Raw genomic sequence first — 72,089 nt, 5'->3', positions numbered from 1 at the left:
TATTAACCAATGCAACTTTCTTGAAGATTAACCATGGACAATTTTTAATTAACATTTTTAATATTTGAGTAGTAGTAGGGATAGTCGTCTAGTTAAAATACACCTCATCTCATTACTAATAAGTTAAGTTTGGAGAGTTATTAAGCCTGAAGTTTTGTAAGTCCAATTCTAAAATTACTGCAATGGAGCGAGAGTGTTGCCAAAAGTTTAACATTCTAAATTGAAATGTAAGAAATTTGGACGGGAAATATTATCTACTTTTAGCTTTTCATTTATTTTTTCAATTCTACAAATTCAACATTGTATCTACATTTTTCATAGAATATGAATCGGTGTATGTGACTTCTCTAGGTCACACCAAGAACCTCAATTCTACCATTGTAATGATATAAGAGTACACCTCACTAATTGTTCACTTGACAACAAAGCAAAAGTTTCTTCTAAACTCAAAACCGTCATTGAAGCAAACATATACAAGATCTAACATTAGGAAAACAAATTTGTTTAAAATTTTGAGGATGGTTTTTATGATGATGATGATGATGATGGTTAATGTCCACTGAGACCAAACATTGCTCTATCAGACCTACAGAAACAAATTATTTATTTTGATTTAAGATTTTATTCCTATGCTAAAAAAGCTTTGAGAGAAGCCTCCCCAGCTCATTATAATTTTGACATTGTAAAAGGTTAGGAAGGTCAGTATTGTAACAAAGGTTGTGAAACTGAGACCTAATGTCGTTGTATGCGGGGAACTCTAAGAGGAAGTGGTTTTCATCCTCGATGTTCCTATTCTCACATATATGGCAGATCCTTTCCATCCGTGGCGTTTTAGGAACTACCCAACGACCTATTTCACTATGGAGCTCATGAGAATTTGTTCTAATCTTTGCTATATTGATTTTCTTCTTTGAGCTAGTTAAAATAGAGAGATACTTTTGCTCTTCTAGGGTGGGGTTGATGACCTTCTTATAATAACTTAATTTTCTTTTAGTCACTAAATCTTTCTCACACCACATTTTTTCTTTGAACTTAGAAGTAACAATATCTTTAATGTTATTTATGTTTTGCAATGCATCATTCTCGTTGATCTCCCAATAGTTTAACTAGGCCCTTGTGTCTTTATGCCACCACCGATTGAGCCTTAGGTGGTTTTGGCTGGAATTTAAAGGTAGCTTAGGAAGTTTATGATCGTCTATGTTATTGAGTTTGTGCTTGTACAACAGAAACCTAATCATAGCTAATCAAAAACCTAAAAAAGGTTGAAAATTATATTTTTTTATGTATGATTGACCACCGGGTCTGGTCCCAAAAATTTAAAAATGTCATGTGAATGATGTAGTGTGAATGATGTACTCTATGTCTCATTGTTTTTCACAAAGCAGAAGGAAAATATATAAGCTCGATTATATCTTTGGTTATGAATTTTAGATGTAGTAATTTTTTTATAGTACTAATTCTTTGTCCAATTTTAAGATTTCCATTATTGATAATAGGTTATCGACCAAGAATCCTACGTAAAAATTTATGAAATATTAAAATAGTTTTAATACATTGTGTTGGTTTTAGTATAAATTTCAACCCCACATCAATTCCATGTGATTATGATGGTGGAAAGGACAGGGAGCCTAGATGATAATTCAACTACGAAGACCTTGAAATGGAAATATCTTGGGAAACTTTCCTATTGGCATCGATGAACAAATTCATTGTGAAACTTTCCTATTGGCATTGATGAAAAAATTCATTGCGAAACTTTCCTATTGGCATTGATGAACAAATTCCTTGGGAAACTTTCCTATTGGCACTGGTGAAAAAATTCCATTTGTTTTTACTGAAATTACCACATTTAAATGCTTTGGTAGAAATCCAAATTGATAATATTGAAATGGGATCAGATTGATTGCAATAATGGGAGTCCACGTGTGAGTAAAACATATTTCTAGATTTGCCCATAACTTGTGTATCCTGTGTTTTGGGGAAGAAATGATAAGCGGAACATGGTTCATTAGGGAGTTGTGGACCACATCAATAAGAGATTAAAATCATCTCATCAATATGTGAGTAAAATGGACTTTACGTTTCAATAAATAATGTTATGGTCGTGTTTTTTTTTCCTTATGATAAATATATGAATTTTTTTAACATAATTGTGTTATTGAAGTGTAATTTTCTAATTAAATGGTTATTGGCGAAGGGTCAACTTATTATCAGAACATTATAATCAAAGGGAAAATAATTAAACATAACGTTTTTGGACGGGAAGCTTAAAGACCCAAAACTTAAAAAAAAATTATTTGACGCATAATGAGGAATCCAAATTCCAACCCTATGTGTACGTATTTCAAAACCAATAAACTTTAGTCCCTCATGGTGATTTTTTGGTGGCTCTTCATTTGTTCCATCCATCAAATTCACAAAGTTATTTGTTTTACAAATATGGCGTAGTTTAACTTATAGAAGAAATAGATTTTTCAGACATTTTTTTTCTTCTTCTGATTTTAATCAAAAGCTAGTAAGGATTTTTTCCCCCTAGAATTTTTCAAGATGTTGAATCAATTTATGCATTCAAAATTGCATTTTAGACAACAAAAAATCACATTCTTTCTTGAAATTGTTGTCGGCAAAAAAAATAAAATTCCTGTACCTATATCTCCAATTAAATTCCATTTCATTATCCCTACATTAACTTCTCAAAAAATTATTTTCTATCCATCATCATATTCTCAAAAGGTTATCTGCTTTACAAATATTTACAAATACCTAAATTCTCTTTGAATATTCCTACTTTAACTTATCAAACTTTTCTTTCTTAAAAATATAATATTATTTGTTGTAGGTGCATTTCAAAACTTGCTTTCAATATTCATTTATTGAGTTCAAGTCATTTCCATCATAAAATGGAACATTCCATGTCCATACTAAAATGGTTCGGTGAAGGGAAATTATTAAAATTTAATAAACTATGATTTAATGTAGATTTTAGTTAGTTTGGGTTTAAATATATTTATGTATATGTTTAAATAAATAAATAAGATTATTTTTAATTAAAATAAATTTAATATAATTCAAATATTATTTAAATATACATTATTAGTCAGCCCCAAGGGTTAGCTCAACTAGTTGAATCCCTGTTGTTAAGTATCTTGCCAATCGGGAGGTCAGAGGGTCAATTCTCCTCGATGACCTTGGGGTTAGGCTTTGCTAGTCTGGCTGAAGGACTTTAAAAGATTCCCTTCGAGGTTGATCTGCCTAGATTTTTCATGGATGTAGCGGCCACCCTGTGAACCACCCGTAAACAAAAACTATACGTTATTAGTTAAATTAACATAATATAAGTTAAAAGTATTAAAATTGTAAACGAATTTAATTTATTTTTATAGGATTATATCACTTGGAAATCTCTTCATTATGTAAAGTATCGTGACAAATGAAATATCCATTTTTATTTCCCTCAATTTATCTAACATGTATGCCTTTTACAAGGGTGGTGTAGTTGCACATAGGGATTACAGTAGGGATTACAATTTATCCTTAAATTTAGATGGAACAATACTATTATTATTATTATAATTATTGTGTACCATGGCCTCTTCCTTTATACCCCAACGGTTTAGTAAAAACATGGAATCTTTATCCCAACCTCACTTGAGCCATAGCTAGTTTTGAAAGAAGTTTGAAGTAATATTATGAAGCTGTTTGTCTTCCTAAGATTTCATAAAAACCTTTAGATTTCCACTATCTTTCTCCATAATTCTATAAAAATGCTACAAATCTAAACAATTAGAATGAGAAGAGCCTCAAGAAAAGTTTATTCTTATCGTATAACAAAATGTCCATATTTTTTTATCACTTTCAATCCCATAATAAGTTTTGCACTCTTTATTTCTCCTTTTTTCAAGTCTATAGTTCGCGTTGAGCATGTGATGTATACTAATTCCAAGATATGTGTATAAATTAATTTCCTCTAGGATGCACTTTCCATACCTAAAATTAGTGTAAGTGATATGTTTAAATTTAATTATCATAACCTTTGTTTTATTAATGTTAATAGTCATACTTGTACTGTATCTTAAATTCTCTAGAATTTTTAATTGTTTTTCAAGGTCATATGGACTTATTGCCATAATAGTAACATCATCAAGGGAAATGAGTAGGATAACCAATAAACCAACTAGCATCAAGCTTACACAACCTACTTCTTCCAAACATTCCTTTAACCTATAAATGTATGTGTCAAAAGGGGTAGCGGATAGTGGAACACCTTTCTTAGATCTTTTATTCCAATTAATTTCCTCCAATTAAGTCTCATTGTTCCTAAACTTGACAACAAAATTTTCATACAATATTATTATAATAGCTCTTAGCTAAAAGAAAGATTTTAGCTCCTCTAACATATTCCAATGGTCGTTCTTGGGCATTATGTCAAAATATTTTCTAAGTTGAAAGAAACAACACAAGAACTTTATTTATATTATTGAGACACTCTTCTAAGATTATAATAAGCATAATAAGGTGTTCCATAGTTAGAATAATAACTCTTAAATATATCCTACCCTTCATCTCTTTTTCCCTTACTTTCTAGCCATACATTAATGTCATTTTCCAAGATTATTCTATATAGCTTGGCTAAAAGGGGGCTCTTTATATTGGTCAAATAAATAAAGGTGGTGTACCTATTCCCACTTTAAAAAATAGGATTATTGAGGCTCTAAGTCCAAGGTTTAGGTACCATACTTGACTATTGAATTGAAGATATTGTATATGTAAGGGATAAGGAGAGGGCCTCCAATCTTTAAAATCTCTATCTGATAGTATACAATATCATTATCTTTCCCATTTCCGAGTTACTTAACCACATGCTCCATGTCTTATATAAGAAGAAAAATAGCTACATATGTAAAAAGGGTTAGAATATTATCCAAGAAATTAGGTGATTTAAGATAGAAATTGCAATCCATCAAATGAATCATATTGTTTTCTTTAGTTTTACAACCCAAAACTTACCTCCAAAATTTCTTAGGATATAGCTTAACTAGGTGAGAATGCTTCTCTTGATTCCTATTTCTATATCACCTTCTTTCAATTAAAGCTTTGTACTATTTATCTTCACACATTTTGACGACACTCTTTATCATGCTAAGTGTTGGTTATTTTATTGTTCTTTTTACACATCATTTCTATAAAGAACTTATTCACGGAATTAAAGAGGGTAGTTATGAAATTATGATAGATATATTTCAATATTTTTCTCATTTCATAGAGAGCTTCAATTTATTAGTTAATTTATTTAAAAATAATATATTCATCTTTAGTTAATACTAAGTTCAATGGAGCATTTCTTCATGGAAAAATTTAGAGTTTGGGTTAAGAGTTTATGACTATAGAGAAGTTCATGGTCATTTAATATGTCAACATTAAATATTTCATTGTATAGGGGATATCAAATATCAAATAATCTGCAATGTTAATGCTAATCCTATTAATACAAGTCATTCTATTCGATTTATGATAATGTATTAGAGTATTGCAAATTGTTTAATTTTGAGAAGTGAAAAGTCTGATGATCATGATCCCAAACAAATTATCAACCAATTATTTAGAATTTTTTTTTGTATTTTCTAATCAGAATAAGGCCTTCATTAGGCCATAGACGATTAGGCTTGAAATCATTATTTATGGTGATAATTTGATTAATTGTTGTTATACCATTAAGTCTCCTGACAAAAGGACATTTCCTTCCTTTATTAGATTGTAAATATCATGTTCTAAGATATTGTATGAATAGATTTTATTTATATTTTTTTCTTGCAAAAGGTAGATTTTTAGATATGAAATAACATACTTCAATATAAACCCCTTTAGTATTAATATCTTAAATACCCATCCCTATGAACTAATTGAAAGATACTTTCCTATGAACCCTAATGTGAGGAAAAACAATTTTTTTTATGTAACAAACTATTCCTTCAATCGCTCTTCATTATGATTTCTTCTTTCATATGGACCACAACATAAATACTTCAATTTTAGGAGCCTTATATTCTTCTTGATTCTAAGTTTCAATAAGTAATATAATAGAAAATTTACTTAAGATCAAAATTAGAGTAAGCCATTTGCATTAGGAAAGCAACTAAAATTCCATGAGAGATTATGGAGTGTCCCAAATTCTTATTATTTTATTTTTTTGTATTTATCCCTCATAATAGCTTTTCTATTTTTAATTATTCTCTATTTTCCCCTTAATTTTATTTTTTACCTTTTAAACATCCTCCCTTAATTCATCTTCCTCTTTTGGAATGAGATATTCATTTACAAATATTCCTAATACGTTTAAACATTGGAGTTTCCCTAAACATTCCCTACTATGCTCACATACAATTTACTTTAACATAAAGTGACATCTATATCCTAAAATATTTTTTCAACACTCTCTTATTCTTTGAAACAAGTTAATTCAATCTGTAATTGTAATTTTTTCCTTGACTAGTGGTAGTACGTTGTCATCTTTCTCTTTTAAACAAAAATCCACGAGGATAAAGATTTTTTTTGTTTGTACTCCTAATTTAACTCCATAACTTATTCATTTCGTCCTTTATTTGATTACTTAGTTTCCAAAGTTAAGGCCACATTATTATTTATTTTTTATATTGACATTTTAATATTATTTTTCAAATTTATGCTTTGATGGGTAAATTTGATTACTTAATTTTCGATAGCAAAATTATTATTTATTTTTTATATTAGCTTTTCAATATTATTCCTTGAATTTATACTTTGAAAGATATTCATGTCCCCTTCTTAGGTTGATTTTATTTTTGACTTTTCTTTTTAATTATTTTTACAATCTAATCTCCATTTTTAAGAACCTGGTTTTCAAATCTAAGAATATAATTTTTTTCCAAATTTGAATTTTTTTTTCTCTAATTTTATTTAATTATTTTATAAATTCAAAAAGAAACTATAAGATTACCGAGTGTTAAATTACTCGTACTAAAAGTAAAATAAATTATATAGGAGTATGAAAATAAATTTATGCACCTAAAGGCTAACTCATATGGCAATTAGAGTGAAAGTAAAATATATAAGAGTGGGAAAAGGAAGTTGAGTGGAAAAGGGGATTTTACACCTAAATAAGTAGAAATAGTAGATACTCATGATTCTTCATAGGACCTTATTTAAACTAAATATTTCCCATGAGTCCAACAATAATGAAATGTTGACCTACACACATCTGATAGTAGAAACTTTTATTTTGATCTTATTTAAACCAAAAAAATTCATTATTTCAAGAGTAATGAAATGATTGTCTATAAATATCTAATATGCACATTTATAATTTTGTTAATAATGCTATTATGTCAAGCGGAACATTCTACAATTGAGTATGAGGGATATGTGTAATTTTTTTTTTGCTCAATTTTTAGTTGATATGGATGTATTTTAAAATAAAATAAAAAATATACTCAAAATAAAAAAACAATGTCAACTATAATAAAATAAGAAGGAATACAGATCACACGATAGCTCAATTGGTGACTAGAGTACTAATAAATTTATGTAAACCATGAGATTTCATGTTCTACTTCCCCATTGGTGAAAACGAATATATAAATTTAGTTATCTTTAACTAAAAGCATTATAAAGCATCAATAATCTCACTCTCACAATCTTTGAGTTTCTTGTTACTATTAGTGCATATTGAATCTTATGTTTTGATGGATGTGGAAATTCCATACAACAATGTATATGAATTCCATCTCATTGGATGCCCTATATATATATATATATATATATATATATATATATATATATATATATGCCTTGAAATTATCTTTTGGCACTTGGATTAAGTAGACTACACAACTTTAATCTACAATTCTAACATATTTTTGTCTATGTTTTAGACATAATCCACTAAAGATATATACAAGAAAAAGAACCAGAATGAAAAGGACGGAGACTATTGAATTTGTTTATAATATTTTAACCATAATAATTTTCTTTTAATTAATTTTTATAATATATGCATATATGCATAACTGGCATTGAAATATTTTACTTATTATCTGTATTTAATATATTTATTATTATTATTTTTTGATGAATGCAATATCTTAATTTTATATTAAGAATTGAATTAATTACACATCTTTCTATTATTTCTCTCTCTCACACACACAGATATATAAACCCTAGAATTAGAAAAAGATTAGAGAGATTAAATCACTTGAATTACAAATATTTTTTCATGTTTTGCATTCTAAATTAAAATTTCATATCAAGAAATTTAATCCACCTAAAACTTATTAAATATTTTATTAAGGTCAATCTACACTGATTTAAACAATGAAAAACTAACTATAATAAAATTAATTATAAAAAAAAGAAATAAAAATATTAAAAAAAAAATATTGATTAAATATTCATTATCAACGATAATATTTATAACCAAAAAGAATTTATCAGAGACCATATAACAAAGGATATTGACCACAAAAGGGAGAATTTTAGGAAAAAGGGAGCATTTCCATATGACACTATTTCCACACTTATTCACAGTTTTAAAACTAGTTATTGTGCCAGTCCAGTGAAACTAGTTATTGTGCTAGTCGAGTCACGAGGACTTTATTGATAAAAAAATACCATACAACATGTATATATATTGGGCATAAAAAATAGGAAAACATGAAATAATACGTTTGGGCATAAAAAAAATAGGAAAACATGAAATAATACGTTTAACCTATAATAGGGAATAAAGAGTTTTTTATATTTTGCAATATCTGTATTATAAGGTTTTTTTATCTTTCTAAGTTCATAGTAGAAAAAAACCTCATTTGAATGAGGTTTTAGGTTTTCTATGTGGTTAGGTGAGTTTCCATGTTACTTTTGAGGTTGTGATTTTTCTCTTCAATCTGCTGGCAATCCTTTTATGATGTATCTACTCGAGAATGAATCTCCTCAATTGGAAACGATGTAAGATTAGTAGCAATAGAATAAGTAGTAGCACATAGTGGGTTTCCCAATTGCATTTGGATGGATTTATGGGCTCTTTGTGAATTTAACTCATATATTTTTTTGATATTTTCTTTCAACTTTTGAATACTTCATTTTCTGTAATTTATATGAAAAGGAGAAAGCTGCATTGTAGAATGAATTTGGGATCATAAGAGAAGCATCATGTCATTATAGTAGGGATATAAATCAGGTATAAAAAATGTTAATGAGAAAATTAATGCCAAAAGGTAGGGGATTTTTAAATTGGGAGTGTATTGAATTCATATTGACAAGGGGTTAAATAAAGTGATTTTTAGAGGTATTTTCTAATATATAGTTAAATTAAGGGTATTGTTTAGTATCCCATGAATGCATGTGATATGTCAGAGGGTTTTGCTTGGTCATGTGTAATGTAATGTAAACATTTTAACTTAGTAAAAATAAAATAAAAATAAAAATAACTTTAAAAAAATAAAATAAAAGAATAAAAATAAAAGAAAATTTTAAAATGAAAATAACTTTACGGTATTCAATCATGGTATGAGAGTTCATTGTGTTCATTTGGAAAACATCTTATTTAAGGGGGAAATTAAAATAGCCTAGATGCATGTTAATTCGACAGATCTAAATTTATATTAAAAAAAAAAATTATACGCCATTTACGATTTGGAAAATATTTAACTATTTAATTACAAAAACAATATTTTCACTCTCACTTACGCTTTGTAATGTATTTTAAATACACAGCTGTTTTGTTTCAGGGTGTGTTTGGTGGGTGATCACTTACACTTTGTAACGTATTTTAAATACAGAGCTAAGTAAACCTTTTTTTTTTTAAATAATATTTTCGTTAGTTTTGTTTCAGAGTGCGTTTGATTGGTGATCCATTGATAGGAAGAAGTTCTATAAATTTAGACACGCCAAAAGAACGGAAATTATATATTTTTTTAATGAATTGCCTCAAACAAAATGGTAAGCATGATCAACATCAACCTATTCGATAGAAAAATTCTTAATTTCATGAATAGGAAAAATAGAAATTGAGAAAAAATATATATATAATAAAATGGAAAGAAAAATACAAAATATTAAAAAAAATATATAAACAATTATAAAGCATAAAAATTTATAACCAAAAAAACTATTAATTATTAAGTTTATTTTAAAATAATAATAATACTAATACTATATATATAATAATAATAATAATATAATTATGTTTTTATTTAATTAAAATATATTAATTTGAAACAAAATTTAAAATATATAATATATAATTATATTAATAATAAAAAAATTATTTAGTAAATAAGGAATATTTTTAAGTTATATTTATAAAATTATTAAAAATAATAATATAAAACAAAATTTTAACTATATAAGATATAAATAATGTAGTTATGGGAGGTTATAAAATAAGAAAGGAAAAGAAACTGAATACAACCACAAGTAAAAAATCAATATTTACGTGGTGAAACCCTGACAGGGTGTCACGGAAACATTCACGGGGCAAGGGATTGGAATTTCTATTCAATCAATAAATGATTCTCCTTGCAATAGTTTAGGCATTCATCAATTTTATATGAGCCACCTCAGTTACATAACTGCTGATTCGGTATGAAACTAACTTGTCAATAACTAATACAATTTTACCCAAATTTACATTAATTAGTTATCAATTGCCAACAAACTCCACCTTGACAAAAATTTTCCTAATCCCTTGCCCATGCCCATTCATCATCTCTTCTACAAGCCAAGAGAAGCTAAAAACCATCGCAACTTCTCTACTGTAACTGGCTTTGTTGATATGTCTGCACAATTCTCCCGTGTATGGATTTTTTGAAGAGCTACTTTTTTGCCATCGATCACATGTCTCAGAAAATGATATCTTACATCAATGTGCTTGGTTCTGCTATGATAAGCAGGATTTGTAGCCAAGTGAATAGCACTCTGACTGTCACAAAGTACACTCACTTTCTCCTACGTCCTTCCAATCTCATCAAGTAGACCCTTTAACCAGATTGCTTCTTTACTGGCACGTGAAGAAGCTATATATTCTACTTCGGTAGTGGACAACAAAACTGTTTCTTGAAGCTTTGACATCCAACTAATTTCTCCAGCTGCAAGAATAAAGACATAACCTATAGTAGATATTCTTTTGTCCAAATCACCTGCATAATCAGCATCTACATATCTACAAACTGATCCTTCACTACCATTAGAGATGATGAAATGGTCACTTGTGCCTCTTAGATATCAAAGCACCCATTTCACTGCTCGCTAATGTTCATCACCTAGATTTGCCATGACCCTACTAACAACTCCAACTGCATGTGAAATGTCAGGTCTTGTAGATACCATATCATATATTAAGTTGCCTATAGCATTTTCATATGGTACATGAGACATATATTGTTTTTCTTCATCATTTCTAGGACTGAAAACCAAAGAAAGCTTAAAAAGAGAAGCTAATGGAACATTAATGGGTTTCACACTATTCATATAGAACTTTTCAAGTACTTTCTCCACATAGTTCTGTTGTGATAATCAAAGCTTACCATTTTTCCTGTCTATGTCTATCTTCATGCCCAAGATATGTTTTGTTGCTCCAAGATCCTTCATATCAAACATCCTAGAGAGCTGAGCCTTTAACCTGTTGATCTCTTCCATGCTTTTGCTTCCAATAATCATATCATCAACATACAAATCTAAGATAATGAATATGCCATTGAAACTCTTGAAGTATACACAATGATCATACTCACTTCTAATAAAGTTCTGGCTCACCATGAAGAAGTCAAACTTCTTGTACTATTGTCTGGGAGACTACCTCAGACCATACAATGATTTCCTGAGCTTGCAAACTAATCTTCTGCTACGACCTTGTACAAAACCTTCTATTTGTTCCACATATAACTCTTCATTCAAATCACCATGTAGAAAAGTTGTTTTACACCTAACTGTTCTAACTCAAGGTTAAGTAATGCAGTTAGTGCCAACACAGTACGAATAGAAACAAGTTTTACAACTGGTGAAAAAATATCATGAAAGCCGATACCTTCAACCTGAGAATACCCTTTTGCTACCAGTCTTGCCTTATACCTTTCGATACTTCCATCAACTTTTTGTTTCAGTTTGAAGACCCATTTGCATCCAACAACACTTCTACGTTCAGGAAGTTCTACAAGATCTCAGGTATTGTTACTGGCTAAGGAATCCATTTCTTCTTCCATAGTTTTTTTCCATTTTTCGCTATCTGTATCATCTACTGCTTCTTGATAACAAGAAGGTTCCCCATCTTCAGTAATCAAAGCAAAATCTTCATACCCTGTGGGAGTTTTTCTTTCCCTTGTAGACCTTCTTAGAGTGACTGGTTGCTGAACTGATTCAGAAACTTCAACAGCTTCCTTTGTATCTTCAACACCTTTTTCTCCAGAAGTCTCTTCTTCTTTTGACTGTCACCGAAAGGTCTACCCTCCAACTGAATTTGTTGATTTGGTGTTACACGTTCCTGTTCAATTCTTTCAACATTTGATTTTAAAAAAGAAGATTCATGAAATGTTACATCTCTACTAATCAATATCTTCCCCAATGTAGGATCCCACAACCTGTATCCTTTCACCGCATAGTCATACCCAACAAAGACATAACATTTCAATTTTGGATCTAATTTTTAACGTTGATTTTTTTGAATAAGAGCATAAGCATCACAACCAAATATCCTTAAATGTGAATAATCACAATACTAACCTGACCAAACTTCTTCAGGAATTTTACAATGAATTTCTACTGAAAGTGATCTATTAACTAAATAACAAGCAGTGGATACTGCTTCTACCCACAACTCCTTTTGTAGGTTAGCATTGTTGATCATGCTTCTGGCTCTTTCCATAAGAGTCTGATTCATACGTTCAGTAACACCATTTTGTTGAGTATAAAAAGTAGTTTTGTGTCTAACAATTCCTTCATCCTTACAGTATTGTGTTAGGACTCATAATTGACCTATTTTGACCTCATATTTTTGCCTTAATATTATCCTTTTCAGTCATACGTTGTAAGCTTTTGATTACATAATGGCTTATCACCCCAAGGTACGAAGTGACTTTCCGCATATCTATATGTTTAATTGTTCATAGCATATTCGTGAGTATCTTTATATTTATCTTAGAAAAGCTGATCAAATTGTCAAGTAATTGTCTTAAGCCTGCAGGAATTATAAGTTATAGTTGCTGTGACACCAGAAACAACAACTACACAGTTGCTGCAACACCAGAAACAACAACTACGCAGTTGCTGCAACACCAGAAGCAGCAACTATGCAGTTGCTACAGTCAGCAACAGCAACCATCTAAAGCAAGCTATTTTGCAACAGCTGGAAATAACAACCGGCTACTATTTGAAGAACGCTGACGCGGCATGATCTACAGCTATCTAAAGCGGGTAGAACACAGTTACCACTGCTTAAATCAGGAATAGCATGGGGAAACGACAAAGGAATGTGAAGATCCCAAGAAGATGGTCGAAGACAGTTACCAACTGTGTAACAGCCAGAACTTAAGAAAGAATATATTGTTATACTGTTGTAACAGCGATCTGTAACTTTTATTTTTGATCAAATGAGTTGACTGAATGAACTGAAATGATTTATTGTAATAGATGTCTCCTCTATAAAGAGGAGACATCTACATTAGAAGGGGGTAAGTGTGTAATCTGTAAGGGAGATTTTGAGAGACATCAGCAAGTCTGAACTTCATTGTATTTGAATCTTTTGGCAGATGAATAAAGAATTGTTCTGAGCACTTAATCTAGTCTTTGTGTGATGGGGAATCTTGTGAGAGGGACTGGGCCCACCTTCCTCACAAGATTCACCCATTTACTTTTCTGTTACAGTGTGTAGTGTGTGATAGTTTCTTTCCGATGGTACTCTGTTTCGATTCTGTAGCATTACCTCTGGTATTTCCGCTTTGCTAGTACTCTGTTTCATTCATTGCTTGAAATTGTGTAAGGATATTTCACCGGTGAATTTGAGTGCAGTGTGTGTTAGCAATCTGATTATAGAGGCAGGTGCTGAACGTCCTCAACTGGAGGATAGGGTCCTTATCCTCTGCCAACAGAGCATCCATCATTTCGCTTTTCAGATTTGTAATCTTAATTAATTACTTTCATTTTATCAAGTACAGTGATAACTTAGCGTAAGGATTACGTATACTACAGCTTTTTAATGCTTTTAGGAGTAAGTACATACAGTACGCGGTAGCCTTTGTAATAAAAAGACTTTCCTAGGTTGACAATTAATGTGGTACTTGAATGTTTAATCCATAAACAATTCAACTAGGCAACATTTTGGCGTCGTTGCCGGGGAAGGCAAATAGAGATTTCTAAAAGCATTAATGATTTCTTTCTGAGAATAACAGATGCATGAGAGGACGCAAGAAACCTAATTTCACAGGCGGCAAAGGAGGAAGAAAGACTTATATTGACGAAATCATCTCAAAGGCCGAAACATCACAGAGGACGAGTTCCCGGAGACCTCAGATCCAATACTCCTCACAAACAGACTGATAGACGGAGGAAGTAATAGGACTTAAAAAGAAGCTGGAAGTACCAGAATACACTGAGGAACCGGTAGAAGAACCTGAAGAAACAGAAGACACAGAAGATAAAGCAAGTGATTCAGGAAAAAGACCAATGGAGGATAACAGAACAGAAGGAAGAGGGGAAAACTCGCTCTCTACCCTGGAATTCCCTATTGGGGAGCTCCCAAGAGGAACAACCCCCATGAAAAACATTCCACTCTCGGCATTACCCAACTTTCATGGGTTATCCTCTGAAGACCCGGATGAATTCCTCTTTGAATTCGACATACTATGTAGAAGTTATGATTATATAAGTCCTAATCAGAAGCTAAAATTGTTTCCAGCAACACTAAAATGGAATGCGTTGAGGTGGTTTATGAGCTTAGGAGCTCAGGCAATCACCACCTGGGACCAGATGAAAGAAGGATTTCTGGCCAAATATCAAGACTACTGCCGGACAAGAGAAAGGAAGGAAGAATTGTTTAAAATGGTTCAGAAAGAGGACGAGAATTTGGAAGATTTTGTGGAAAGATTACAGTATAATCTGCAGCGGTCTGATTATCCTAATATGAGTAAAGATATTTTGAAGACCATATTGTTGAAAGGGGTAAGAGATGACTGCCTAGACATGTTGAACATGCTTGGAAAAGGGGACATTTCCAAAGGACCCTTTGATGAAATTATTAATCTTTGCATGAGATGTTCAAGGGGAGCAGCAGGCAGATCAAAAAGCAGAAATAATGTGTATTCAAGAGTTCAGAAGCCAGCCAGTGGAGGAGCAACAAGAGCTGAAATAGGTAACTTATTGGAAGAATTTAAAACTCAGATGCTAAGTTCTTTTGCTTCACAAATTGATGCTCTGCAGGTTAAGAAGAAACAGGCGGAAGCAGAAGATGCTCTGGTAATTTTCTATTCCAAATGCAGAGAAAAACATCCACTCAGAGAATGCCCACTGGATAAGATACCTATCTGCACAATCTGCGAGAAGGACCATGAAACACAGCAATGCCCCTCTCTGCCTGGAATCAAAGCAGCACTGCAGTCAACCGAAGAAGAAGCTGAAGCAGTGTACCTGATGACACAGAGGAGGCAATGGCCACAGAGACAAGGTATGAGCTCTAACACAGCATTCAATCGTTGGAATAATAACTCTCCTTTTCAAACAAACTACCCACCCATGAACCAAATGCAGTACCCACCCTTTAATACAATGAATTTTCCACTTATGCAGCAACCAAATTTTCCTGATCCTACTATATGGAATCCTTGGGCTCCCCAGCAACCGTATTTTAATCAATGGAATCCAAACTGGGCAGCCCAACAGTTCCTCAACAACAACAGTCTCTTTCCTTACCATCTAATACTCCTCCGAATAACCAGGCAATGAGACCACAACTGTCTGTACAACCTAACCCCAATCCAAATAATAATAAAGCCCTGCAAGTTAGTGACATTCAAAATCAGCCTGTCTCTCCCCTGCAATGTAATGATATTCACCTTCGCTCAGGGAGAATTGTTGAACCCATTATAGATGATATTACTGACTCTGACAAAGAAGAGGCTAGAAAAGAGAAACCAGCTAACAATAATGCTGAAACAGCAGAATCAACACCTAACAATAATGATCAAACAATAGATCCGCCATTCCCTGAACGGCTGACTCTCACTAAAACACCTGAAAAACCTACCTTTAACCTTTTAGGAGAGCTACAGAACTTGTATGTTAAAATCCCATTATTGCAAGCATTAAGGGATGTTCCTATTTATGCTAGAACTATTAGAGACATTTGTATAAAAAAGCCTGGAAGGAAGGCTAAAGATCCCCTCACCGTTCATGTGATGGGGGAATTAACTGCCTTAATGACTGAAAAAGATTATCCTGTGAAGTATGGCGACCCTAGTCACCCTACAGTAACAGTCCAGGTCGGAAAGACCTTTATCTCTAAAGTCCTAGTAGATTTAGGAGCTGCAATAAATATAATGACACTCGGAACAGCACAATTGCTCCAGTTAAAAAACTTTATCAGGGAAACTCCAACTATCTTACAGTTGGCTGACCGTTCTACGATTAAACCTGAAGGGGTCATTGAAGACCTTATAATCTCTGTAGAATCCTGGAATTACCCGGTTTACTTTGTGGTGTTACAAACTAAAACAAAGTTGGGGGGTCATCCGTTGATTCTAGGGAGACCTTGGTTGGCTATAGCAGATGCTTTCATCAGCTGTAGATCTGGATCAATGACCATCTCTAATGGACAGGAAACCAAACAGCTTACCCTCTATCCTCATGATACACCCATGATTAATAATGACAATTCTGTATGGGTAGACTATGAGGATGAGGAGACCCAACCTATATTAACTATTGGACAAGCTTTGACTTTTAAGGACTCCACCGAAGATGAATTAATCAGCAGCTTTATTTCTGAACCCTCTTCGGTCAGCCCTGAAACATATAATCACTTCACTACAATCTTAGAATCTGAATCCCAGCAGAACATGAAAGATGAAAACTTATTTCAGACAGCAGTAAGCAGCCCTTCCAAAAGTACAACAATCGAAATTGAACCTGGTAAAACATTAAATATTAATCCTGATTTGACTTATAATGAAAAACAGAAATTAATAAAGTTACTCCAAGAAAATAAAGAGGCATTTGCATGGGACTACACAGACATGAAAGGGATCTCCCCTGAACTATGCACTCACCGTATTTATATCAAAAAGGGATCCCGGCCCGTCTGTCAACCCCAGCGAAGAATGAACCCTAACCTTAGAGAAATTGTCAAGGAGGAACTTCAAAAACTCTTAAACGCAGGATTTATATACCCCATATCTGATAGTGAGTGGGTTTCCCCACTTGTAATTGTACCAAAGAAAAATGGGAAATGGAGAGTATGTGTGGATTACAGAGCATTGAATAAAGCCACCCAAAAAGACCATTTCCCTTTACCATTTATCGATCAGGTATTGGATAATATAGCAGGTAAGAAATTCTTTTCATTCTTGGATGGGTTTAGTGGATATAATCAGATCAAGATTGCACCGCAGGACCAGGACAAAACCACATTTACTAGCCCATGGGGAACCTTTGCTTATAGAGTACTTCCATTTGGGCTGTGTAACGCTCCAGCAACATTTCAAAGAGCGGTAATAGGGATCTTTTCTGATATGTTAAATGATTCATTGGAAATTTTTATGGATGAATTTACTCCCTATGGAGTGACCTTTGAGGATGCACTGCAAAATCTTGAAAAAGTACTTAAGCGGTGTATAGAAGCACACCTTGCTTTTAGCACTGAAATGTGCCATATGATGATGAATCAAGGTATTGTGTTGGGTCACTTTGTTTCATTTTTAGGGATTCAAGTCGATCCAGCTAAAATACAGGTGATTCAGAATCTCCCTATCCCAAAAACACAAACGGATGTAAGAAGCTTTCTAGGACATGCCGGATATTATAGAAGATTCATTAAGGATTTTTCCAAAATGGCTTCTCCCCTATTTCTGTTGTTAATGAAAAATGCTGAATTCAAGTGGACTGATGATTGTGAAAATGCATTCAATAAACTTAAACATCAATTGTCCGCAGCTCCTATTTTGAGAGGACCTGATTGGGCATTACCCTTTCATATCTCCTCTGATGCCTCAGACACAGCAATTGGAGCTGTCTTGGGTCAGGAAGAAAAAAGTCTCCCATATGCCATCTATTTTATCAGCAAGAACATGACACCAGCTGAGCTAAATTACACAGTTACCGAGAAGGAATTTCTAGCAGTTATTTATGCTATTAACAAATTTAGACATTATATTACTGGCTACACTACCTTTGTGCATACTGATCACTCGGCCATTAAGTATTTAATGAATAAATCAGTTACAAATGCCCGAGTCACCAGATGGCTATTACTGTTGCAGGAATTTGACATCACAATTGTAGACAGGCCAGGTAAAGAAAATGTAGTTGCTGATTTCCTTTCTCGTTTAAAAACTGATGAAAATGCTCCAATAGATGATTCTTTTCCTGATGAGTATTTATTTGCAGTATCTGCTCACTCACCTTGGTATGCAGACATTGCCAATTATCTAGTTGCAGGAAAATTACCATCACACCTATCACACAGGGAAAGAAGGAAGATCATCTAGCAAAGTGCTAGGTACAGCTGGATAAGCGGGTGTCTGTTCCACACAGGAATAGATCAAGAAATCTGGAGATGCATTGGGGAAGACGAGATTTATGATATACTGAAAGCTTGTCACGATGGTCCTTGTGGAGGACATTTTGCAGATAAAAGAACAGCTCACAAGGTACTTAGAATGGGTTATTACTGGCCATCACTTTTTAAAGATGCTAGAAAATATGTGAAGGCTTGTGACAGTTGTCAAAGAATGGGCCAGCCCAACCATAGGGATGAAATTCCACTCAATCCCCGGGTAACTCTTGAACCCTTTGAGAAATGGGCATTAGATTTCGTAGGTCCCATTAATCCTCCATCTAATCAAAGAGTTTATATTTTAGTATGCACGGATTACATGACTAAATGGGTAGAGGCCAAAGCACTCATTAAAGCTAATGAAGAAGCAGTACTAACATTCTTATTTGAAGAAATCTTTGTTAGATTTGGACTACCCAGACAATTAGTCACTCATGGAGGACCTCCTTTCAATTCTCATGGCTTCAAAGATACGCTCCAAAAATATCATATCAAGCATAAAATGACCACACCATACCACCCCCAAGCAAATGGGCAGGTGGAAAGCACCAACAAGGTCATAGAAGCCATCTTAACAAAAACGATAAAGGAGAATAGAAGGGACTGGTTTCAGCGGTTGCGCGAGGCTCTTTGGGCCTATAGAACCACTTGGAGGAATACAACAGGCTTTTCACCCTTTGAATTAGTTTTTGGAAAGAATGTTATTTTTCCTGTAGAGTTTGAGATTAAAACCTTAAGAATTGCCTTAGCTGTTAACCTTGATTTAACTGATGCACAGACAACCAGGTTGCAGCAGCTGCAGGAAATGGATGAGAAAAGAATGGATGTCGTCCATCAAACAACTATGATACATCAACAAAGAAGCAGATGGCATGACAAAACCATCAAGCAAAAGCAGTTCCAGAACGGTAACTGGGCTCTACTTTATGATTCACGTTTCGAGAATTTTCAAGGGAAGCTGAGAACAAGATGGTTAGGGCCGTACGAAGTGGATACTATTTTCCCAAATGGAACAGTTAGACTTTTAACAATTGATGGAAGCAGAACACCATTGTTAGTGAATGGCTACCGACTTCGGTTATATCAGCGGCCGGTTTCCAAAGAGGATTTTAAAGCCACTTGCATGGCAATAAAACAGTATCCTTTTCCAGGGGAACTTGCTGTCCCTTAAAGCACTTGAGTTTCTATTATTTATGTAAATTTTTTTTAGGTTAGATATTCTTTTTTTTTTTTTTTAGAAACTAATAAATCCTGCCAAGGATTGCGATATTACATTTCAGTATTTTGCAGATTTTGGCCCGGGAAGTAGCTAAGAACAAGAGTTTCAAAGGAATTATTTTGCGGACTCGGAACTCCTGTTGCTGCAACACCATCTCCCTGTTGCTGCAACACCATTTCCCCGTTGCTGCAACACCACCCCCGTTGCTGCAACACCATTCCCTGTTACTGCGATATCATTCCCCGTTGCTGCAACACTATTCCCGTTGCTGCAACATCATTTACCGTTGCTGCAACACCATTCCCCGTTGCTGCAACACCACTCCCGTTGCTGCAACACCATTCTCTGTTGCTGCAACACCATTCCTATTGCTCCAGCACAATTCCCGTTTTTACAAACGTCTCACATCATTCCCTGTTGCCACATCAGCAATTTTCGGTGGCTGCAACACCAATGCCAGTGATACAACATCACTTCCCGATCACGGAATATCTTTCCCAGCAGACTACTTCATGTACGAAAACGCCAGTCTTACCACTTCAGCCCCAAGGAACAAATTTTGATAAAATATACCACTCCTTGTGATGATTACAGCACCCTACTATCACTTCCCGTCATTATCATTACAAATTACCGGTATTCTTATGCTTGTAGATCCGCGGTAATCATTATGATCCGGCAAAAGACAAGACAAGACTTTTTGACGCAACAATCAAAAAGGTAAAATACGAAGGTACGCATGATTATGTATGGACATTAAATGATAGGTAATGCGGAGAAGTTGATAGGACTATTAAATCATTGTACTTCCAATCATATCATTGACACGTAGGGGGGGGGATTACCAAAGCAACTCTCATAATGACATACCACGCCAACTACCGCCACCCTTAACTCTCCCGGTAATATGTAAAAGCCACCCTATCACAGCATGTTACCATTTGCGACGTTCTACTCTGAACTGAAATTGGAAGCTCGGCTCTGAACTCTGAAAGTTACTGAAACAACAGCTATGGGAGGAACCCTCATTACACATGAGCCTGGCTCGACAGCAGTCCTTGAACTCTTTCCGGAAATTTATCAAATTTTCTTACAAGCAGATTGGATAGAGTATTTCAGGAGACTCCCGGACTTTGACGAGCAGCAAGTCCTTGAATTCGCATGCAATTTAACAGAAGGATTCTCGGTCGTCCAGGGAATTCAAGTTCCAGTCACAGAGGAAATCATAGCCGAAGTTACCGGGCTACCAGCTAATGGCACACGGTGGTTCAGCAGAAAGCACCTGATTCTTAATGCACAGCAGGATTTTCTCCGACCAGGCGAGCACGTAGAGACCAAAGGCAGAGGTGTAGCAGTTCGGTCGTTACCTCAACCGTGGCCGAAAGTCGCTAAATTTGTCAAGCAATATCTGACGTGCGAAGGCCGCTACCAGGTAATTTACCAGCACGACTTTGTCCTGTTAAATCATCTAAGAAATGGTCAGTTAATCAACATGCCATATTATCTATTGGGTTGTCTCCAAAATATGTCACGTTATGCTGTGAAAGATAAGCATCCTCTAGTTTCCTTAAAACACCACCGCTTAGCCCAATTGCTGATTAATAGAGCCTTCACTCTAAATAACCCTCCAGCCCCCATTAATCCCCATCAGGAGGCACAAATTCCACAGCCGAAACATGAAATTCCTCACCAGGAAGAGGAAATTCTCCACCAAGCTGAGGACATACCTCAACAAGATGAAGAACTTCCTCAGCAAACAGAGGATATGCCCGAACAAACCCCTCTGGAAAACCCTCAGTAAGCAGAGCACATTCCTGAACAAATCCAGCAAACACACCCCCGCAAGATGCTGAGAATGCCACAAAGACTACCCCGTCTACCAAAGGAATCAATCCTTCCATTCCCATACTGGGTATTTCTACTGATGACTCCGATGACAATATCCCCATTACCCTGCTTAAAAGAAAAAGGCAGCAGGAAAAGAAAACCCCATCGAAAAGAAGGAGAACCAGGGTTTCAGCTAAGGCACCTGCTACTCCGGCTACTGTCCCCATCCTAAAGAAAGCTAGCCTAAAAAGAAAAATGCCTGAATTCCCTGCTTCTCTACCAAAGAGAAGAACTCGGTCATCGGTAGCAGCTAAATCTCCTAATTCCCCCAGTTCACCGCCCATCACTATAAAGATCTGTACTCCCACCAGCCCTCAAAACTCCTCTCCCTCACCCTCGGAAGCAGAGATGCAGAGCGTTCATAGCTTCGTGACATCATATTTTATGGCAGCTAACACACAAGAACCAGCTGCCGACACCCAAGATAATAGTGACCAAGTGGATGCAACACAAGAAACAACCACTACCACAGGTGACACACAAGAACCACCTGTGGGGAATACTGATCAGAATGATGAAACAGAACCTCTGCCTCCATTGGAATCTACTGCTCCGCAGGACCAACCTACCATACCTGCCCTACAGGAAGAAATTTAATTCCTGAAATCTCAGATTCAGGACTATCAGGAAGAAATAATAAGGGTTAAGGAAGCATATCAGAAGGAATTCAGCCTGCATGTTTTAGCACGAGTAGCGTCTGCAGCAGAAAAAAGTAAGGATAATGAATATGTGTGCACCAATTGTGGTGAAATATACACCCAGGCAGGATATAAGGTAGTGGCAGAGCCAATGAAGGAAGCATCTGATGTTGTTGATGAAACGAAAGAACCTGCTATTACACAGACAGAAATACCGCAATCCTCTGAAATAAAGGAACCTGTTGACACACAAGAACCAATAGGTACTCCAGAAGAAGTGCAGACAAAAGAACCTGTTGTCACACAAGAACCAACAGGCTCTTCAGAGAAGATGCAGGACCAAACTGAAGGACTTACTGACACACAAGAACCAGTAAGTTCCCTAGAAACTGCACAAGACAATGCTGAAGGGCTTACTCACACACAAGAACCAGTAAGTTCCCCAGAAACTGCATAGGCCCGAACAGAAGAACTTACTGCTACACAAGAACCAGTAAGTTCTCCAGAGATTTCGCAAGAACAAGCAGAAGGGCTTGCTGACACACAAGAACCAGCAAGCTCCCTAGAAATTATGCAGGAAGAAATAAGGAATGAGAAACAGGAGAATACAGATTCACCCCGGCCTACCCAAGTTACTATGGAAGAAGTAGTTGCACAAGAAAATCATGAAAAAGGTATGGACTCACCTCGGCCCACCCAAACTGTTATGGAGGAAAAAGAAATAGTTTTTGGAGAAAATGAAGAAAAATCAGACTCACCCAGCTCTATTCAAATTGCCAAGGAAGTAGAAAAAGAAGAAGAAAATCAGGAAAAAGAAGAAGAAGAAAATCAGGAAGCAGAAAAAGAAGAAGAAAATCAGGAAAAAGAAGAAGAAGAAAATCAGGAAGCAGAAAAAGAAGAAGAAAATCAGGAAAACGAAGAAGAAGAAAATCAGGAAGCAGAAAAAGAAGAAGAAAATCAGGAAGAAGAAAAAGAAGAAGAAAATCAGGAAAAAGGAGAAGAAGAACAAGGAAATGAGGAAAAAGGCACAAACTCACCCCGGCCCATCCAAATCACCATGGAACAAAATGAATCAGTACAACAGGAAGAAGAGACACCAACCAGGAATGAAGAAAAAGATGTTGGATCATCCCAGACTATTCCTACAGAGCAAGTTATCCTTGTGGATGCCTTTACACAGACAGAGCTTCCCTTCGTTACTGATGTATGCACAGAAACAGATAGCTTTGAAACATTGAAGGGACAATGGTGGAGGGAATATGAGCAGTCACGGGGCAAGGCATTCCAGCAACAAAAAGGGATCTGGTTTAGTCACGCATACAAGAACTGGGAAGCACTTGAGCAGTGCAGAGCCCAGCATAAAGAAATCAAGGAACTTAAAACCAGATTGACCCAGATGTTCGAATTGTTTCAAAGACTACTTTCTGCAAGGAAACCCTCTTTTAATTACGCAACATTTTTAAGGGAAAGACTCACATTTTTGCAGATAAAGGCTGTCAAAGAAGGTAGACCTCATCAGGTAGTCACGTCAGAGCAGTTTATGCAAACCTTTGCAGAGGCACCTAAAAACGATCAACATTTGTTATGCGAGCTCTATCTCCATAATGAAGCCATGTCCGAGGAAAGAAATATGAATATGATACCTGTAGTCAGCGACATACAGTTGAGAGCCTTTATCTCCTTTTTAGCTAATCAACTTACATGGCAGAACGCCTTTGTTTCAGCTCAGCATAATGAACAAAATTGTCTTCTGTGGATTAGAGCTGAGCCGCAGAACGCAACCACCTTTATTGCACAACACCTGAGCATGGTAAGTGATCCTGAAATGAAGGACCATGTTAAGCAACTGCAAACAATGGTCCTGAAAGACTGTCAGCATTATGTAAAGACTAAGGCATCCTTGGATGTCAAAGCAAACAAACTGTTTTGGGATAACTGCCGCAAGGAGAGGCAGGAATACCACCCTTATAATCCACCTAATTTGCAGGTGGCACTCTCAAGGGTACCTCATTATGTTAATTGCATGCATCACTATGCTGAAAATTGGATGGGTTACAGATTTATATTTCCACTTTTATGGCTATCTGGTGAACAGTATAAAGGACAGTTTGGATTGTCTAGCAGGGAAGAAACAGCAGCATGGAGGCAAATACAGACTGCCTGTGGATTTAGAAAGAAGTTTGATGCCACTTCTTATAACTATTGTCTCAGTAATCTACATTGTTCATCCCAGTACTCCGACTCAGACTCGGAGTAGCCATTGAATAGGGACATGCAATCTCTTCAGTTGGGGGGGATGTTAGGACTCGGAATTGACCTATTTTGACCTCATATTTTTGCCTTAATATTATCCTTTTCAGTCATAAGTTGTAAGCTTTTGATTACATAATGACTTATCACCCCAAGGTACGAAGTGACTTTCCGCATATCTATATGTTTAATTGTTCATAGCATATTCGTGAGTATCTTTATATTTATCTTGGAAAAGCTGATTAAATTGTCAAGTAATTGTCTTAAGCCTGCAGGAATTATAAGTTATAGTTGTTGTGACACCAGAAACAGCAACTACACAGTTGCTGCAACACCAGAAACAACAACTACGCAGTTGCTGCAACACTAGAAGCAGCAACTACGCAGTTGCTACAATCAGCAACAACAACAATCTAAAGCAGGCTATTTTGCAACAGCTGGAAATAACAACCAGCTACTATTTGAAGAACGCTGACGCGGCACGATCTACAACTATCTAAAGCGGGTAGAACACAATTACCACTGCTTAAATCAGGAACAGCATGGGGAAACAACAAAGGAATGTGAAGATCCCAAGAAGATGGTCGAAGACAGTTACCAACTGTGTAACAGCCAGAACTTAAGAAAGAATATATTGTTATACTGTTGTAACAGCGATCTGTAACTTTTATTATTGATCAAATGAGTTGATTGAATGAACTGTAATGATTTATTGTAATATATGTCTCCTCTATAAAGAGGAGACATCTACATTAGAAGGGGGTAAGTGTGTAATCTGTAAGGGAGATTTTGAGAGACATCAGTAAGTCTGAACTTCATTGTATTTGAATCTTTTGGAAGATGAATAAAGAATCATTCTTAGCACTTAATCTAGTCTTTGTGTGATGGGGAATCTTGTGAGAGGGACTGGGCCCACCTTCCTCACAAGATTCACCCATTTACTTTTCTGTTACAGTGTGTAGTGTGTGATAGTTTCTTTCCACTGGTACTCTATTTCGATTCTGTAGCATTACCTCTAGTATTTCCGCTTTGCTAGTACTCTGTTTCATTCATTTCTTGAAATTGTGTAAGGATATTTCACCGGTGAATTCGAGTGCAGTGTGTGTTAGCAATCTGATTACAGAGGCAGGTGCTGAACGTCCTCACCTGGAGGATAGGGTCCTGATCCTCTGCCAACAGAGCATCCATCATTTCGCTTTTCAGATTTGTAATCTTAATTAATTACTTTCATTTTATCAAGTACAGTGATAACATAGCGTAAGGATTACGTATACTACAGGTTTTTAATGCTTTTGGGAGTAAGTACATACAGTACGCAGTAGCCTTTGTAATAAAAAGACTTTCCCAGGTTGACAATTAATGTGGTACTTGAATGTTTAATCCATAAACAATTCAACTAGGCAACATTTTGGCGCTGTTGTCGGGGAAGGCAACTAGAGATTTCTAAAAGCATTAATGATTTCTTTCTGAGAATAACAGATGCATGAGAGGATGCAAGAAACCTAATTTCACTGGCGGCAAAGGAGGAAGAAAGACTTATATCGACGAAATCATCTCAAAGGCCGAAACATCACAGAGGACGAGTTCTCGGAGACCTCAGATCCAATACTCCTCACAAACAGACCGACAGACGGAGGAAGTAATAGGACCTGAAAGGAAGCTAGAAGTACCAGAATACACTGAGGAACCGGTAGAAGAACCTGAAGAAACAAAAGACAAAGAAGATAAAGCAAGTGATTCAGGAAAAAGACCAATGGAGGATAACAGAACAGAAGGAAGAGCGGAAAACTCGCTCTCTACCCTGGAATTCCCTATTGGGGAGCTCGCGAGAGGAACAACCCCCATGAAAAACATTCCACTCTCGGCATTACCCAACTTTCATGGGTTATCCTCTGAAGACCCGGATGAATTCCTCTTTGAATTCGACATACTATGTAGAAGTTATGATTATATAAGTCCTAATCAGAAGCTAAAATTATTTCCAGCAACACTAAAAGGGAATGCCTTGAGGTGGTTTATGAGCTTAGGAGCTCAGGCAATCACCACCTGGGACCAGATGAAAGAAGGATTTCTGGCCAAATATGAAGACTACTGTCGGACAAGAGAAAGGAAGGAAGAATTGTTTAAAATGGTTCAGAAAGAGGACGAGAATTTGGAAGATTTTGTGGAAAGATTACAGTATAATCTGCAGCGATCTGATCATCCTAATATGAGTAAAGATATTTTGAAGACCATATTGCTGAAAGGGGTAAGAGATGACTGCCTGGACATGTTGAACATGCTTGGAAAAGGGGACATTTCCAAAGAACCCTTTGATGAAATTATTAATCTCTGCATGAGATGCTCAAGGGGAGCAGCAGGCAGATCAAAAAGCAGAAATAATGTGTATTCAAGAGTTCAGAAGTCAGCCAGTGGAGGAGCAACAAGAGCTGAAATAGGTAACTTATTGGAAGAATTTAAAACTCAGATGCTAAGTTCTTTTGCTTCACAAATTGATGCTCTGCAGGTTAAGAAGAAACAGGCGGAAGCAGAAGCTGCTCTAGCAATTTTTTGTTCCAAATGGAGAGAAAAAAATCCACTCAGAGAATGCCCACTGGATAAGATACCTATCTGCACAATCTGCGAGAAGGACCATGAAACACAGCAATGCCCCTCTCTGCCTGGAATCAAATCAGCACTGCAGTCAACCGAAGAAGAAGCTGAAGTAGTGTACTTGATGACACAGAGGAGGCAATGGCCACAAAGACAAGGTATGAGCTCTAACATAGCATTCAATCATTGGAATAATAGCTCTCCTTTTCAAACAAACTACCCACCCATGAACCAAATGCAGTACCCACCCTTTAATACAATGAATTTTCCACTTATGCAGCAACCAAATCTTCCCTTTCCTGATCCTACTATATGGAATCCTTGGGCTCCCCAGCAACCGTATTTTAATCAATGGAATCCAAACTGGGCAGCCCAACAGTTCCTCAACAACAACAGTCTCTTTCCTTACCATCTAATACTCCTTTGAATAACCAGGCAATGAGACCACAACTGCCTGTACAACCTAACCCCAATCCAAATAATAATAAAGCCCTGCAAGTTATTGACATTCAAAATCAGCCTGTCTCTCCCCTGCAATGTAATGATATTCACCTTCGCTCAGGGAGAATTTTTGAACCCATTATAGATGATATTACTGACTCTGACAAAGAAGAGGCTAGAAAAGAGAAACCAACTAACAATAATGCTGAAACAGCAGAATCAACACCTAACAATAATGATCAAACAATAGATCCGCCATTCTCTGAATGGCTGGCTCTCACTAAAACACCTGAACAACCTGCCTTTAACCTTTTAGGAGAGCTACAGAACTTGTATGTTAAAATCCCATTATTGCAAGCATTAAGGGATGTTCCTATTTATGCTAGAACTATTAGAGACATTTTTATAAAAAAGCCTGGAAGGAAGGCTAAAGATCCCCTCACCGTTCATGTGATGGGGGAATTAACTGCCTTAATGACTGAAAAAGATTATCCTGTGAAGTATGGTGACCTTGGTCACCCTACAGTAACAGTCCAGGTCGGAAAAACCTTTATCTCTAAAGTCCTAGTAGATTTAGGAGCCGCAATAAATATAATGACACTCGAAACAGCACAATTGCTCCAGTTAAAAAACTTTATCAGAGAAACTCCAACTATCTTAGAGTTGGCTGACCGTTCTACGATTAAACCTGAAGGGGTCATTGAAGACCTTATAATCTCTGTAGAATCCTAGAATTACCCAGTTTACTTTGTGGTGTTACAAACTAAAACAAAGTTGGGGGGTCATCCGTTGATTCTAGGGAGACCTTGGTTGGCTACAGCAGATGCTTTCATCAGCTGTAGATCTGGATCAATGACCATCTCTAATGGACAGGAAACCAAACAGCTTACCCTCTATCCTCATGCTACACCCATGATTAATAATGACAATTCTATATGGGTAGACTATGAGGATGAGGAGACCCAACCTATATTAACTATTGGACAAGCTTTGAATTTTAAGGACTCCACCGAAAATGAATTAATCAGCAGCTTTATTTTTGAACCCTCTTCGGTCAGCCCTGAAACATATAATCACTTCACTACAATCTTAGAATCTGAATCCCAGCAGAACATGAAAGATGAAAACTTATTTCAGACAGCAGTAAGCAGCCCTTCCAAAAGTACAACAATCGAAATTGAACTTGGTAAAACATTAAATATTAATCCTGATTTGACTGATAATGAAAAACAGAAATTAATAAAGTTACTCCAAGAAAATAAAGAGGCATTTTCATGGGACTACACAGACATGAAAGGGATCTCCCCTGAACTATGCACTCACCGTATTTATATTAAAGAGGGATCCCGGTCAGTCTGTCAACCCCAGCGAAGAATGAACCCCAACCTTAGAGAAATTGTCAAGGAGGAACTTCAAAAACTCTTAAATGCAGGATTTATATACCCCATATCTGATAGTGAGTGGGTTTCCCCACTTGTAATTGTACCAAAGAAAAATGGGAAATGGAGAGTATGTGTGGATTACAGAGCATTGAATAAAGCCACCCAAAAAGACCATTTCCCTTTACCATTTATCGATCAGGTATTGGATAATTTAGCAGGTAAGAAATTCTTTTCATTCTTGGATGGGTTTAGTGGATATAATCAGATCAAGATTGCACCCCAGGACCAGGACAAAACCACATTTACTAGCCCATGGGGAACCTTTGCTTATAGAGTACTTCCATTTGGGCTGTGTAACGCTCCAACAACATTTCAAAGAGCGGTAATAGGGATCTTTTCTTATATGTTAAATGATTCATTGGAAATTTTTATGGATGAATTTACTCCCTATGGAGTGACCTTTGAGGATGCACTGCAAAATCTTGAAAAAGTACTTAAGCGGTGTATAGAAGCACACCTTGCTTTAAGCACTGAAATGTGCCATATGATGATGAATCAAAGTATTGTGTTGGGTCACTTTGTTTCATTTTTAGGGATTCAAGTCGATCCAGCTAAAATACAGGTGATTCAGAATCTCCCTATCCCAAAAACACAAACGGATGTAAGAAGCTTTCTAGGACATGCCGGATATTATAAAAGATTCATTAAGGATTTTTCCAAAATAGCTTCTCCTCTATTTCTGTTGTTAATGAAAAATGTTGAATTCAAGTGGACTGATGATTGTGAAAATGCATTCAATAAACTTAAACATCAGTTGTCTGCAGCTCCTATTTTGAGAGGACCTGATTGGGCATTACCCTTTCATATCTCCTCTGATGCCTCAGACACAGCAATTGGAGCTGTCTTGGGTCAGGAAGAAAACAGTCTCCCATATTCCATCTATTTTATCAGCAAGAACATGACACCAGCTGAGCTAAATTACACAGTTACCGAGAAGGAATTTCTAGCAGTTATTTATGCTATTAACAAATTTAGACATTATATTACTGGCTACACTACCTTTGTGCATACTGATCACTCGGCCATTAAGTATTTAATGAATAAATCAGTTACAAATGCCCGAGTCACCAGATGGCTATTACTGTTGCAGGAATTTGACATCACAATTGTAGACAGGCCAGGTAAAGAAAATGTAGTTGCTGATTTCCTTTCTCGTTTAAAAATTGATGTCAATGCTCCAGTAGATGATTCTTTTCCTGATGAGTATTTATTTGCAGTATCTACTCACTCACCTTGGTATGCAGACATTGCCAATTATCTAGTTGCAGGAAAATTACCATCACACCTATCACACAGGGAAAGAAGGAAGATCATCCAGCAAAGTGCTAGGTACAGCTGGATAAGCAGGTGTCTGTTCCACACAAGAATAGATCAAGGAATCCGGAGATGCATTGGGGAAGACGAGATTTATGATATACTGAAAGCTTGTCACGATGGTCCTTGTGGAGGACATTTTGCAGATAAAAGAACAGCTCACAAGGTACTTAGAATGGGTTATTACTGGCCATCACTTTTTAAAGATGCTAGAAAATATGTGAAGGCTTGTGACAGTTGTCAAAGAATGGGCCAGCCCAACCATAGGGATGAAACGCCACTCAATCCCCAGGTAACTCTTGAACCCTTTGAGAAATGGGCATTAGATTTCGTAGGTCCCATTAATCCTCCATCTAATCAAATAGTTTATATTTTAGTATGCACGGATTACATGACTAAATGGGTAGAGGTCAAAGCACTCATTAAAGCTAATGAAGAAGCAGTACTAACATTCTTATTTGAAGAAATCTTTGTTAGATTTGGACTACCCAGAGAATTAGTCACTGATGGAGGACCTCCTTTCAATTCTCATGGCTTCAAAGATACGCTTCAAAAATATCATATCAAGCATAAAATTACCACACCATACCACCCCCAAGCAAATGGGCAGGTGGAAAGCACCAACAAAGTCATAGAAGCCATCTTAACAAAAACGATAAAGGAGAATAGAAGGGACTGGTTTCAGCGGTTGCCCGAGGCTCTTTGGGCCTATAGAACCACTTGGAGGAATACAATAGGCTTCTCACCCTATGAATTAGTTTTTGGAAAGAATGTTATTTTTCCTGTAGAGTTTGAGATTAAAACCTTAATAACTGCCTTAGCTTTTAACCTTGATTTAACTGATGCACAGACAGCCAGGTTGCAGCAGCTGCAGGAATTGGATGAGAGAAGAATGGATGCCGTCCATCAAACAACTATGATACAGCAACAAAGAAGCAGATGGCATGACAAAACCATCAAGCAAAAGCAGTTCCAGAAAGGTAACTGGGTTCTACTTTATGATTCACGTTTCGAGAATTTTCAAGGGAAGCTGAGAACAAGATGGTTAGGGCCGTACGAAGTGGATACTATTTTCCCAAATGGAACAATTACACTTTTAACAATTGATGGAAACAGAACACCATTGTTAGTGAATGGCTACCGACTTCAGTTATATCAGCGGCCAGTTTCCAAAGAGGATTTTAGAGCCACTTGCATGGCAATAAAACAGTATTCTTTTCCAGGGGAACTTGCTGCCCCTCAAAGCACTTGAGTTTCTATTATTTATGTAATTTTTGCTAGGTTAGATATTCTTTTTTTTTTTTTTTTAGAAACTAATAAATCCTGCCAAGGATTGCGATATTACATTTCAGTATTTTGCAGATTTTGGCACGGGAAGTAGCTGAGAACAAGAGTTTCAAAGGAATTATTTTGCGGACTCGGAACTCCTGTTGCTGCAACACCATCTCCCTGTTGCTGCAACACCATTTCCCCGTTGCTGCAACACCACCCCCGTTGCTGCAACACCATTCCCTGTTACTGCGATATCATTCCCCGTTGTTGCAACAATATTTCCGTTGCTGCAACATCATTTCCCGTTGCTGCAACACCATTCCCCGTTGCTGCAACACCACTCCCGTTGCTGCAACACCATTCTTTGTTGCTGCAACACCATTCCTATTGCTCCAGCACAATTCCCGTTTTTACAAACGTCTCACATCATTCCCTGTTGCCACATCAACAATTTTCCGTGGCTGCAACACCAATCCCGGTGCTACAACATCACTTCCCGATCACGGAATATCTTTCCCAGCAGACTACTTCATGTACGAAAACGCCAGTCTTACCACTTCAGCCCCAATGAACAAATTTTGATAAAATATACCACTCCTTGTGATGATTACAGCACCCTACTATCACTTCCCATCATTATCATTACAAATTACCGGTATTCCCATGCTTGTAGATCCGCGATAATCATTATGATCCGGCAAAAGACAAGACAAGACTTTTTGACGCAACAATCAAAAAGGTAAAATACGAAGGTACGCATGATTATGTATGGACATTAAATGATAGGTAATGTGGAGAAGTTGATAGGACTATTAAATCATTGTACTTCCAATCATATCATTGACACGTGGGGGGGGGGATTACCAAAGCAACTCTCATAATAACATACCACGCCAACTACCGCCACCCTTAACTCTCCCGGTAATATGTAAAAGCCACCCTATCAGAGCATGTTACCATTTGCGACGTTCTACTCTGAACTGAAATTGGAAGCTCGGCTCTGAACTCTGAAAGTTACTGAAACAACAGCTATGGGAGGAACCCTCATTACACATGAGCCTGGCTCGACAGCAGTCCTTGAACTCTTTCCAGAAATTTATCAAATTTTCTTACAACTGGATTGGACAGAGTATTTCAGGAGACTCCCAGACTTTGACGAGTAGCAAGTCCTTGAATTCGCATGCAATTTAACAGAAGGATTCTCGGTCGTCCAGGGAATTCAAGTTCCAGTCACAGAGGAAATCATAGCTGAAGTTACCGGGCTACCAGCTAATGGCACACAGTGGTTCAGCAGAAAGCACCTGATTCTTAATGCACAGCAGGATTTTCTCCGACCAGGTGAGCACGTAGAGACCAAAGGCAGAGGTGTAGCACTTCGGTCGTTACCTCAACCGTGGCCGAAATTCGCTGAATTTGTCAAGCAATATCTGACGTGCGAAGGCCACTACCAGGTAATTTACCAGCATGACTTTGTCCTGTTAAATCATCTAAGAAATGGTCAGTTAATAAACATGCCATATTATCTATTGGGTTGTCTCCAAAATATGTCACGTTATGCTGTGAAAGCTAAGCATCCTCTAGTTTCCTTAAAACACCACCGCTTAGCCCAATTGCTGATTAATAGAGCCTTCGCTCTAAATAACCCTCCACCCCCCATTAATCCCCATCAGGAGGCACAAATTCCACAGCCGAAACATGAAATTCCTCACTAGGAAGAGGAAATTCTCCACCAAGCTGAGGACATACCTCAGCAAGATGAAGAACTTCCTCAGCAAACGGAGGATATGCCCAAACAAACCCCTCTGGAAAACCCTCAGTAAGCAGAGCACATTCCTGAACAAATCCAGCAAACACCCCCGCAAGATGCTGAGAATGCCACAAAGACTACCCCATCTCCCAAAGGAATCAATCCTTCCATTCCCATACTGGGTATTTCTACTGATGACTCCGATGACAATATCCCCATTACCCTGCTTAAAAGAAAAAGGCAGCAGGAAAAGAAAACCCCATCGAAAAGAAGGAGAACCAGGGTTTCAGCTAAGGCACCTGCTACTCCGGCTACTGTCCCCATCCCAAAGAAAGCTAGCCTAAAAAGAAAAATGTCTGAATTCCCTGCTTCTCTACCAAAGAGAAGAACTCGGTCATCGGTAGGAGCTAAATCTCCTAATTCCCCCAGTTCACCGCCCATCACTATAAAGATTCGTACTCCCACCAGCCCTCAAAACTCCTCTCCCTTACCCTCGGAAGCAGAGATGCAGAGTGTTCATAGCTTCGTGACATCATATTTTAAGGCAGCTAACATAGAAGAACCAGTTGCCGACACCCAAGATAATAGTGACCAAGTGGCTGCAACACAAGAAACAGCCACTACCGCAGGTGACACACAAGAACCACCTGTGGGGAATACTAATCTGAATGATGAAACAGAACCTCTGCCTCCATTGGAATCTACTGCTCCGCAGGACCAGCCTACCATACCTGCCCTACAGGAAGAAATTGAATTCCTGAAATCTCAGATTCAGGACTATCAGGAAGAAATAATAAGGGTTAAGGAAGCATATCAGAAGGAATTCAGCCTGCATGTTTTAGCACAAGTAGCGTCTGCAGCAGAAAAAAGTAAGGATAATGAATATGTGTGCACCAATTGTGGTGAAATATACACCCAGGAAGGATATAAGGTAGTGGCAGAGCCAATGAAGGAAGCATCTGATGTTGTTGATGAAACGAAAGAACCTGCTATTACACAGACAGAAATACGGCAATCCTTTGCTGAAATAAAGGAACCTATTGTCACAAAAGAACCAATAGGTACTCCAGAAGAAGTCCAGACAGAAGAACCTGTTGTCACACAAGAACCAACAGACTCTTCAGAGAAGATGCAGGACCAAACTGAAGGACTTACTGACACACAAGAACCAGTAAGTTCCCCAGAAACTGCACAAGACAATGCTGAAGGGCTTACTGACACACAAGAACCAGTAAGTTCCCCAGAAACTGCACAAGCCCGAACAGAAGAACTTACTGCTACACAAGAACCAGTAAGTTCTCCAGAGTTTGCGCAAGAACAATCAGAAGGGCTTGCTGACACACAAGAACCAACAAGCTCCCCAGAAATTATGTAGGAAGAAATAAGGAATGAGAAAGAGGAGAATACAGACTCACCCCGGCCTACCCAAGTTACTATGGAAGAAGTAGTTGCACAAGAAAATCAGGAAAAAGGTATGGACTCACCTCGGCCCACCCAAACTGTTATGGAGGAAAAAGAAATAGTTTTAGGAGAAAATGAAGAAAAATTAGACTCACCCAGCTCTATTCAAATTGCCAAGGAAGCAGAAAAAGAAGAAGAAAATCAGGAAAAAGAAGAAGAAGAAAATCAGGAAGCAGAAAAAGAAGAAGAAAATCAGGAAAAAGAAGAAGAAGAAAATCAGAAGCAGAAAAAGAAGAAGAAAATCAGGAAAAAGAAGAAGAAGAAAATCAAATTCTATTGAAGTAAATTCACCACCATTGTCAGTTCTTAAACATTTAATTAGTTTTTATGTTCTTTTCTCTACCATTTCTTTAAATTGTTTAAAGATATTGAATACGTCAGCTTCCTTTTTCAGCATAAGGACCCAAACATTACAGGAGAAATCATCAATAAACATTAAAAAATATATAGCACCTCCATATCGTACAACAAGTGATGGTCCCCACAGATTAGAATGAATATAGTCTAAAATATCTTTACTATAATGATTTCTAGTTTTAAATCTTTGTTTACACTATTTTCCATACACACAATGTTTACAGAAATCCAACTTCAAAGATTTTTGTTCAGGAAGTGATTTACGTTTCATCAGTACCTGAAGACATTTTTCGCTCATGTGACCCTATCGCTGATGCCATAGAAGAGTACCTTCTTCTTCTCTTATGACACAAGCATTGCTTCATTGACTTGAGTACTTCCTTTGAGTCTGTAAATATTTCCGACCTTTTCTGCTTTCATTACAACTAGGGCCCCTTTAGAGACTTTTAGCACTCCATTCTGACCTGTAAATTTATAACCATCCGAGTCCAACACTCCCAAAGAAATCAAATTTTTCTTCATTTCAAGTATGTGTCTAACACTAATTAATGTTCTAACCATGTTATCATACATTTTAATCCTGATATTTCCCATCTCAAGAGTCTAACATGATACATTATTATCCATAAACAAAGAACTACCATTTACATCTTCATATGAAGTAAACCAATTTCTGTGTGGACACATGTGATGAGAAGCACCAGAGTCTAACAGCCAACTTTCAAAACCCTGAGAGACATTACATACAGGTAAAGTTTCATCTATCATACATAATTCTTCAGCAGATAAAACTTCGTTTGTCATACTTGAATCAACCTTATTTTATTCCTTCTTCAGGTTATCAGACTCTTTTCATTTCTAGCAATCTTTCTTAAGGTGTCTAATTTTTTTGCAGTGCCAACATTTTGCCTTACAATTCTTTCCCTTTGATTTAGATCTAGAAGACCCCCTTATTTTTTCTCCTATTTCCTTTGACCTTCCTCTAGCTATCATGGCTTCTGGTGTTGCTGTTCCAGTATTGGATTTCCTTTGTACTTCTTCAGAGAAGAGAGCTCGCACAAGTGATTCAAATTTCAAAGAATCAACATTGCTCAAACTGATTGAAGTTACAAAGTGGTCCCATGACTCGAGCATAGAACACAACAAGGTTATAGCTTTGTCTTCTTCTTGAATTTTAACTTCCATATCTGATAATCGACATATAAGTGTATTATAACCATTTAAATGCTCTGCAACTTTTGAACCCTCCTTCATTCGAAGACTGTATAATTTTCTTTTCAAATAAATACTATTGGTTAATGACTTTGTCATATATAGTTTTCCCATTTTTTCCCATAAGCCTGAAGTTGTAATCTATTCAACAATGTTGAAGAAAACTTCATCCGCTAGGCATAACCTGATGGTACTGAGAGCTCGATCATCCAAGTCCTCCCAGTCTGAATCTTTCATACTCGCAGGTTTCTTATTTGCCCCATCCAAAGCTTTGTACAACCCTTGTTGCACCACCAAAGCGCTAACTTTCAGTTTCCAGAGAGAAAAGTTGTTCTGGCTAGTGAATTTCTCCACCTCGAACTTTGCATTCAATATCTTACCCATTTTCTTCCTACTACCCTTCCTCCTAGTGTTTCCCCCTAGGTTATAAGTCTTTCACCTCTTAGGGTTCTGTTTTTCTACCTTTCACCTCCTAGGGTTTCTATATTTTTTCTTACCTAGGGTTTAAACTAAATAGAAAAAACCCAGAAAACCTACACCAAAATTCTTTTGGCCTTTTTTTTCAAATTTAATGGAAAAGGCTTATACAGTTTCTCGAAAAATATCCCTGCTTTTCCGAACAAATCTAAAAATAATTGTTTTTTTTTTCATTGTTTTTTTTCAGAAATACCTGGATTTGCTTGCAATTCCCTTGCTGCAGTGCTAGAGTATCCACGTTATGCTCCCTGACAGCGAGCAAGCAGCAACCCTCTTCCTCAATAACAGCACTCTTAAACACAGCTGCTCTATCAAGTGGTGGGCGTGGGCGTGGGCATGCGCTCAATCAACATCTCTCTCTCTTCCTCAACAATAACCCTCTTCCTCAAAAAAAAATTTGGCAGCTTAAAAAAATTCTGCGATAGTTTTCTCTTTCGGCAGCTTCAAAAAATCTACGGCAACACACTTTCTCCTTTAATTCGACGACTTCAAAAAAAATTGTGGCAACAACTCTTTCTCCTTTGGTGGCAGGAGCTTCGATTCTTTCACCACGCCTTGACGAGTAGCACGCAGAGCAGAGAGTAATCGTTTCTCCACCTTACTCCGGTTCTTGACAAGCAACGGGCCTCTACGTAGGTTTTGGGCCCCCACGACAACTCTGGTCCACGTAGAGAGGAACGTGGTAACGATTTTGCTACGCAGAGATGAGGCTCAGGTTCATACACAACACGCTGGTTTGGTAGCATAGGCTTCTCGTTGCTCCTTCTGGTCTTTAACACACAGCAATTGTTCCACTGAAACAAATGACCCACCCAGTGTTCATTTGATACAACGCAGCGTCTCCTCAACTCAACTCATTTGCTCCGATACCAATTGTAGTAATAGGAAGTTATCAAACAAGAAATGAAAAGAAACTACGGCGGCACACTTTCTCCTTTAATTCGACGACTTCAAAAAAAATTGTGGCAACAACTCTTTCTCCTTTGGTGGCAGGAGCTTCGATTCTTTCACCACGCCTTGACGAGTAGCACGCAAAGCAGAGAGTAATCGTTTCTCTACCTTTCTCCGGTTCTAGACAAGCAACAGGCCTCTACGTAGGTTTTGGGCCCCCACGACAACTCTGGTCCACGTAGAGAGGAACGTGGTAACGATTTTGCTACGCAGAGATGAGGCTCAGGTTCATACACAGCACATTGGTTTGGTAGCATAGACTTCTCCTTGCTCCTTATGGTCTTTAACACACAGCAACTGTTCCACTGAAACAAATGACCCAGCTAGTGTTCATTTGATACAACGCAGCGGCTCTTTCACCTTTTCTTGTGCAGCGTCTCCTCAACTCAACTCATTTGCTCTGATACCAATTGTATTAATAGAAAGTTATCAAACAAGAAATGAAAAGAAACTTAATACAACCACACAAGTAAAAACTCAAGATTTACGTGGTAAAACTATGACAGTGTGTCAAGGAAACATCCATGGGGCAAGGGATTGGAATTTCTATTCAATCAATAAATGATTGTCCTTACAATAGTTCGGGCATTCATCAGTTTTATATGAGCTTCCTCAGTTACATGACTGTTGATTCGATATGAAACTAACTTGTCAATAACCAATACAATTTTACCCAAATTTACATTAATTAGTTGTCAATTACCAACAAATAAGTGCGAATATAAAAACACCATATATTTCCACATTTAAAAACTATCATAAAAACTATTTACACTTCATTTGTAAACCATTTTAAAACTAATTCTTTTATTTTATTTTAAAAATACAAAAATATTAATATAAAATCAAATTACAGCTTTATATTTTATAATTTATATTATTATCTATGAAAAAAATAGCATAAATGTATTATTCACACTAAATACTCTTAGAACCTCCATCATACACAATAAATATTTCTAAATTATAGTAAATCTATTTTCAGTATCTTCATATAGTAATAAAAATAACTCAAACATTTAGACACAAGTATATCATTCGCACTGACTTGGTTATTGCTTTTTAAGGTCCAGAAGAAGTGGTTTCCTCACCAACAGACTTATAATAAAAAATATAAACACACACAACCTAACTTTCTCATACACACTAAATACATTCAAGCTATCTTAAAAACTGATTTTCTTTCTAACAAACTTCCAACATCTAAGACATACAACTATACCAACCAAAACGCTTACTATTATTAAAAGCACACTTTCTATTATTGAAAACAGCACACTTCCCATTATACCAACCAACACACTTCCTATTATTAAAAACAGGGTGCGCAGATATGGACAAAGAAAAACTAGCAAAAAGAAAAATAGATCGCACTTAAAACACTTTAGAAAGAAATCAAAGCCAAAGTCAATCACGGTGGGAATTAAATACTTTTTTTTTGCTTTTAAAATTATAAGCTTTCGTCGAAAATCTTATCTTAAAATTTTTTGTTTTTATTATAATATTCGGATAATAAATTGAATCACCATAACCATAATATTATTTATTGAATCAGGAAGTTCATTTTACTCAATGGGATGACTTTAACTTTACATACTTATTAATAGGATCTATAATTCCCAAACCAATCATATTTCAATTGTAGAGTTGAGCCTTTTGTGATCCATAACAAGTTTATGATAGATTTTTCGGCGAAAATCACATGAGAAACCATTTGTCGACGTGTTTCGAGCCAACCAGTGTGGTTCATATTTTGAATACATAGGTTTTGTTTCAGAGTGTGTTTGGTGGGTGATCACTTACACTTTGTAACGTATTTTAAATACAGAGCTAAGTAAAACATATATTTTTTTTAAATAATATTTTCGTTATTTTTGTTTCAGAGTGTGTTTGTGCGGTGATCCATTGATAGGAAGAAGTTCTATAAATTTAGACACGCCAAAAGAACAGAAAAAATATATATTTTTAATGAATTACCTCAAACAAAATGGTAAGCATGATCAAGTTCAACCTATTCGATAGAAAAATTCTTAATTTCATGAATAGAAAAAATATAAATTGAGAAAAAATATATATATAATAAAATGGAAAGAAAAATACAAAATATTATAAAATATATATAAACAATTATAAAACATAAAAATTTATAACCAAAAAAACTATTAAATTGGTTTTAAAATAATAATAATACTAATACTATCTATCTATATATATATATATTATAATTTTTTTTATTTAATTAAAATATATTAATTTGAAACAAAATTTCAAATATATCATATATAATTATATTAATAATAAAAAATTTATTTAATAAATAACGAATATTTTTAAGTTATATTTATAAAATTATTAAAAATAATAATATAAAACAAAATTTTAACTATATAAGATATAAATAATGTAGCTATAGGAGGTTATCAAATAAGAAAGGAAAAGAAACTGAATACAACCACACAAGTAAAAACTCAATATTTACATGGTAAAACCCTGTCAGGGTGTCAAGGAAACATCCACAGGGCATGGGATTGAAATTTCTATTCAATCAATAAATGATTCTCCTTGCAATAGTTCAGGCATTCATCAATTTTATATGAGCCTCCTCAGTTACATAACTGTTGATTCGGTATGAAACTAACTTGTCGATAACTAATACAATTTTACCCAAATTTACATTAATTAGTTGTCAATTGCCAACAAACTCCACCTTGACAACAATTTTCCTAATCCCTTGCTCATGCCCATTCATCATCTCTTCTACAAGCCAAGAGAAGCTAAAAACCATTGCAACTTCTCTACTGTAACTCGCTTTGTGAATATCTCTGCACAATTCTCCCGTGTATGGACCTTTTGAAGAGCTACTTTTCTGCCATCGATCACATGTCACAGAAAATGATACCTTACATCAATGTGATTGGTTCGACTGTGATAAGAAGGATTTGTAGCCAAGTGAATATCACTCTGAATGTCACAAAGTACATTCACTTTCTCCTGCATCCTTCCAATCTCATCAAGTAGACCCTTTAACCAGATTTCTTCTTTACTGGCATGTGAAGCAGCTATATATTCTGCTTCGGTAGTGGACAACAAAATTGTTTCTTGAAGCTTTGACATCCAACTAATTGCTCCACCTGCAAGAGAAAAGACATAACCTATAGTAGATATTCTTTTGTCCAAATCACCTGCATAAGCAGCATCTACATATCTGCAGACTAATCCTCCACTACCATTAAAGATGATGCAATGGTCACTTGTGCCTCTTAGATATCGAAGCACCCATTTCACTGCTCGCTAATGTTCATCACCTAGATTTTCCATGAACCTGCTAACAACTCCAACTGCATGTGAAATGTCAAGTCTTGTAGATACCATCACATATATTAAGTTGCCTATAGCATTTGCATATGGTACATGAGACATATAATTCTTTTCTTCATCATTTCTAGGACTCAAAACCGAAGAAAGCTTAAAAAGGGAAGCTAATGGAACATTAACGGGTTTCACACTATTCATATAGAAATTTTCAAGTACTTTCTCCACATACTTCTGTTGTGATAATCAAAGCTTACCATTTTTCATGTCTCTGTGTATCTCCATGCCCAAGATATGTTTTGTTGTTCCAAGATCCTTCATATCAAACATCCTAGAGAGTTGAGCCTTTAACCTATTGATCTCTTCCATGCTTTTGCTTGCAATAAGCATATCGTTAACATACAAAGCTAAGATAATGAATATGCCATTGAAAATCTTGAAGTATACACAATGATCATACTCACTTCTAATAAAGTTATGGCTCACCATGAAGGAGTCAAACTTCTTGTGCTATTGTTTGGGAGACTACCTCAAACCATACAATGATTTCCTGAGCTTGCAAACTAATCTTCTGCTACGACCTTATACAAAACCTTCTGGTTATTCCATATATAACTCTTCATTCAAATCACCATGTAGAAAAGTTGTTTTAACATCTAACTGTTCTAACTCAAGGTTAAGTAATGCAGTTAGTGCCAACACAATAGTAATAGAAACAAGTTTTACAACTGGTGAAAAAATCTCATGAAAGTCAACACCTTCAACCTGGGAATACGCTTTTGCTACCAGTCTTGCCTTATACCTTTCGATACTTCCATTAGCTTTCTTTTTTAGTTTGAAGACCCATTTTCATCCAACAACACTGCTCCGTTCAGGAAGTTCTACAAGATCCCAGGTATTGTTACTGGCTAAGGAATCCATTTCTTCTTCCATAGTCGTTTTCCATTTTTCGCTATCTGTATCATCTACTACTTCCTGATAACAGGAAGGTTCCCCATCTTCAGTAATCAAAGCAAAATATGAAGTAGAATCTTCATACCCTTTGGGTGTTTTTCTTTCTCTTGTAGACCTTCTTAGAGTGATTGGTTGCTAAACTAGTTCAGAAACTTCAACAACTTCCTTTGTATCTTCAACACATTTTTCTCGAGAAGTCTCTTCTTCCTTTTGACTGTCACCAAAAGGTCTAGCCTCCAACTGAATTTGTTGATTTGACAATACATGTTCCTATTCAATTCTTTCAACATTTGATTTTAAAAAAGAAGATTCATGAAATGTTACATCTCTACTAATGAATATCTTCCCTGATGTAGGATCCCACAACCTGTATCCTTTCACTGCATAGTCATACCCAACAAAGACATAACATTTCAATTTTGGATCTAATTTTGAACGTTGATTTTTAGGAATAAGAGCATAAGCATCACAACCAAATATCCTTAAATTTGAATAATCACAAGACTAACCTGACCAAACTTCTTCAGGAATTTTACAATTAATTGCTACTGAAGGTGATATGTTAACTAAATAACAAGCAGTGGATACTGCTTTTGGCCACAACTCCTTTTGTAGGTTAGTGTTGTTGATCATGCTTCTGGCTCTTTCCATAAGAGTCTTATTCATACGTTCAGCAACACCTTTTTGTTGAGTATAAACAGTATTTTTGTGTCTAACAATTCCTTCATCCTTACAGTATTGCTCAAATTCTATTGAAGTAAATTCACCACCATTGTCAGTTCTTAAACATTTAATTGATATGCCTGTTCTTTTCTCTACCATTTCTTTAAATGGTTTAATGATATTGAATACATCAGCTTTATTTTTCAGCATAAAGACCCAATCTCTATAGGAGAAATCATCAATATACGTTAAAATATAGAGCACCTCCATATTGTACAACAAGAGATGGTCCCCACAGATCAGAATGAATATAGTCTAAAATATCTTTACTATTATGATTTCCAGTTTTAAATATTTGTTTACACTATTTTCCATACACACAATGTTTACAGAAATCCAACTTCAAAGATTTCAGATCAGGAAGTGATTTACGTTTCATCAGTACCTGAAGACCTTTTTCGCTCATGTGACGCAATCGATGATGACATAGAAGAGTACCTTCTTCTTCTTTTTCTGTCACAATCATTGCTTGATTAACTTGAGTACTTCCTTTGAGTCTGTAAATATTTCCGACCTTTTTTGCTTTCATAACAACTAGGACCCCTTTAGAGACTTTTAGCACTCCATTCTAACCTATAAACTTATAACCATCCCAATCCAACACTCCCAAAGAAATCAAATTTTTCTTCAATTCAGGTATGTGTCTAACACTAATTAATGTTCTAACCATGTTATCATACATTTTAATCATGATATTTCCCATCTTAATAGTCTAACATGATACATTATTACCCATAAACACAGAACTACCATTTACATCTTCATATGAAGTAAACCAATTTCTGTGTGGACACATGGGATGAGAAGCACCAAAGACTAACAACCAACTTTCAAAACCCTGAGAGACATTACATATAGGTAAAGTTTCATCTATCATACATAATTCTTCAGCAGATAAAACTTCGTCTGTCATACATGAATCAACCTTATTTTATTCCTTCTTCAGGTTATCAGACTCTTTTCGTTTCTAGCAATCTTTCTTAAGGTGTCCAATTTTGTTGCAGTGCCAGCATTTTGCCTTACACTTCTTTCCCTTTGATTTAGATCTGGAAAACCCCCATGTTTTCTCTTCTCTTTCCTTTGACCTTCCTCTAGCTATCATGGATTTTGGTGTTGCTGTTTCAGTACTGGACTTCCTCTGCACTTCTTCAGACAAGAGAGCTCCCACAAGTGACTCAAATTTCAAAGAATCAACGTTGCTCAAACTGATTGAAGTTACAAAGTGGTCCTATGACTCGGGCAGAGAACACAACAAGGTTATAGCTTTGTCTTCTTCTTGAATTTTAACTTCCATATCTGATAATTGGCATATAAGTGTATTAAAACCATTTAAATGCTCCGCAACTTTTGAACCCTCCTTCATTCGAAGACTGTACAATTGTCTTTTCAAATAAATACTATTGGTTAATGACTTTGTCATATATAGTTTTTTCCATTTTTTCCCATAAGCCTGAAGTTGTACTCTTTTCAACAATTTTGAAGAGAACTTCATCCACCAGGCATAACCTGATGGTACTGAGAGCTCGAGCATCCAAGTCCTCCCAATCTGAATCTTTCATGCTAGCAGGTTTCTTATTTGCCCCGTCCAAAGCTTTGTGCAACCCTTGTTGCACCACCAAAGCCCTAACTTTCAGTTTCCAGAGAGAAAAGTTGTTCTGGCTCGTGAATTTCTCCACCTCAAACTTTGCATTCGATATCTTGCCCATTTTCTTCCTACTACCCTTCCTCCTAGTGTTTCCCCCTAGGGTTTCTGTCTTTCACCTCCTAGGGTTCTATTTTTCTACCTTTCACCTCCTAGGGTTTCTGTTTTTTTCTTACCTAGGGTTTAAACTAAATAGAAAACATCCAGAAAACCTACACCAAAATTCTTTTGGGCTTTTTTTTCAAATTTAATGGAAAAGGCTTATACAGTTTCTCAAAAAATATCCCTGCTTTTCTGAACAAATCTGTAAATATTTGTTTTTTTTTATTTTTATTTTCACAAATACCCGGATTTGTTTGCAATTCCCTTGCTGCAGTGCTGGAGTATCCACGTCATGTTCCCCGACAGCGAGCAACCAACAACCCTCTTCCTCAATAGCGGCACTCTTCAATACAGCTGCTCTATCAAACGGTGGGCGTGGGCGTGGGCATGGGCTCAACCGATAGCTCTCTCTCTTCCTCAACAATAACCTTCTTCCTCAAAAAAAATTGTGGCAGCTTAAAAAAATTCTGCGATAGTTTTCTCTTTCGGAAGCTTCAAAAAATCTACAGCAGCACACTTTCTCCTTTAATTCGATGACTTCAAAAAAAATCTGCGACAACTACTCTTTCTCCTTTGGTGGTAGGAGCTTCGATTCTTTCACCACACCTCGACGAGTAGCACGCAGAGGAGAGAGTAATGGTTTCTCCACCTTTCTCCGGTTCTAGACAAACAACGGACCTCTATGTAGGTTTTGGGCCTCCAGGACAACTCTGGTCCACGCAAAGAGGAACGTGGTAACGATTTTGCTATGTAGAGATGAGGCTCAGGTTCATACACGACACGCTGGTTTGGTAGCATAGACTCCTCCTTACTCCTTCTGGTCTTTAACACACAGCAACCGTTCCACTGAAACAAATGACCCAGCTAGTGATCATTCGATACCACGCAGCGGCTCTTTCACCTTTTCTTGTGCAGCATCTCCTCAGCTCAACTCATTTGCTCTGATACCAATTGTAGTTATAGGAAGTTATCAAAAAAAAAAGGAAAAGGAACTTAATACAACCACACAAATAAAAACTCAAGATTTGCGTGGTAAAACCCTGACAGGGTGTCAAGGAAACATCCATGGGGCAAGGGATTGGAATTTCTATTCAATCAATAAATGATTCTCCTTACAATAGTTCGGGCATTCATCAGTTTTATATGAGCCTCCTCAGTTACATGACTATTGATTCGGTATGAAACTAACTTGTCAATAACCAATACAATTTTACCCAAATTTACAATAATTAATTGTCAATTACCAACAAATAAATACGAATATAAAAACACCATATATTGCCACATTTAAAAACTATCATAATAACTATTTACACTTCACTTGTAAACCATTTTAAAACTAATTCTTTTATTTTATTTTAAAAATAAAAAAATATTAATATAAAATCAAATTACAGCTTTATATTTTATAAATTTATATTATTATGAGTGACAAAAATAGCATAAATGTATTATTCACACTAAATACTCTTAGAACCTCCATCAGACACATTAAGTATTTCTAAATTATAGTATATCTATTTTCAGTGTCTTTATATATAGTAATAAAAATGAGTAAAACATTTAGACACAAGTATATCATTCGCACTGACTTGGTTATTGCTTTTTAAGGTCCAGTAGAAGTGGTTTCCTCACCAACGGACTTATAATAAAAAATATAAACTCACACAACCTAACTTTCTCATACACACTAAATACATTCAAGCTATCTTAAAAACTGATTTTATTTCTAACAAACTTCCAACATCTAAGACATACAATTATAGCAACCAAAACGCTTACTATTATTAAAAGCACACTTTCTATTATAGAAAACAACACACTTCCCATTATAACAACCAACACACTTCCTATTATTAAAAACAGGGTGCGCAGCTATGGACAAAGAAAAACTAACAAAAAGGAAAATAGATCGCACTTAAAACACTTTAGAAAGAAATCAAAGCCAAAGTCAATCACGGTTGGAATTAAATATTTTTTTTTCTTTTAAAATTATAAGCTCTCATCCGAAAATGTTATCTTAAAAATTTTTGTTTTTATTATAATATTCGGATAATAAATTGATTTTTCATTAATAATCGTTAAATTAAAAAGTACTTTTTAAAAAAAATTCACATTTTATCATAAAAAAAGAAACAACATAACCATATATTTATTGAATCATGAAGTTCATTTTACTCACATATTGATGGGATGACTTTACATACTTATAAATGGGATCTATAACTCCCAAATCAATCATATTGGATTTATGAATTTTTAGTCAAAAAAATGGGATACAAAAATGATGGGAAAATCTAAAAATATATTCCCACTTCGGCTCCCATTATTGCAATCATTCTGTTCCTATTTCAATATTTTCAATTTGGATTTCTATCAAAGCATTAAATGTTGCAATGTATTGTAAAAACAAATGGATTTTTTTCACCAATGCCAACATGGAAGTTTTCTACGAAGAAATTTTCATTTCAAGAACTTCAAGGACTTTGTAGTTGACTTATCATCTAGGCTCCTTATGCTCTCCACCATCATAATCCCATGGAATCATGTGGGGTCCAAATTTATAGTAAAACCAACACAATGTATTAAAAGTGTTTTAATATTTCATAAAGTTTGACATATGAGTCTTGGTCAATAACCTATTATCAATAGTGGAAATATTAAAATTGGACAAAGAATTAGTACTATAAAAAAAATTACTACATCTAACATTCATAACCAACTCTATAATCCACCTTATTTATTTTCATTCTCATTAGTGAAAAACAATGACACATAGAGGACATCATTCCCACTACATCATTCACATGACATTTTTTAATTTTTGGGACCATAAGAGGTGGCCAATCATACATAAACAAATATCGTTTTTAACCTTGCTTTTCATGACCATCCTCAAAATCTTAAAAATATATGTTTGCCTAATGTGAGATCTTGTATATGTTTGCTTGAGTGATGGTGGTGAGTTTTCCAGTAGATTTTGGCTTTGTTGTCAAGTGAAAAATTAGTGAGATTTACTATTGTATCATTACCACAGCAGAATAGAGGTTCTGGCATGACCTGCAAAAGTCACATGCACTAGTTCATATTCTATGAAAAATGTACATATAATGTTGAAATTGTAGAATTGAAAAAATAAATGAAAATCTAAAGGTAGATAATATTTCCCGTCCAAATTTCTTACTTTTTAATTTAGAATGTTAAACTAATGGAAACACTCTAGCTACTTTGCACTTATTTTAGAATTGGCCTTACAAAACTTTAGGCTTAATAACTTTCCAAACTTAGCTTATTAGTAATGAGATTAGGTGTATTTTAACTAGATGACTATTCATACTACGACTTAGATTATAAATTATTATAAATGTTAATTAAAAAAAATTGTCCTTTCTTGAAGCAAGATATGTTGATTAATAAGGATTGCTATGTTGATTAATAATTATGAGAAAATGATTAGAAATTTGTAACAGAGGCTTCTTGAGAACAACAAAGAAAAGATAATTAAATTATAAAAATATATTGGATGGGTAAGAGTTTTCGAGAGCTTGCAAATTAAAAAGTAGGTTCGTGCAATACTAAATTACAACAAACATATTTTCATAGTAATAAACACATTATTAATGGTAATAGACTTAAATATATTTAAAACACATATGGATTAACTTGTGTAGTAAGAGTTGCATTCAGGTCGAAGTCACAAGTGTTAAGCAACATCCCATGCTCAACGTAATAGTTGTTGAAGGCTTAGGAAGCATTGTCCTTCACATTATCAGGGTCAAAGCTGTTATAGACATTTTTGGGCCCTACAACCCCAAGCATGAAATGTCCATCAACCAAGGGCTCTTAAGTCCCTAAAAGTGTTGTTCTAACCCCTAAAGGAACAAGGTCAACAGATTATAGCTTCTCCCAGAAGTTCTCCATGAGAAACTGCTCAGAATTGGTCAAACCAGGATCATTGCAAATACACTGTGAGGGTGCGTTGCATTTCAAAATTCCCTTATGTGGGGTGCGATGGGCGAGAAATGACAAATGGCAGTGTCATTCCGCGAGGTGGAGAGGCAATCAAAGCTTCCAGAATCTTCTCCTGTCACACTTGCCTCACTGAATTCGACCAAGGATGAGTAAGAGGCCATCAGTCTCCAAGTGGAAGCAAGAACTATCAGAGAGAAGACACTAATCAAATCACAAGCTGACTCACCCCCCTTACAAATATCTATATATGGATCCCTCATCCCAGAGATCCAGAGGCTGGAATTTTGCATATTGTAAGGAATTGCTGTTGGTTTTTTGAGACAAACATCAGATTGTTGGGTGATCTAAGGTTTGTTTGAGGTGAAGAGGGGCTTCTTTGCTGGTAGGTTGATGCTGGGTCAGAACAACTGGTTTTAACTCCTCTCAAATCTTTTCTTGTTTATCAATAAAAGTTATTTGAGTTTTCCTCCATGCTTTTGTGTCATTGATGCTTGTTACATTTGTATGATCAATTTACATCTAATCCTAGATTGTTTATGATTATAGATCCATGTCTTTGTATAGTGTTATGCTTCTGTGATCTTACAGGTACTTTGTGAAGCTGGGCGTGCAAGGGAGCAGGTAGCTGAGGACTATCAAAGAAGAGAGGGCTCAAATCAGAAGATTAGCGCAAGACAAAGGTTGGTCTTTCTGTTCCTCTCTATCTATAATTCATAAAGGAAAAACAATAGTAGCTTTTCTCTATTTGTTTCTAAGGTAGCTGTCACACCTTAGTGGGATAGAGCAGTTCTATATAGACACTTTTCCCTGTAACAAAATTGCGACTCCACTGGGGAGCTAATTAGTTTGTTTGTTTATCATTCTTTGTTGTTTGTTTCATAAACTTACAAGTAGCATTCGAACTGCATTTGCCATAACAAATGAAAAGTAGACAACTGCTACTTTAATCCATCTACTGGATCTGTTTATGATTTAAACAACTGATTCACAAACTATCTGATTGCCCTTGTGATAGCTCTTAGATCCTCCTTAGATCTACCCCTGATTGTTGCATTATTGATTGCTTTTTGCTCAGCCAAAACCCAAGAACTGAACTGCAAACTGTGACCCGGAACCCAAACAGAGTCTCATTTCTGGCCCAGTGCAGGTACTGTTAAGAGATTCTGAATTTGAGCACACTTCCCGAGTGGACAACCTGTGCTGCATTTCAGATTCTCTATGTTATAGGTGTGCTGATCAGACTAGCTCTGTGTAGTTGTGGCTTCTGTGGTTCATTCTTTCCAGTTCTATTCTTGAATTTTGCTGCCTGTGATCAGTATATGTCTGTTTGAAACCCCTTTTCCTTGTTGTTATTCCGCCTCCTTTGTACAAAACAACTGTAGATGTTTTTGTGTGTTTGTTGAGTCGTTTACAGTCCTCCTTTGCAAAAGTAGTGTAATCGTACTATCGTCCTTTGATTTGAATCTGTCGCAAGTGCTGATTTCAATCGTAGGAAAGAGTTTGATTGCTGTTGATGGTCGATTATCCTGTTACTATTGCTTTTGGTCTGAATTTGTAATTTTCTAGTGACGAGAACAAGTATTCATTTCAAAATTGTAAGGTGTTGTGATCGTCTCCATTTTTTATTTCGAAAAGAAGCTTGTTGATATTTGTCGCTTGAAAAGAAATTCAGATTTGTGCATCAACTTTCTTTTTAGCATTCATATACTAAGAAAGTCGAAAACAAATACATGCATGTGCATTTGCATATAGACAGTCTGATTGGCTTGATTTAGGAAAGTGCATTTAGAGTGTGCTCTTTGCTCTTTATGAAAAGATTTTGTCTTTCTTTTCCCTAGTAGCTAGGATTTTCATTGCATAAAGAAGATAAAAATTTTGTTTATCATCTTAGATTGCATTTTAGGAATTACATCTACATCTCGTGGTGAACCCGAAAGGCAAACTTCATAAACAAGAACAACTTAAAATAAATTCAATGAATCTAACAACGCTTTGGAACTTAACGCACAACATTTAGAAGTCTAGGCTAGAGACGTATTCCGGCGTCGTAAAGCCTGGTAACTGTCGTTCTCACTGATGGTTGGGTGATTCCTCCACTTTGAGACGATAAGTACCAGTACGGACTTGTGCTCCCACGTACCGTGAAGTATATTTTGGGAGACCCCAATAGGCTTAATCCTTTATCCATAGGAAGCCATGTCTGCCGCCCTATCGATCGCAATGCACTGAACACAGCATTCAGGAAGATTGATTGCCGTACCGTAAAAAGTATTCTGCAGTTTTGTGATTGGTTTGGTAATCCCTCTACCTAGATTTCTAGAGCAGTCCCTTTCGTTCCTTTTCAGACTCCTTAACGGAAAAGGTCCATCTGAGCACTTGTCACTTCAGGCTCATTAAAAATTGAAGGAGACTAGAGCCATCTTTTGTTTTTTCTCAACTCTTAAAAATTGAAAAAACAAGTTGTGTCAAAGCGTCTAAAATTTATTTTAAACGGAATATTCATTACCCTTTCCTACGTTGATCTTGGGTTGAGAAAATGGAGTCCGCCAACCAAGGAATTCCCCTTGGAGGAAATCCTAGTCCCTTCTCCTCTTGGGGAGATGTTGGTGCACCCCATATGGCCATGTTGTCGCTTCCAGGACTGACAATTAGTTTGCCTATATGGCTCTTCTCAACCTTTGTCGTTCAGAACACCACAATTCTTGAACAATCGAATCAACAACTAGACGAGTCTAGAGTTACCCGCCAACCTTCTACCTCCTCTAATTCCTCCTCTCCTCATTCCTCTTTGCTTGATGGGGCTGGTAAAGCCAAAAGTCAAGTACCTAAGGAGAAGAAGGAAAAGAAGAAGAAAGAAAAGAAGAAGGAGCCAAAAGCGAATGGGGGCAAATGAGTGTCGTCTAGCGAAAATCCACACACTGCACCAACCAGGCCTGAATCGCCATGTGTCATTTGCAAAGGAGACCACTATCACAGAGATTGTCCTTGCATCCCTCGGATCTTAAGGGACTGGTCTCCTCGTTTGCACAACCCGGTGTCATTAACCTCTGATAGTCATGTTGAAAGCACACCGTCAACCAGTGAAAGTGAAGCCCCAGGAAAAAAAGGAAAATACAGATTTCCTTGTAAACTGTGCGAAGGCGATCATGCCGTCCACCATTGTCCCTTCTTAGACGAAGCTAAAAGAGTTTTGGACGATCGTCCGGTTCCACCGTTACGACTTCCTCCTGGATATAAAAAACTCTTGCCGATTCCGTCACTAGTTGAAAATCCGGCTGGCCCACTCAGGTGTTCAGCCGAAGCATCTACCATTGAAGATAAACCATCTGAATCCATACCAGACAAAAGTCAAAAGGTTGACGCGGCAGTTGACCCGGTCTTGCCTTCAGAGGTTCCATCTTTAGATGATACAGTCACAGAAGAGAACAAGGATGACACCGTCCAAATTCTTTCATAATCACAGACTCAAACGAACATGGGGGCAATTTACCCGTTCCTTTACCGCAGGAAGGAAGTTCGTCAGAGTCGTACCCGGCCATCTATTCGGTCCCACCTCCAAGCAACCTAGTTGTCTCCTTCGACTGGAATTAACTAGGCAGACCCCGTTTACCAGCTAGTATACCATTCCGAATCATTGTTCAAATATATAGAATGGTTATGGCTGGTACCATCATAGATGAGGGGGCTTCTGTGTGTATTCTTTCCTCAACTACTTGGAAAGCGCTTGGTTCGCCATCGCTTTTGCCTGAGATGAGAAATCTAACAGGTTTTGATAAAGGAACCAGTCGACCGTTAGGGATCCTTCCCAATGTGCCCATAACATTGAGAGGGAAAACCGTTCACATGAACGTGATGGTAGTTCAAGGACCCCTGGATTACAATCTACTCCTTGGACGAGACTATATTTATTGCATGGGAGAAATTGTCTCCTCACTCTTTAGAGTAATGTGTTTTCTACACGAAGGAAGAGTGGTCAAGCTCATGGACCAACTTTCATTTCCCGGATCATACAGAGCAAATAGTAATATACCATCCCTAAATGGTCTTTTCACGCAAGAAATGTCTCAATCTCCAGTCCGTCCACCTGATGAGCGCGAGTGATTCGGGGGGACATGACTGAATCCCAGGGGGCATGCACCCTGGTCTGCTTCGGTAGGAAAACTTCGGGTATAGGGTAGGTTTCCGCGAGAGTATATGACCTCCGTACTCCCATCCATGATTGGAAAAGGGAGTTGGACTGGAATAAGATCCTCTTGTCAAAGTTATGTGAGTTGGCGGGCATCGCCGCCCACCTTTGTTTATCTCGATAGACATCGTCGAAGAGATGTTTTGTTTACGTTGTAAATAGAACAATCTTTGGTAACCTGTAAGAGGTAGGCCTCTCTTGGTAAAACAAATGTTTTAACGGAATAAAGAAAAGGTAACCTTGAAACTATGTTTTATACCTGGGGGCATGCAAACCTTTTGGAGTGCAAGAAAAGAGTGATCATTTATCTGTTTTTTGGATTGGTCGTTTCCTAACTTGCATAAAGAAAGGACGTGGGGCAAAAATCTAAAATTTGTCGTTTTATATGAGACATTCTTATCACACGACCGAATTAATCGAGCGTTTTAGCACATAGTTCAAGCTCGTTAAAAAATAAACATAAGCCATGAGCAAATGTTTCCTCCCGTGTTTAAGCTCGTTAAAAAATGAACTATTCCTCGGTAAATAACCATCGTGAATGTAGTACTTCAGCCATTAAAGCCTTGGTCGTGTTTGCACCATCACCTCCACTTTTTCATTGGCCGATCATTCACCTCCATTTGATTGTTTACCCATTTTGAGGAATAGTTGCGAAGAGTGATTTCACTAGCCATCCTTGTGACACTGCCGTGATTGGAAAATTCCAAACCTTACCTGGAATCCGCTGCTACCCATTTTATCACTCATTCCTCAAAAGACGAGTCTCCTTTAAGCTCTTTTCAACTGTCTCATAAAATATGAAAAGATTTCCGAGCCATTGGCCTCTCCAGCTCATTAAAGGGACAGGAAGTGCTATCCCTCCTCTAGATTTAATCTTTTTGGACCCGAGGGATTATTACACAAAAAGATCGAGCTCTTGTTTTGTTCGGCTTGTTAAAAGTATCGAAAATTCATCCGTTCTGTATTGTTTTATACTTTTTCGGACTTAAGGGATTAGATAACGAAAAAGGAATTTTGGAGTTACCTTTACGTTCCTTTTCAGACTCTCTAAAATTGAAAAGGATCGAGTTATCTTTGTCGTTAAACTTGTTAAAAAGATTAATAGTGACAAACTTGTCTATAGACGAGAACGAGTTTCACTATTGCTAGGCTCGTTAAAACATAGCGATGGGTTTGCCCGAAGGGAAAATTATAGAACAAGCATATGTTATCCTCCTCAAGCTTGACAAAAATAAAGAGGTACTAGTCAGCAATGACTGGGGAAAATTGGGAAGAAAACTTAAAAAAACTTTGTTGGTAGCAAGTCGCTCTTGAACATGACACTTCCACTCCGTGTCCGAGTTGGGTTGGGTTGTTTCATTCACCGGTCACATCACCATAGTCACGCCATACCATCCACATTTGGGGTTAATGCTACCAATCCATCACATTAGTGTCGCCGATATGTTCAAAAGAAGTCATTCAGAGAGTTCACCTGCGTCTCACCCACTGCCATACATTATACTCCATTCTTTCATGACCGCCACCCTGAACCTTATATCACCAGATCGTTTTCACCTCCATTAAAATCATTTGCTCCGTTCCATGTCATTGATGTGGGATTCATTAAGGCCCTCCTATGATGGATCACTTCTTGTCGACATCAGCTCATTATCCAAGAAGTTGATCTAGGAACACCCCATTCAGTACTTTGAAGCTTGCATGCCTCAATGGCAAGTTTCTCACTTTCGGCGACAGGTTTACATCAATGGCCTTCGACCGAAAGATATTGTGTGGTGTTCGACGCCAAGTCCTTTATTCACACCACGTGAATTGTACTGCAGTACCTTGAGGGTCATTATCATTATCGGTGATTCCTCTCGCGCTTGTTAACAGTTTACATCATTGACTGGTAATCAAGCGATGTCTTTCCATGTTCGACTTCAGAACATTTCTCACATGGATCGACTTGTACTTTGAGTGAAGATCGGACGAGATTGAAGACCCCGGATCTAGTTTCATCCATCCGGGCTGTGATATATATTCAGGGAAATAAAGACATTAAATGTACATCATTGCTGCACAGATAATCATCCACTCAAAAGGATGATGGCTCTATCAGAATCATCAGTCTACACTCAGACGATTGTATGTCCTATGTACATGAAAATGAATTTATAAAGTTGAGCATGGGAATGCCCACCTCAGCCGGATCATGAAAATATTATGAAGATAATGTATTGTATTGTATCTTATTACAGGTCTCCTCCCCAACATTGAAAGAACTTCGGATCCTCATAATAAAGCATTTCACCCGACATCAAAAGATTAATGGCCTTATGCTTTAGGGGCCAACTGTTATAGACATTTTTGGGCCCTACAACCCCAAGCATGAAATGTCCATAAACCAAGGGCTCCTAAGTCCCTAAAAGTGTTGTTCTAACCCCTAAAGGAACAGGGTCAACAGATTACAGCTTCTCCCAGAAGTTCTCCATGAGAAACTGCTCAAAATTGGTCAAAACAGGATCATTGCAATTGCTCCACTGGCTAGGTGCATTGCATCTCACCCAAATACACTGTGAGGGTGCGTTGCATTTCAAAAGTCCCTTCTGTGGGGTGAGATGGGCGAGAAATGACAAATGGTAGTGTCATTCCGCGAGGTGGAGAGGCAATGGAAGCTTCCAGAATCTTCTCCTGTCACACTTGCCTCACTGAATTCGACCAAGGATGAGTAAGAGGCCATCAGTCTCGAAGTGGAAGCAAGAACTATCAGAGAGAAGACACTAATCAAATCACAAGCTGACTCACCCCCCTTACAGATATCTATATATGGATCCCTCATCCCAGAGATCCAGAGGCTGGAATTTTGCATATTGTAAGGAATTGATGTTGGTTGGTTGAGACAAACATCAGATTGTTGGGTGATCTAAGCTTTGTTTGAGGTGAAGAGGGGCTTCTTTGCTGGGAGGTTGATGCTGGGTCAGAACAACTGGTTGTAACTCCTCGCGGCTCTTTTCTTGTTTATCAATAAAAGCTATTTGAATTTTCCTCCATGCTTTTTTGTCATTGATGCTTGTTACATTTGTATGGTCAATTTACATCTGATCCTAGATTGTTTATGATTATAGATCCATGTCTTTGTATAGTGCTATGCTTTTGTGATGTTACAGGTACTTTGTGAAGTTGGGCGTGCAAGGGAGCAGGTAGCTGAGGACTATCAAAGAAGAGAGGGATCAAATCAGGAGATTAGCGCAAGACAAAGGTTGGTCTTTCTGTTCCTCTCTATCTATAATTCATAAAGGAAAAACAATAGTAGCTTTTCTCTGTTTCTTTCTAAGGCAGTTGTCACACCTTAGTGGGATAGAGCAGTTCTATATAGACACTTTCCTTGTAACAAAAGCACACTTCAACTTGTTGTATTGAAGTGAAATTTGAGCTAGAGTTGTACTCTGATCTTCCTCAACCCAGTCATCGGTGCTTTCGAGATGTTATTTTTCATGGCATTCCAAAGCTTCTCAATGCTTCCACAGTGTTATATGGGTTTCTAAATTTAATGAATTCAAAATCTTCCACCATTTTTTTGAGAAAAAACACTTCTCGTGTTCTTGGGGGCTTCCATGTGACCATCCTATCAAGGATGAAACTTAAATTATCAAAGAACGCTAATCTCATCTTCGAAATTTGACTTAAAACATGAATTTGTAGCTTATTGATTGTTGAACCATGGTAATGGTGCAATTGGAATGTGTGTTGCATCTATAATGTAAAATTCCTAAAAATTCATGATTCATGCTTTCTCTAATAACTCCAGAGTGTTATTTTCCTCATGAATATCCACTACATGTATATTTTCTTCTATGTGTTGTTTCAACATAATTTGGACATGTGGTTTGCATGAAGATACCATGCTCTCGATATGCTGAGATCTATCAATAAACTGATTCTATCTCAAAATTCTAAAGCCCTTTTCCTACACCTCTATTTTTCATAACAATTTCATTCAATGGTTATTCATTTACTCTATCAGCTACATGTATGTCACTAGCTAAATATCTTCTGGCCACCTCCCATTTTCAATTCTAATTTCAATCTTTTATTTTGGCTGATCGGCCCCCTGACATTTTCAATTCTAATTTCAATATTTTATTTTGGCTGATCGGGTCATAACAAATATCTGCAATAATATTAAGTTATATTCATCAATGATCTAGAGTGATTTGAGATTGGTGAACTACACATTAGTGCTGCGTTAGAGTCTGAAAACGCGATACCACCACCACCTAATGTGCATGACATTCAATCTGAATTTTTTCATCCTATTTTAGATGAGAATTAAAATCACTTTGAGTTTGTTCTAAAACGTTTGTGTACTGTACTCGTTATTTTCCTATAGTTTGTTAATAGACTAGTGAAAGAACATAACGATGACATAAACCATGTTAGAGTAATTTTTGCCATAAAATAATACACATATTTTTAAGTAACTTGAACCTAATCTATTTAAATAAAAACAAATATTCTGACATGAATTGACGTGTCAATATAATATTTCACAAGTAAATAAGTGCCAACAAATTCTAGGCGTGTTGTGAGGTGCAAATGCCTTTCAGCTATTTGACAGATGGTAATGGCCTTTTTATTAAAAATTGAACTATCAAAAATACGTTCTCTAAGTTTGAAAACCCATCTTCTAGGCGTTTTGCGATGTGCAAGTGCGTTTCAGCTATTTGACAGATAGTAATCACGTTTTTATTAAAAATTGAACTATCAATAAAACGTTCTCTACGTTTCAAAATCCATCACAAGAAACAGTTTTTTAAATGTTTTATAGCTAAAATATGGTCAAAATGCACGTCAAATTCCAACCCTGGTCCAGATGCTTAGTTTTGGCTTCCGAGGTTCGCGGAGAAGAATTCACATTGTTGCACTCTGCCGGAAGTGCCTAGCATTCAGTGCTCAAGCTGGCTTAGAAAAAAGCCTAAACTTCTCACAGCGATCCCATCGTCCTTATTGGATTTTAAGATCAAAATCAAAGGCTGTTAGATTGAGGCGGAGAGGATTTTGGCTGATTACAGAGTTGGATACTCGGTTTTTATTGAGATCTTCTTCATTGTTCTTGTAGGCTGTGATCACAGAGGGCTGGATTCTTGGTTTTCGTTGACATGTTAAGACGGGTGTGCAGTGAGAGGAGATACTGACATTTGGAAAAGTATTTTCGACGGCGAAAGATTAATAGCATTAAATATCGGTACATGGGATTCTCAATTCAGAGATTTGGTTCATGTTCTTTGGCAACTAGTCGTGTCTGCGAGATTTGACTTGCGATATTTGACTTTTATGAAAAGATCAGAGGCGCACAACTTATCAACACAACACAGAACCAAATCTGAACACTTGCTTCATTCACAAATTCAACAGGTATATATACAAGCTGTAGATGTTTCTGGAGATCAGTTGAGTCGGTGGCTTGTTGGAGAAGCTTTCCTGTTGTCAATGTATCCGCCGACTTCTAGAACAGCGGCTAGCTGATTTCTAGATACAACATTAAATGATTGTTGAATATCGCTGTCTGGTTGTTGGAATTAGACAGAGGGAGAGCAGTGACACACAAACACAGAACAGAAAATAGATACAAACAGATGACAACACCACCTATTTGATTCATGACTGAGTTTGACAATTTATACACAGTTTGCAGCTACAGTAAACATTAATTGCGCCCAATGAACAATGAACGGCGTCGTCTAAACAATGATCTACCGCCGCTTGCTGCCGACTTCCGCATTTTGACTATCCGCTGTATTCTAGATTAATCTAGCTACTGCATTAACAGTGGTAGTTGGAATTAAATATCTTCCAACACTCCCCCTTAATTCCAACTATATAACAAATATATACTATAGCACGATATACAAGACACTATATTCTTAATCATGACAACCTAAACTTTAACTTGCCTGCTGGTCTAAGTCTCAGCTAGGCTTAGAACAAAACATTTCATTTTTGCCTTCTTATTAAAAGGTCCATGCTTGTTCCTTTTCCATTGCTAGTGCAGTTTCATCTTCACCTTTTTGGGTTTCCTTATGAAATTCCTTTGCTCCTTGCTTACATACTTAACGTCAACAACTTTTTCCAGATTGAGACGCAATGCAAGATTCCGAACAAGGTAATCTAATTCAAGTTCTCCCCACTTTCCATGAGGAACCAGCGAAGGAGTCACAATAATGCAGTCATCTTTGAACATGAGCGGCCTTCGAAGAACATCCATGGTAGTATCCTCCATAGTAGCAATCATCTTGAAAGTAGATCCAATAAAACTTCTAACAACCGGACAAGTTTTAATGTGAGTGATTTCTTCAACAGCGTGATCCTCAACAACATGAGTGATTTCTTGAACAACATGATCCTCAACAACATGAGTAATTTCTTCAGCGACATGATCTTCAACAACATGAAACTCTTTGTCAATGGACTCAAAAATACTGCTAAGCCCAAATGGATTCCTGATAAAATGATCATTGAAAAGATCATTGTCAAAAATGTCTAAAAAATCTAAAAACGATAGACATATCTGCTAGCTTAAATTTTCCTTAAACTCTAGTCAGCTTTGACTTTAAAGTAGCACAAGGCTTGGCTCTGTGTTTCACCTTCCAGATCCCTGTCCAAACAAACTTTATAACAACCTTTACACACTGATCACACCCTCAGCTTACCGCAATAGACTCACCGCTCACTAGATCAAAACCGACTCAGTTGCCACAGCACGCATTGGTTGCCAGACCAACAGTTCGACTCAATCAATGTGGCACACCACGATTCTTTGCCCACTACAGGCACTTCTATCAACAGGTCAACTTCTGCCACACCAGGTTAAGACTATCGCCAAAGACCTCCCACGCAGTTTTGAAATCAAGCCAAACTTACACACAATAGCATGAAACCAACAAATTTAATTAATTTTTTTTTTTTTTTTTTTAACTTTAGAACCAAAGGTTCTCTTTTTTTTTTTTTTAACTTTAGAACCAAAGGTTCTCTCCACGGTATGGGCCTCGGCCTCTCTTGCAATTAAACACAGAACTTACAACTTGCGGCAGTAAAAAAAACTTACAGACGGTCCTCTACCCAGCAAGACTCCAGGTCTTTACACGCATTCCTTCTCACGGCAGCAAGTGAACAAGCAGCTTCTACACAGCAAACAAGCAGCTTCACCTTCAGTCTTCAATGTGTAACCTGTCTTCAGTTCATCACAGGCAACACACAACACCGAAATAGACTTTGCAACAGACTTTCCACTGTCAGCTTTCACCGAGTCTGCGGCTTTGAACGGTTCTGCACATCTGCTTCCAACGTCACAGATCTCTGCCCTCTGGTTCACGATGGTAGCTGCAACAACATGACAAACACACTCCGAAGTGGCACACAATCCACCACTATTCACAGCTCCCAACTCGATGAGCACACAGCTCCACCACACGCAGCCACACCCACAGTGGGCTCTCCACAGCTACCCGAGGGACGCCCTTGGCAGCCTTACAACGGCTCACAACTCCACAGCACCTTCAACCCTCCACAGCTACCCGAGGGACGCCCTTGGCAGCCTTACAACGGCTCACAACTCCACAGCACCTTCAACCCTCACTCTACTTCGAGCTCCACAACGCCTTCGACACAATGTGCAGATGCCAACAAAACAATGGCACATCAACAGATCCAGATTTCTTAATGCTAGAAATATGGGGCAAACTCCACGTTCTTCCATGCAACAAGAATTTTCCCCGCAACAGTGATTAAAGTAATACTTGGTTTGGGCCAACGAACATTGCTCCTCACGCTTCCGCTGTACAATACTTCTTGGCAGCACTCACAGCCACCTCAAGCAGCACTCACACTCCTGCAACACTCAAACAGCGACACTCCCAGCGGCACGTAGCAGCACCCTAGCGGGACTCAGGGCTCTCGGCATCTCCGGCAGCAACAAACAAAACACTCGGTTCCACAGCTTCGCAGGTGGCACAAACAGGTTCACTCTTCAACAGCAGATCCGGCCTCAGGCAAACACCACTCGGCCTTGTCTGCACCAGGCCTCCACTCTTTCACTCTCAATGCACTCTTCTTTTAAACACAGCTCTACAACACTCAGCCGAAACCCTCGGCTCTGATACCATGACAGAGGGAGAGCAGTGACACACAAACACAGAACAGAAAATACATACAAACAGATGACAACACCACTTATTTGATTCATGACTGAGCTTGGCAATTTATACACAGTTTGCAGCTACGGTAAACATTAACTGCGCCGAATGAACAATGAACGGCGCCGTCTAAACAGTGATCTGCCGACTACCGCCGCTTGCTGCCGACTTCCGCATTTTGACTATCCGCTGTATTCTAGATTAATCTAGCTACTGCATTAACAGTGGTAGTTGGAATTAAATATCTTCCAACATTTTAAACTATCGCGACAATTTATTATCGGTATTGTAATTGATCCTCACTCTCAAGGGAATCTGTATTTGTGGCAGGGCTTATGAAAACGTCCAAGATGAATGAAGTTGCACCCAAGGATAGATCAGGATCGGCGATGGTACCTGCCAGTCAAAGTTCCCATGTCATTTCCAAGTCTTATTGTGCCGTCAAAGACGAAGGAAGAAGATGAAGCAAATATTCTAAGCACAAGATAATCATTACTCCCACGCTCCGTATTGTGCATGTTTATGAACCCGAAACTCTCGGTCTCTGGTTCAGAAACTCACAGGGAAGCCTCCCCATATATCAAAAGAGAAGGAGAGGCAGACCAATCCAGTGGCCAATTGTCTGCAGTAGCCTGTGCAAAAGTTGGAACGGAAAATGTCCAAGATACTTTACATAGCAGTGGCCAGATGCCTATCACGGAAAACGAAAGTACCAAATTTTCGATCGAGGAGAGCTCTGGTTATTCTAAAGCATTCAATGACACGGACTTGATAGTTTCAGGGCTGGTGACTCGCGGATTATTGCCCAATATCATTTTTATAACAATAACCAGGGGCCTATGACGGAAAAGACAAGTAGAGTTTTTTCGATCGAGGATTGGTCTGGTTGCTCTGAGGCATTTAAGGACACACATATAATTTTCTCTTGCCTGGTGAATCAGGAATTATTGCAGGAGAACCCTCTGGCTTGGAACAAATCTCCATTTGTAATATTTACAATCTGACTGGTGCTTGCAACGGACTTGAGGATTGGTAAATTAGATGTCAAAACTTCTTCATTGTTGTAGCGTAGTGCAAATCTCGGATCATATCAGAAAGCCAGAGCACTATCATGCCATAATTTGAAGTGCATTGAGGGCCTCCTAATGACTTATCAAGAATTATAAATTAGTCACCCCGATGAACTTTTTGGAAAAGGGGATAACATTGGAAGATACTTTCGTTTTACACGATTTACATTTCACCTCTCATTAGTTACAGTTTGACTCCAGAATTTTTCTATTTCCTCGAGCTTTTCATATCATATGGGACAAATTTATTTTCTATGTTTTTAAAAATTAAATTAAATTTCCAATCAAATAAATGTTTATAACTGCTTCATCGATTTATTTATTGCGAATTTAATTTGCTTTATGCCATATGGCTTTGTCTCTATTTAATTAGTTTTATGCCACATGGCTTTGTTTTGTGTTATGCGATATGACTTTGTCTCTTTTTGAACATGAAGGGTTTACAATTACTCCAAATATATAAAGTAGGAATTGTCTTAAATGTGATTTTTTAGATTTTTTTGGCAAAAATATATGAGGTAAAATCTTGATTTGTCTTATTTAAATTGGTTTTTTCACTGTGTATATGGATTCATCATTCTGCAAAACCTCTAGAGCACTTCCATTGTGCATGTGTTACCCATCAAACTTGTGATTTTAATAAATTCCTGCCCGATTTTAGAGAAATTAGATCGGAAAAGCTTCCAAAAAATCTCACTAAAAACAAGACTTTAAAAATATAATAAAATTTAAAATTCCATATCCTACATAAATAGAACTTCAAGGTTGTTGTCTTAAAAAAAAACATTTACATTTCTAGATTTCCACGCAGAAACAAATAGTTAATATATAGTATTAGCCATAACACATTTGGATTGGATTCCATAAAGGTGTGGTGATCCTTCTAACTTGAGCCCAAGCTCCCATTCCATTATAAAATTTACACTTACACCACAACTTACACATTTAATAAACTTTCGAAACTTAACTAAGATTCTCAGAATAAAAATGACAGATTCCATAAAAATACAGTAATTCCTCCAACCATCCTATCACATCCCCTTCAACTTGAATGTGCAAGTTTCCGTTGGCAGTTAACTCAAGTCAGTCGTTTGCATGATTTGTAGGGTTACCTGAGTTGACAGGCTGGCATCATCATATCCGAGGGAACGGCTGTATACGCGATATTTTAGGTGCCGCTCTATTTGATCAATTTCAACTTCAAACGCTTTAGGCAGACATTGATACAGTTTCGCCCCGACGTTGTTTTAAAACAGGTCCTGTTCAAATTGATGCATAATGATGACAGAAGAAAAAGCATGCCCCAAGTTCGGCAATTCCAAGGATTGGTTCTACCAAAACTTGCAACCTTGAATTTGCCTTTAACTACCATGAAGAAATATTCCAATTAGCGACTTTTTGAATCAAAATAAAATCAGCACTAGAAAAGACCCTGATAGAACACATAGATTAATGCTTTAAATGGTCAATGATAAAGTTCATAGAATTAATCTCGATGAGTTGATTCAGTGTAAATATAGATTTAATCTCGATGAGCTCATGCATTGCAGGCACTTTCACCAGATACCCACCCCAAACCGTAAATTGTCACCTCTATCACTCTTTCCTCAATTCTCTAACTTGAAACTCTCCATATTATTTTCAAACCTGCTGAATGAAAGGTAGATGCTGAGCTATTCGTTTTCGGGGGTTATAGTTAAAAATGGAATAATATAGGTTAGATTAAAAATGGAATAATATAATTACAAGTGGAATAATATAATTATGCATAACCGTGTATAATATAGTTTTTATAATTTTAATTTAGTTATTAATATTTATTAAGTAGATAATAGAGTTTTAATTTTTATTAAATATTTTTAATAGTATATACAAATTAGAGGTTAAGATTTATCTCTAAAATTGTCATATTATTTTTTTCCTTCTAATTAAATTGAAAAAATGTGGGTTTTCTGGACATATATTATGTATAAGCCATGATATTGTATCAAAACCTATTTATAAAAATAAAGTATGTGTAAATCTCCATGGTTAAAAATTGTGTTCATACTTTTCTAATTAAATATATGAATTAAAAAAAAAGAAACCTATATTTTATTTATATGATAATAATAATAATTAGTAGTTTGATTATATATTAATATTTTTATTAATAATAATAATATTTTCTTTTATTAAAATTTCTTACTGTGATATATATTGTAGTAAATGCTTTAATATTTTCATGGATTAATATATGTTTATAATTAAAATATCTTAACTATATTTATTAAATTTTACAGTTTTATTTATATATTCAATTAATTAATAAATTTTATTTCAAATTTATAATTAAATTAAAGGAAAAATATATTCCAAAATAATAAATTGAAATTATAAATTAAAAAATATTTAAATTAGATATTTTGAATCTATCCAGAAAGAATAACATATACATTCAATGAGTGGTTCAAATATCTGGTATAGATTTAAAAAACTTATTATTTATATAGAAAAGTCAATTTACCATTTGCAAAAAAAAAATTTACTTGTGTATATAATTGTATGATAAAAAGTTGTATGATCACAATACGAACATAAATACAATGAATTCAAATTGTTAATAAAAACACTAAACTTTTAGATGTTTTTTTAAATGAAAAAATTCTATTTGCGAATGGAGGAAAAAAATGCTCGTCTTAATTAGGTATTTCTCCTTGTGGACATATTTCATTGTATCAAGTACAAAAAACAATACACATGTGATAGTATTGTCTATGAGCCTAAAGTAATCAAAGACTAAGAAAAGAATATATATGATGTCATTATCTCTAAAAAGAAGATACTAAATGAAATGGGTGTCAAGAGTGAAAGAAAACCATCAAATGTGAAACCATATCTACACTCTTATCCTCACTACCAAGAAAGAAATCTAGGTATATAAGAAGAATCAACATTTTCAAGCAAGAAGATGGAATATTCATCAATATTCATGGAAGAGAGTATCACAAAACCATTATTAAATAGTGTATTATCAAAGATTAACAACTACTACAAATTAGAGAAGTCATAACAATTATTCAATAAATAAAAAGTAAAAAAAATAAAAAAAAGTATCCATCTACCAACGATCAAATATTAACAGCAAAAATGTTTGTGCTAGGATTGAGGGATTACCATCAATGGCAAGAAAAAAGTAGGAATAGCAGGAAATTATATTATTTGGTTTCATCTCATGTAACACCCTTAATTACAAAGCTTTCAGTACAAAGAATTTTGAAGAAACATACTATGTTATGACCCTAAAGAGGGAATATATGGGTTTAAATATATATGATATGATCTCAAAAGAGATATATATGAGGCTAAATTTACATTTAATGTGTAAACATATATTTAATACGATCAACATAACAAGAACTAGACATGTGATTAAATGTATACATATATTTGGGTATTTGAAAAAAATTACACTATTTTTAAAGAGTTATTATATAAATTCTCTCCCATTTATATTGGAATTGTGATCCACACTCACTTTAATATTTCGGTAGTTCAGCCACTCGAAAGGAGTTAGATCTAGTAGAACAACAAGATGAATTGTCATTTAGTCCGCAAAGAATCCAATTGGGGCTAGCACTGAATAACCAAGATAGACAATAGTAGAAACGTCATGTCTGCTTATGTTTAGGCAATCTGTTCATGGTTTTTTATCTATTTTTGTTGGTTCTTTAAGAGGACAAACAACGGATAAAAAATGTATATTTATGGCGGAGTTGTCTATAATGCGACTTTTTGGAGATTCTGGTGATGGAATCCAGGGGAAAAAATTGAGGTTAAATCTTGATTTGTATTATTTAAAATGGTTTTTAACTGCATATTTGGATTCAGCACCCTGAAAAACCCCTAGGACTCTTTGATTGTGCAGAAACTAGCTATCAAACTTGTGATTCCAATAAATTGCTGCTGGATTTTCACGGGAAAAACCTACCAAAAAAGCTTCCAAAAAGTCGCATTATAGACAACTGCTATTCATGGCGTGTAATCTCTGCTGTAAACTTTGACTTCAACTTTTTTTATTAATATAAACAAAATATATATCTTCATGATGAATAACCATTTTGTGGAACCTCTGTTCTAAACTTTAACTTCAATGTTTTTTTTTTGATATAAACAAGTGTATGAGTTGTATCGAGTAAATTCAGGGAAAAAAGTCTATGAAATGTATAAGTTTCGTTGACTTGAATTTTGTACATGTGCTATATGTACAATTCGACTACTGGTACTCGGTAGCAAAGATAAAGTGTAGTCAACAAAACGAGTACATCTTTCAAAATCATGAAACGTCAATCCCTCGTGCGAATTTTGGCATCGTTCACATTCACAAACGTTTATCTGATTCACAATAATTCCAGCTTCTGGGAAAGGATGGAAGGCTATCTTCTTCCATATTCCCTTTTAATATTATGCCCCGACTTTAATTACTTCAAAATAGAACATTCATTTCAAGTAAATCTCGAAGCTCGTTTTCAGTATTTATTTATTGTGCTCAACCCATTTCCGTAATATAGTAAGATATAATGCAACATCACGAATCACGAGCGCAAAAACAAATTGGGGTCAAAGGTAGATGATGAATAATTTAATTAGGTATGACATAAAATAAATTTTAATGAATTAAATCTCATTTTCAAATTATCCAAGTCACTCTATCTCTATAGAATGAGAAAAATGTTTTTATATTTATAATTAAATGGTTTTTAATATTTTCATCATTAAATTATTAAATTTTTATAAATGATTATTTATTAAAATATTAATTTATATTATTTTTTAGAAATGAAGAACATAGAGTGTTTTTAAGTTGTGATTTCTAAATACAGAGGGTTAAATAGCAGATCAATGCTCTGGCTTGTTAGATTTCGGTGATTTTCACTTAGTCTAAATTTCTGATTGGACTAGTGAGTGGCCCCTCGGGGAGGGGTGAAACCCCCTTCTACTGAAACATTGTTGTTGGAGCCTCTAAGAAGATAGATGAAATTGAGAGCTCCTTTGGAGTGAATAATGGAAAAGTTGAGTATTGGGGACTCAATAACAAGCCTGTCTCAAAAGGTAAATACCTCCTGAAAGCAATCACGAATCCGAATTTCATCATTTTGAACAACCGATTGGAGAAATCCAGACAATTCATGAAAGATCACATGTTGATTTGTACATTCATGGGTATTTGGCCGAAATAATAGGATATCATGAAGTGGATCCAGTTAAAATGGAAGTTAAAAGGCTCAGTGGAGCTATGGTTGAGGGCTAATGGTTTTTTTTTTTTTTTTTTATCTTCTCATATCTAGAAGATAGAAAGAGGGTTTTCGAGAATAACCCTTACTTCATGAATAATGTGAGACTTTTTGTGAGATTCTGGGAGGAATGCTACAATTCAGAGGAGCAATTCCTCGCAGCTCTAGTGTGGGTGCGATTATTTTCTCTTCCATATAATTTATTGGAACCAGATATTCTAGAAGGAATCAACAATGCCATCAAGTACTTTTTCAAAATATCAAAGGTCATGAAGAGAAGAAAGCATGCTTCCTATTCTAGAATTTGTGTGTATATGAATATCTCAAAACCCTTACCAGAATGAATAGATCTCAAATATCATGATGAGATATGGACCCAACCCTTAGATTAAGAGAATATTTCTTTCAAATGATGATGATGCGATGAGTACGGGCACTTATTGAGGGATTTTCAATTAACAATTATTGAAAATTACGTAAGTGAAACACAAGAGGCAACTAATGGATTGCGAGAAGTCAATCATAAGCGAGGAAAAATAAAATTTCCCCTAAACAAAAAATCCCCACATGTGAAAAGAGACACAAAGCACCAAGTGGATCTTGAAGTGAACCTGTTCACAACCGTTAGGCAAGACGGTAGATCTAGAGAAGTCGAGGAAGAGGAGGAGCGTAAATAAGAATAACACTTGATGCTGGTCGCAGAGAAATCTCATACAATGGGTGATAAACCCTTGAAGCATAAACATACGAAGAAACCCTTGGACAATACATATCTCAAGGAACTATTGGTTAATACTAATTATATCATAGGGATGGATGATCAACAAGATAATTTAAATGCATATGAGAGGAAAATTCTCGAGTTCCTTCATACTTGGGCATGAGTAGAGGCATAAGAAATCCTGATTGAACAACTAAAACATTTCCTCCACTTATATTGTCACTAGAATCAATGTAATGTTTTCCCATATGTGGATTCCATAACCCTAAATGTTTGAAAGGAAGCATTGTCCCAATGACATTGATTCAACGAACAAACAACAAATGATCGGAGAAGGAATGGTCGCAAAAAGATGAGAGAGGTACTCAAGGAAATGAGAGACGTTTTATTATATTTGGCATAGATAAATAAGATTACAAAGTATTTTTTCTAAATAAAATGTTGTTGACACATGAAGATAATCTCTTATAATATTCTAGGTTTAAATAGCTTTGGTAAAGAGAGGCATTTGAGATCCAAAATTGAGAAGGAGAGGCTAGATATAGTCTTATTAGAAGAAACTAAAGTCTCTAAATAGAATCTAGAAGAAATCATTAGTAGATGTTGGAAAGCAAGTGATTCTATGAATATTGATTGAGTTAGTGTAGGAGGCACCGTGGTAATATGGGATCGATGCTCATAATATTCTTGTACTAGTTATCTAACCCTAAGATCATGTTGGGGTAATTTCGTGTTTTAGGATTTAGCGAGAGGGTGTGGTTATATATGATATATGGTCCATCAATTATGAGTGGAAAGAAGGATTTTTGAATGAGCTAAGGGATATGCAAGAAATTTTCTAGGGGAAGCATTCGATCCTACATAGGGATTTTAATATCATTCGAATATTGGAAGAGAAATAAGGTGGTGGCATGAGATCTCAGCCAATGGGGAAATTCAGATGCACACCTTTCAGATTAAGTTGAAAGAGTTAAATCAAGGATAAAATGTTGGAATAGGATGGAATTTAGTAACATCTTCCAAGAAAAGCATAAATTTGAAGAGCACATGGAAGAAATCTAGTAAAGAATTATTAATGAAGGATAGACTACACACCTGATTCAGGAAGAGGGAAAGTTGATTCATGATCTAGAATCATAAAGAAAATAGGATGAAATTCTATGGAATCAAAAGCCTAGGATTGAATGGTTGAGAGAGGGAAAAAAAATACCAAGTCTTTCCATATAGCAATCCTTAAACACAATAATTGTAATTAGATTTTCTCTATGACCTCTAGGTAAGTATCAAGATTAATTAAATATGAGGACATCGAGGAGGAGTTAGTTTCATATTATAGAGAACTCCTATTGTAAGAGCAACCAAATAGGGCAGAAACCATTACAAGAATCATGAATAATTTTTGAAAATTGATCATTCTGGAGCATAATGCAACATTAATGAGGGAAATTTCCTTGAATGAGGTGGAGGAAGTAGTGAAATAGATGCACATCAACAAAGCACCGGGGAAGATGACTTTATTACTAACTTCTTCAAGGTATGTTGGTCATTTATTAGCAAAGAAGTACATGCCATGGTCAAGGCATCGTGAAGACTTCAACAAGTATTGTATGGATAAAATTAAACCCTTCTTCCTTTGATTCCTAGGTCAACAAGTTCTAGTATCACCAGTGGATTTAGGCCTATCTCCCTTTGCAATTTGGTCTATAAGATCATATATTCATTCATTGTTAAGAAGGTTAAACCACTGCTAAAACATATCATAAAAACAAAACAAATTAGATTTGTTAAGGGAAGACAAATTTTGGATGGAATTATCATGGCTCGTAAGATAGTTCACTCGTTCGAAAAGTGAAGGAAGGTAGGGATGGTTATTAAGCCAGACTTATCCAAGGATTATGACAAATTGAATTGGAAATATATGTTCAGAATCTTGGCAACTTTTGGATTCTCCTACAATTGGATACAATCTTTAATTTCCACATGTTTTTTGTCTATTCTACTAAATGGAACATCCTATTGAGCTATATGGGCTTCTAGGAGTGTTCACCAAGGGGACTCACTATCTCCTTTCCTTTTCATTAACGAATCTGAAGGGCTTTCGAGATACATCAAGGTAACAATGGAGTAGGGTATTTTTAAAGGGTTATCAGCATGCAGACATTATTTTCCTATCACACACAAACAATTCAGTGATGACATAATGTTATTTGGAGAGCCAACAATTCAGGAAATAAGGGTGTTGGATATGATTCTCTTATAATTTCAATAGGCTTCTGATACAATGACCAATGGGGAGAAATCTGATATGTGTTTCTTTAATACCATTATGTTGGTGAAAAGGAATTTTGTGAGAAACATTGGTTTTCAAATCGGTTATTTTCCTGCCAAATACCTTGGAATTCCCCCTATCAAACTCACTGTCATCTTCATGTTGGTATTCATGGTTGGACACCTAGACCTTTCAACTGTTTAATATTCCAAGTCATATCATTATATTAAATCTCGTTTTACAATCCATTTTGATCTTTCAAATTGTATATGTTACCCACACCAAAGGAAGTATATAAAGTCATTGTCTCTATATTTTGAAAGCTTTTGTGGCAAGGAATTCAGTAAGTAAGAAAATCAACTTTTGTATATTGGGAAAATGTCTTCTTCCCAAAATGGGGAGGAGGTCTTGGTCGTAGAGACCCTAAAACACTCAATAAAGTCATGGGAGCCAAGCTATGGTGGTGATGGCTTGAAGGTGGGTAGGAATTATGAAAACAAATTTGGAATAAAAAATACAACCTGATCATCATGCAAGTGGAGAAAGTGAGATTGTTTGCATTCCAATTGGGTCATAAATCTTGAATATAGCATGAGTTTTATATTGTCTCATCTGATCAATCATCCTCTAAACTCGATCATTCACATAATTTCCCCCTTTACATCATCATTTCAAAAATCCCTACTCACGACTTTCTCATTCCCCAAAATTTCTGCCCTAAAACTACATAATTTGAGCCAGTTTTAGGACCAACGCACCCTTTCCTCTTGCTGGACAACATTCACCTACAAGTTGATCCACTATGACCTTCGTTGATCAGCTACAGGTTGTCCTCTTTGCACCTATTTTGGTTCTATAAGTTTGTGAAAAAGAGAGAGAATCTCGAAGCCTTCATTTCTAGAAGCTTCCAGGATCTACTATAACCATTTATCTTAGATTAAATTCTCGAATCCTATCCTATCATATATTGGAGTTTCCATCCCTTATCCTTAGATTTCATCCTCCCATCAAGAGTGGATCTTAATTCCAAGATTAGTAAAATGATAAGAACTCCCAACTTACCTCACTCCTCTATATATTTAGAATCTTCAATATAAAAGGGGTAGGATTTTGGAGAGTGATTCTTCCCTTATGTTGTTGAAGAGATTTAGGTTTTCATGCATTTGTGGTGATTGGAGGTAAACTTTTTGAAAAAGGAAAGAAAAGTCAACAACTTTGAGGAGATCTTCTACAAGATCAACACCTATTTATGGTTGTAACTCACTTCGTTTATATCAATACAAAAAGTTCTCTTTTTTTACTGTATGTTATGTTGTCATTTCATATATTTCAATACAATTTTGTTCTATTGAATAAAGTAGATAGATGATGCTACATAGATCTTCTAGTTTCTTGACTTGTGTTTTTTGGTTGTGTAGGTTCTAATTTTGGCAGTTGGAGCTAGGATTGGAACATTCAAGCCAAATAAGAAGCGAAACATATGACAAATTCCAGGTAGGTTTCTTCCCCTCATCTACATACATTAAGGAAAACATTGCGTCCATTGCCATTATGTTGTTCTAGGTTAGCCACCAGACCTAGGGGAGATATTTCTACTCGCAGTCATAAATCTCGCATAAGAAATTGCTGAATCCACTAGGG

The sequence above is a fragment of the Pinus tabuliformis genome, chromosome 5_1 (assembly GCF_031772625.1).
Source record: "Pinus tabuliformis cultivar Carrire ecotype Pingquan chromosome 5_1, CPIR1, whole genome shotgun sequence".
NCBI lineage: Eukaryota > Viridiplantae > Streptophyta > Pinopsida > Pinales > Pinaceae > Pinus > Pinus tabuliformis.
The sequence above is the reverse complement of the archived record's forward strand: the minus strand, read 5'-3'. Positions refer to the sequence as shown.